Source organism: Zootoca vivipara, chromosome 4 (genome assembly GCF_963506605.1).
Source record: "Zootoca vivipara chromosome 4, rZooViv1.1, whole genome shotgun sequence".
In the NCBI taxonomy this organism is placed as follows: Eukaryota; Metazoa; Chordata; class Lepidosauria; order Squamata; family Lacertidae; genus Zootoca; species Zootoca vivipara.
This window is the reverse complement of record NC_083279.1, coordinates 86,260,327-86,332,415: the sequence shown is the minus strand read 5'-3', so window position 1 is coordinate 86,332,415 and position 72,089 is coordinate 86,260,327.

Genomic DNA, 72,089 nt, shown 5'->3' with positions numbered 1-72,089 from the left:
CTGTAAATCAAATGCATTTACAAACCATCGAGCTTGTCAAGGAAGAGGAATGAATTGTGATTGACAAGGGAAAGGTATTAATTTGGCAAGATAGAGATTTCGGAAGAGGAGAAAAGAAAATTTTGGAGATATGGAATGGGAATGGTTTACTGAAAGCGAGATGTAGAAAATGAAACCTGTGAAGAGTAATAATGTGTGCGAGAGAGATTTCACCCACTGCCTCCCAAACTTCCCTCCATGCATTCGTAGTCCCATTTGCTGCCAGAATTATTATTTTTTAAAAACATTAGCAGTGGGCCCTGTCAAGGTGTGGGGGCCCCTGATAGCCACCCAAGAACGCTGGGTGGTGGCACTAGTGGTAGAGAGTGGTGACAAAGAGGAATGCAAAGCGCAAAGGATAGATGTGATCAAGGGCAATCTCATAAGAGCTCTGGCTCAGTGGTATAGCATCTGCTTTGCATGTGAACGGTCCCAATTTCAATTCTTGGCATCTCTGGGTAGGCCTGAGAATGTCCCCTGCCTGAAACCTTGGATAGCTGATGCCAGTCAGCATACCCAACATTGAACTAGATGGAGCCCTATGGTGTGTGTAAGTAACATAAGGCAGCTTCTTATTTTCCCTAGGGTTTCAATACATCGGGAATTTCCCGGGGCATGCCTGGGATTTGGCTGTTGGAAATAGCGTATGTAAACCCATGTTGGAAGTGTAGATTTTGGCAAATTTCATTAAGAATCTCTCTCTCTCTCTCTCTCTCTCTCTCTCTCTCTCTCTCTCTCTCTCTCTCTCTCTCTCTCTCTTGCAACCCCCCCCCCCAAAAAAAAGCTCAACAGCTTTTGTGTCTGGATTTTCAATTTTTGAAATATGACAGTCCTAACAAACATGTCTTGAGAGGCCCATGGACTGCAAGAAGATCAAACTTATCCATTCTGAAGGAAATCAGCCCCGAGTGCTCACTGGAAGGACAGATCCTGAAGCTGTGGCTCTAATACTTATGGCCACCTCATGAGAAGAGAAGACTCCCTGGAAAAGACCCTGATGTTGGGAAAGATGGAGGGCACTAGGAGAAGGGGACGACAGAGGACGAGATGGCTGGACAGTGTTCTTGAAGCTACGAACATGAGTTTGACCAAACTGCGGGAGGCAGTGCAAGACAGGAGTGCCTGGCGTGCTATGGCCCATGGGGTCACGAAGAGTCGGACACGACTAAACGACTAAACAACAACAACAACCCAACATGTACTTTGGAGTCATACTATTTATTCTAACATTCTCCTTGAAGCTCTGAAATTGTCCTGAACGTAAATTAGTAATGCTGTCCAACAACATCAACCTACTTAAACCCGGCTTTTCACAAACTTTGGCTTTTCACAAAGATGAGGTTGGACTACAACTCCCACCATCCCTAGCTACCAGGATACTGCTGGCCAGGGATGATGGGAGTTGTAGTCCAACCCCACCTGGGGACCCCAAGTTTGAGAAAGGTTGGCTTAATCTGTAACTAGTTTTAAGTGCAATAGACAACTGTGTAATAGTATTGCATTGCTAGAATCAAACAGTTATTATTATATTTCAGAAACAAACAAACAAACAAACATTTCAATTATTTGCAGCAGGGCTTGATATGCTGCTGGAGCTTCAAAGTCATGTGAAATTTCAATGGGACACTTAAACCTTCGGCTATCAATAAAGCTTGACAAGGCCATTGTAAGTTTTGACCTGAAGGCCAAAGAAATGCACATCAGAGTTCTGCAGAGGACTGAACTGAAAGTTTAATCAAAGCACTCAGAGGATATCTATATCTATATCTCTATACAGTCATACCTCAGGTTACAGCCATTTCAGGTTGTGTCTTTTCGGGTTGTGCTCTGTGCCAAACCCGGAAGTACCGGAACGGGTTACTTCTGGGTTTTAGCACGTGCTTCGCACATGTGCAGAAGCACCAAATCGCAACCCGCGCATGCGCAGACGCACAGACGCGGGTTGCAAACGCTGTGGGTTGCGAACGTGCCTCCTGCACGGATCACATTTGCAACCTGAGCACCCACTGTATCTATATCTATATCTATGTCTATATATATATATCTGTGTTAGTGGAATCATAAGTAATACAACGGAGCACATATTGTGCATTTCCACAAAGTTGACCACATTAATGTCTTGTGCAAACAAGCAGGAATGAGAAACAAACCATAAAGCCCAGGGGTCGCAGGGACATTGTATGGTAACAAGGTCTAATCCATAAAAAAAATTCAGTTCATTTTTCTTTACTATAAATTCCCCAAGAATTCCTTAAATATTTTAAGCCCCTATTTTATTGCTTCATTTTATTCCACTAGGTGAAAACAAAAGAATGAAATTTCTTTTGGAAAGGGCTGTGTTGCTGGAATTCTCCCTTCCTTTTGAAAAAGAAAGAAAGAAAAAGAGAGAGAGCATGTATCAGTGGGCTTCTTCACACATTCTTCTGAAGAATGCGTCTGAACTGAGCACTTGCAATCAGCCTGCGGGCTGCAGGTTCTCCACCTCTGACACAGGTCCAGGGTCACAGGCTTTTGGGTCGGTTACTAGAAAGGTACTGATTTCCTATGAATTTCTGCGAAGCTGCACCTGGGAATGTTGCCGCCCCCTTTAGAAAGGAGGGCTGACTGTGTCCCTGTTTGGAAGAGCAACCTTGAATTGCCCACTTTGGTATCGCTCATCATGTAAACAAGCCTGTAGTCTGGAGTGCGCCACAGGTAGCTCGTCATCTCAGCACCGCAAGGAAGCATTTGAATAAATATAGTTAGATTCTGCTTGGGTTTTTGCAGGTGTGACTCACAGGGGAAGCTGTTAGTTTGAAGAAAATCAGACTCTACAGCTACAAATTAAATATTAATTTTATCCAAGCTCTGGGGCATTCTTTTACTGAGTGACTGGCAACAATTTTTTGGTCATTAGCATTTGCAGTAGGAATTTCGGCAGTAGCATTGTTGGAAAACACGCACAAAAAGTGCAGGTATTTTGCTTCCACTGCTGATGGAAAGCCTGCAACTTTTTGAGATTTCCCCTTTTGAGGTTTCAAGAACAGGGGATAGATAAAGTCTGTCTGAGCTTCCTGGGTTCCTGCTGCAGTCCAAGATATCAAAACCCACCCCGTTTGGGCCCTGTCTGAAACTGAGATGGCTGCCTCCTATTTTCTGGAGCCATGCTTATCATTCCCCAGATGACCGAGAAAACAATCTAATGATAGGATATCATGTTCAACATGGGGCTCTTCTGTCTGCCAGTTTTAGTTTTTGAAGAGTTATTGTCAACTGCAGAAAGTCAGGGAGAGGGAGAAGGGGTAGTTTCTCTCTTATGACAGCACGTCGAAATGTTTTCAAGAATTGAGAAGTGGTGTGATTGGAGTATTTTTATTTGCTTTTCTTTTTTAAAAAAACCAATGCATGGAACTAGAACTGTTGTAAAGGTCAGGATCGCTGTCTGGAGCATTACAGATCTGTTAATATCTGTAATAAGCGAGCAGGGTACTAACCCCAGCTACCTGCTAGTTTCATAGCCACATCTCTATCTGTCAGAGGCTGTTGTTGCGACTACTCTAGAGTAACGATGCTCCACATTCTTGTCTTTAAACAGTTTTATTTAGTGCAGTCTATTTACAGTGGAGGTGGTGTGTAGAACATGTCTGCTTAGTCCGAGGCAGAATCCGGGAATGGACCGCCCCTCGACTTCTTCCAGCATAAGAGTCTCGGGACGGCAAACCTTCTCCCCCTCCTTCTTCTGCGTAATTCCGGAACCGGGTGGGTGGGTGGAAAGGGTCTACGCTCCATGTTTTCCTTCTCCCCCCTTTCCCCCCTCTCTCTTCCTCCCTCACGTGTAGCAGGGGCTCTTCTGGGTTGCCGGAGCCCTGCATCCCTCTTCCTCCTTCCTCACTAGACTCCTCCCCCTCCCCGCTGGCATTGCTGCTATTGGAGGAGCTGCTCTTGATGATGGGAGGGGGATCTCTGTATTCTCTTCCCCTTACACTATCCACTGTACATTCTGTTTTATCGCCAGGGAGGATTTAATCTGTAAAAAAATAGAACTCCTTGTGTCTTAACCTGTGGAGCTGCATGTAGAGAAAGGGGATAGCGCAATTAAAAAAAAAAACTTCCTTTATACGAGAGCTCAAGGTGACACAGCGAAGAGGATTGATTGGCAGTAAATGCGCGGTGGGTGGAAGAGAGTACCTAGCACAATAATAGAATCAGAGAATTGTAGAGTTGCACGGGAAAGTATCTCTGACAGATGGCCATCCAACCTCTGCTTTAAAAACCTCCAAGGAAGGAAGTAGTCAGTTCCACTATCATATACCTCTTACAGTGGTGCCTTGTTTCTCAAACTTAATCCGTTCTGGAAGTCTGTTCCAAAACCAAAGCGTTTCCAAAACCCATAGAAAGTAATGCAAAATGGATTAATCCGTTTTTTTAAAAACAACAACCCCTAAAACAGCAGTTTAACATGAATTTTACTATCTAATAAGACTGTTGATCCATAAAATGAAAGCAATAATCAATGTACTGTACTATAAAATAAATAAATAAAAGTATGGTAGATGATAAAAATTAAAATTATTTTTTTTCTTACCTACATCAATGATAGTCATTGTTTGGATGGGGGACTTTTATTCATTTCCTCAGTCACAGAATCAATCAATCAATCAATCAATCAATCAGTAGCTGAACTGGGATCCATACAGCCACAAAAGCAAATTAACTGAAAAAGCCTGAAAACAAAAAAACGCAAAATAAATAGCAAAAACAAAAGAACCAAATATAAGCTCCAAATATCACCTCAGAACACTGCAATCAGCAATGGAAGGCTTGAATTATAATGGGGTGTGTGTGCAAATTAGCAGCACAATTAGCAGCAAACACAAGGGGACTCAAAACGGAGCACATTCAGCTTCCGAAAAAAGTTTGAAAACTGGAACACCTTCCCAGTTTTACTTCCCGTTTTGCAGTGTTCAGTTTCCAAGTTGTTCGTGAACTAAGCTGTTTGAAATCCGAGGTACCACTGTACTGTCAAAAAGTTATTCCTAATGCTTAGTTGGAATCTCCTTTCTTGAGTTTGGATCCATTGGTTTGAGCCTTACCCTCTAGAGCAGCAGAAAACAAGTTTGCTCCATCTTCCATGGGGCAGCCCTTTAGATATTTGAAGACAGCTATTGTATCACCTCCCGGCCTCTTCTCTATGCCAATCTCCCTCAATCGTTCCTCACAAGGCTTGGTTTCCAGGCCTTTATCATCTTGGTCACCCTCCCCTCAGCATCCTTCCATGCATTAATAACTCACAGAATTCAGTAGAACAAAGCTGGGGAGATAGAGCCATTATCTTAGATGGCTTTTTATTATTACAGTGGTACCTCGACTTACGAATGCCTCGACTTCAGAAGGTTTCGACTTACAAAGTCAGCAAACCCGGAAGTATTTTTGCCGCGTGCGTGGTCTGCACATGCGCAAATCGCAACATCGCGCTTTGCGCATGTGCAAAATGGACACTTAGACTTACGAAGGATTCAACTTCCGAAGAGCGCCGTGGAACGGATCGCCTTCGTAAGTCGAGGTACCACTGTATTAAAAAGTAGCCTTCTCCAATGTAGTGTGGTACAGATCTTTTGGACTACAACTCCCATCAGCCCCAGTGAGCCTATTCAATTGTCGGGTGTGTTGGGAGTTGTAGTCCACCATTATCTGCAGGGCATCAGATTGGGGAAGGAAGACTCAGCTAGTGTTTAGATGGGCTAGTGCAGCCTCCACATACAACTTAGCCAGGGAAGTTGGGTAATGGAAGGAGGAAAGGACACCCTCAAAGGATGAATGGTTGGTGAAAACCTTGGAATGGCAAGAGATGGCAAAATTGATGGCACTGATAAAACATGCAAAGTTAGAATATTTTAAATCATTTCTAATCTTATATAAAAAGTTATTTCCCATATGCGAAGGTCACGGCAGGGTTTGAAGTGTAAGAAAATAGCAGAATGTATTAAGAAACATGTCAGAGAGGATGAAATTAGAAATTAGACAGAACCTTAAAACACCATTGTATGTAATTTGAGTTATAAACATTGATGCTGGGTCACCGGAAAGTCCCTAGTTTTCTAGAATTGGAATGTAATTGTTGAGTAGCAAATGTAACTTCCTATATGGAAAGAAGAATAAAATATTATCACACACCCACCACCACTTTTAATTGTTGTGCGAGACGTGGGGGTGGGGCGAAGAGGAAAAAGGAAAACCGGCACGTTCCGGGATCAAATCAGAAACTGGGATGGCTTCTGTAATTCCGGGGCTGACCCTGGGAAATGGGGACACCTGGAGGGGAATGTAGAATGTTCTTCTCCAGGAACGCCTTGTTTGTTCTCTCCTGTTAAGTTTCTTGCAACCCCCCCCCATCAGTTCCATGCCATTTCGATACTGAATCTGAATATTAGGGTAAGGTGCTTTTCCTACGATGGTACTCGGCAAGCGCTAATTATACGGCTCCCAAGCATGTAAGGCTAAGCCAGGACTGGCGCAGGTGAGGGCTGCCATTCCCCCCCCCCCCGACAATTAAATATGGTTCACTAAACTAAAAGCATCTTTGTTCAGCCCTTCAGGCTGGTCCAGCATTCCACTTGTGTAAGCAAATACCCTGCATTTATCTACAGTGCTTAGGATATATATATATATATATATATAGAGAGAGAGAGAGAGAGAGAGAGAGAGAGAGAGAGAGAGAGAGAGAGAGAGAGATGCCGAGTGCATCTGTGGATTACTTTCTTAGAGCATCACTTGCTTTTTGTTGTTGCTCTATTATTAATAACTTGCAAAGCAATTAACTTTTCAGTGTTTATGTGTTTTGCAGTTTTTATCTCACAGACAAGGCTGTGCGGGGTGGGTCAAGTTGAGAGGATTGCATAAGGATTGCGGCTGGGAGGATGCCTCAGCCTTGTCAAAATTATTTCCCGCTTCCTTTAAAGGTCTTATTCAACATCTTTATCAATGACTTGGATGATGGGCTTGAGGGCATCCTGAGCAAGTTTGCAGATGACACCAAATTGGGAGCGGTGGCTAATACCCCAGAGGACAGGATCACACTTCAAAATGACCCTAACAGATTAGACAGCTGGGCCAAAGCAAACAAGATGAATTTTAACAAGGAGAAATGTAAGGTACTACACTTGGGCAAAAAAAAATGAAAGGCACAAATACAGGATGGGAGACACCTGGCTTGAGAGCAGTACATGTGAAAAGGATCTAGGAGTCTTGGTAGACCACAAACTTGACATGAGTCAGCAGTGTGATGCAGCAGCTAAAAAAGCCAATGCAATTCTGGGCTGCATCAATAGGAGTATAGCATCTAGATCTAGGGAAGTAATAGTACCACTGTATTCTGCTCTGGTCAGACCTCACCTGGAGTACTGTGTCCAGTTCTGGGCACCACAGTTCAAGAAGGATACTGACAAGCTGGAACATGTCCAGAAGAGGGCAACCAAAATGGTCAAAGGCCTGGAAACGATGCCTTTGAGGAATGGCTTAGGGAGCTGGGTATGTTTAGCCTGGAGAAGAGAAGGTTAAGGGGTGATATGATAGCTATGTTCAAATATATGAAAGGATGTCATATGGAGGAGGGAGAAAGATTGTTTTCTGCTGCTCCAGAGAAGCGGACACGGAGCAATGGATTCAAACTTCAAGAAAGAAGATTCCACCTAAACATTAGGAAGAACTTCCTGACAGTAAGAGCTGTTCGGCAGTGGAATTTGCTACCAAGGAATGTGGTGGAGTCTCCTTCTTTGGAGGTCTTTAAGCAGAGGCTTGACAGGCATATGTCAAGAATGCTTTGATGGTGTTTCCTTCTTGGCAGGGGGTTGGACTGGATACCCATTGTGGTCTCTTCCAACTCTATGATTCTATGATTACACAGATTTCTCCTGAGCGAGATCTTTCAAATTCACCTTGAATTTCACAAGAGGCCTCAGTTCCCATTAAAATCTTTTGCACCATCCAGGAAGAGGCTTCAGAGCAAACAGAGCTTTGGGGACAGGCTGTTAGGAGAACAAGCTCCTTAGCTGGTGTTTGGTTTCAAAGAAGCTTACTACCGAATTTATTTGATTCATATATGGCCCTTTATCAAAAGATCCCAGGGTAGTGTACAACATTAAGAGCACATTTTATGGTCAGGTCGGTCTCCCGGGAGACTTCGTGACCAGAGGGAAGAGTCGGTGGAAGACTGGAAGAAATTCAAAGTTTATTTAAAAAATAAATGTAAGATCGGAAATAATTAATATAAGATCTGGAAGTATATGGAAGTTGTAGAGGAGGATTGGTCGAGAATTTACAGATATTAAAATTCTAATATGTGTTTTAACTATATTGTTGAGTTAGCATTAGATATAAATGTCAAGGTAAAATTGATTGGTATGTTAAGGAAGTAATAAGAGATATTATTCGACTGTGAAGTTAAGCAGAGAAGAATATGTTTATATAACCTATAAATAAGATTGGAAACAAGATGTAGAAAGTACTAAAGATGATATACATTGTAACGCAGTTGGGAAGTACTGGAGGAAGTCAACAATGTAAGAACATATGATAGATAATTAGAGTCTTTTTCTTGTCTTTTTTCTCTTTTGTATTGTTGTTGTTTTGGTTTTCTATTTTTTGTTGTTTTTTTCCCTTTTGCATCCTTTTTAAGCTTATAAAATAAAAAAATATATTAAAAAAGAACACATTTTATGAAGCATAATAATAGACAGCGTCGTAATAAAATAATCATAATAACAGGGACCCACCCCCCGCCAGGCAACAGCTTTAACAGGCTTCTCTTGGGAGAGCATTCCACAAGCTGGGAGCCACCGCAGAAAAGGAATGTAATATGAATATTATGGATATGTGATGTTTGTAATAATTGAAAGAGAAAATGGAATAAAATTTTAATAAAAAACAAAACCAAATGTTTTGGACCCCAGCTCCTGTCAGTTCTAGCCAGTTTGGCCAGTGACCAGGGATGGAGAGCAGTAGTCTAAAACATCTGGAGGGCCCCCCGGTCAGGGAAGGCTGCAGAAACCAGAGAAAACAAAACTCAGGGAAATGTCAGATCTCCTGCAGACGCCTGCAATCACGCCTGCACCAAATGCAGGGCCTTCATAGACAGCGGCCTTAATTATGGAACACAAGTCAATAAACTGTTCAGCAAGGATGTTGTTGAACTACCATAAAATGATTCAGAGAGCTGGCAGGCAAGCTTGCCCCTGCTCTGGGTTTTTATTAACAGTGTGGGTGTTTGCCGTCTCACCCTTCCCCTTCCAGGTCAGTAAATCCTGATAAAGGGCCATTTACACATTCTACGATCTATATTATCCAAAGCTATAAAAGTTTACAAATGAATGGGACACACTTTGACTGCTCAGCTTTCCTGTTGCCTGCTGCTACATTTATCATATTTATTTCCCATCTCTCAAGTAGCCAACGAGGTGTTGTGTGCGGCTGCATGAGCGGAATTCAAAATATTCAGATTAACCCTTGTGCCGGAAAGGCCCTCGCTGTTTGGGATGCTCTGGGAGGCTCTCTCTTCCCAGGCCATCATGCCTGCTGCAGCCAAGCTGCAGTCTCCACAGCAAGCACAGGAAGAAAGTAACAGGTTGCCTTATGCCACTTGGTCCATCTAGCTCCATATTGCCCACACTGACTGGCAGCGACTCTCCAGGGTGTCAGGCAGGAACTATTTTTCATCCCTACCTGGAGATGCTGGGGATTGAGCCTGGGACCTTCTGTGTTCACCTTCTCCACTGAACTGCATCCCTTCCCTAAAGTGCTGTAGGAAAATATATTATAAGATTGTCCAGTAGCACCTTAGAGACCAACTAAGTTTGTCCTTGGTATAAGCTTTCGTGTGCATGCACACTTCTTCAGATACCAGGTGCTGTAGGAAAGATATGCATTTCTTAATTTGCTGTAGGTTTGAGCTGGGGAATTATAGCCAACCTGGGCACCTTCTTGGGCTCCTTGATCACTGCAGATGGTGACAGCAGTCACGAAATTAAAAGACTCCTGCTTCTTGGGAGAAAAGCAATGACAAACCTAGACAGCATCTTAAAAAGCAGAGACATCACCTTGCCGACAAAGGTCCGTATAGTTAAAGCTATGGTTTTCCCAATAGTGATGTATGGAAGTGAGAGCTGGACCATCAAGAAGGCTGATCGCCGAAGAATTGATGCTTTTGAATTATGGTGCTGGAGGAGACTCTTGAGAGTCCCATGGACTGCAAGAAGATCAAACCTATCCATTCTGAAGGAAATCAGCCCTGAGTGCTCCCTGGAAGGACAGATCGTGAAGCTGAGGCTCCAATTCTTTGGCCACCTCATGAGAAGAGAAGAATCCATGGAAAAGACCCTGATGTTGGGAAAGATTGAGGGCACTAGGAGAAGGGGACGTCAGAGGACAAGATGGTTGGACAGTGTTCTCGAAGCTACGAACATGAGTTTGACTGGACTGCGGGAGGCAGTGCAAGACAGGCGTGCCTGGCGTGCTCTGGTCCATGGGGTCACGAAGAGTCGGACACGACTAAACGACTAAACAACAACAAGGGCACCACAGTGTGTTTCCTTGAGTCTCTGAGAACATGTGTCTGCTAATGGGCAACTTTTTTGGGTGGGGTGGGAAGATGCACGAAGGGGTCACGAAGAGTCGGACACAACTAAACGACTAAACAACAACAAGATACCCCTCCCCCCAGATGAACCATAACCCCCAGATTTTCAGCTTTCTTTCTTTCTTTCTTTCTTTCTTTCTTTCTTTCTTTCTTTCTTTCTTTCTTTCTTTCTTTCTTTCTTTCTTTCTTTCTTTTTTAAAAAGTGTATTTCTAGAATCTGTAGAACCTGAAAGATGGCACAAAATGTATCTCTTTTCTTTTCTTTCTTTTTTTCTTTCTGGAGAGAAATTAGCCTGCTCCTACTTTTCGGTGTTTTACTTTGCCCCGCCAAAACAAAAGCCCCACACTCCACCGCGAACGATTCATGTGGATGCATGTCAGGTTTTATATTTGTTTATGTATGTATGTGTGTTTGTTTACTAATTAAGTTTCTATACTGCCTTTCATCCAAGGATCACAGGGCAGTTTACAGTATAAAAATACAAAAGCACATAATAGAATAACAAACAAAACAACACACACACTGTCAGAGGGTCGTCGTGGCTACTCTAGAGTAACTCCGCCTGAGTCCAGTTTGTCTTCAAAGAAGTTTATTGTGCTATTTATTTACAGTGTAGAGACAGCTTAAAACATGACCTCTCATCCCGTATCAGAATCCGGCAATGGCGTACGTCTGTTCCTACGCCAGCAAAGTAGTCTGGGCACCCCAAAACGCCGCCCCCTTGACCTGCGTTGCGGCACTCTCCTTACTTCTGGCGCCGGAAGGAGTGATGCCCTTTCAGCTTCCTCCCTCAGCAGTCGGTTCCCTGGCTCTGCAGCATCCCTAAGCGTCCGCTTGCATCCCTCCACCCCCGAGCTTTCCCATTGTTCCTCACTCTGATTTCTCTCCCCCTCTGAGTCTCTTCCTCCCCCTCTGGCTGCTTCAGAACCACTGGTGCTCTCTGTACTTGACGAGGTGGACGTCAGGATGATGGGGGCTGGCTCCCTGTAGGGAATCACCCTTACACACACACACACACACACAGTTTAAAGCCAAAGGCCTGGGAGAAGAAGAATGGTTTGCCTGGTCCCTTAAGATATGTAACAAAGCCACTAGGCGAGCCGCCCTGGGGAGAGCATTTCACAAAGGGGGAGCCACCGCAGAAAAGGCCCTTTCTCGTGCTGCTGACCCCTGAAAGCGGCTCATGAAGAAAGTCCTCCAATGATGACTGCAGGGTCCGGGTTGGTTCATATGGGGAGATGAGGTCCTTGAGGTTATAAACTGCTTCCTAACAAAATGTTTCCAAAGTGATATCTATTTATCCACCTATCCCTCTATGTACTTAACACTGCAAAGTTTGAAAGTGGAGGGAGCATAGCAGTCCTGTCCTAGGCAGCGGGGATGTTTTGGAGGATAATTCTTCCATATGGGCTCTTGAAAAGAAGCTATTTGTAGGCTCCAGCCTTCAGAGAAACACATGTCTTTCTCATCCCCCCATTGTTTGATTTATGGTGTTATCAAGTCACTGTGCTGTGTGTGCAGATTTCCGTTGTTGCAATGTTGTTTGTTTGTGTGCTTCATCTTCTGACTCCTGTAGGGCTGAGATGAAGCTGGATTTAAAATAAAAAAACAAATCAAAACAAGACTCCTCATAAATATATCCTGCATAGTTTTAAAACCAATGAGGCTCATAATTTTTTATTTTTTTTTAAAAAATCTACGGCGTAAATTGAAGATGCTGAAAATATCTCGCCAAGCTGTCACTACACAAACACCATTTAGCTTGTTTCATACAAGTTTCTTTGAGAGTAAATGTTTAAAGTAATCCAGCTGTAGAATGTGATGTGATACAATCAATAGATTTCAGAAGGCTTTTGGCACAAGTATGCTAGTGTCCTTTTTGTTCATGCTTACAATAAAGTTCCACCAGGGGGGGGGAAACAAACCTGCAGCTCTCAACTGTCTGTATTTCAAATCTATTCTGCGGAATTTGAATAGAGCAACTTAATAATATCCATCCAGTTAGGAAGCCCTTCATGTTCATGGGCTTCCTAGAGACATTGGGCTGCCCCCTCTTAGAGTTAGGATACTGGGTTGTGCTGGCTGGTCCCTTTGTTCCAACTGGACTCTTTAAATCATCATAAAGGGGGGGGGAAAGATAGGACACCAAGAAAATAATAGACGGTGATTCCCTGCAAATAAAATGTGATTTGTTCATAGACTGGAAGGCCTATTCCCAACTTGAATTCCCATCAGCTCCAGTGAGTATGGTCAGCAGCCAGGGATGTTGAGATGTTCAGTAACAGGCACAGGCAACCTTGGCTCTCCAGATGTTTTGGAACTACAACTCCCATGATCCCTGACCACTGGCCCTGTTAGCTAGGGATCATGGGAGTTGTAGTTCCAAAACATCTGGAGCCAAGGTTGCCTATGCCTGTTCTGGTGGGCCAAAGGTTTCTCACACTTGGTCTATACCAGTGTTTCCCAACCTTGTGCCTCCAGCTGTTTTTGGACTACAACTCCCATAATCCCTAGCTAGCAAGACCAGTGGTCAGGAATGATGGGAATTGTAGTCCGAAAACAGCTGGAGGCACAAGGTTGGGAAACACTGGTCTATACCAGGCACCCCAAACTTCGGTCCTCCAGATGTTTTGGACTACAATTCCCATCATCCCTGACCACTGGTCCTGTTAGCTAGGGATCATGGGAGTTGTAGGCCAAAACATCTGGAGGGCCGCAATTTGGGGATGCCTGGTCTATACAGTAACTATGCATAGATGCTTCAATAGACAAATTTTAAGATTGGGGTGGGGAAACTTTTTAAACCTGGGAAGCATGTTTCAAATTACAAATGGGATGGTGGGGTCACAGTCTAAATGCACCCCACTTTACCCTCTTATAATTTGGATTAGGGTTGGGGAAGAAATTCAGTGTGATTCACATTGTTTAATGTGAATTGGAGCAACAGGTGAACTGAGACACAGCCACCCTTCGAATTTTTACCTTTTCTGAATTTTGTGATGCAGTTCTCTGCCCCTCCCACCCCCAAAATGTGCACAAAAACACATGCATGATGGGACAGTGTGCATGAAAATAACATACAAAACTGTATTGCGTTTGAGAAAATTGCTTGCAGAAATAAATCGGGCAAAATTACATAGAATGTTTAAATTAGGAGAAATGTACTTGGTGTATATGAGGAGCATATCAGCACTAATATACTGATGGGTTTTAATGAGGATCTTAAAATAAAACTGTGAATATGCTGGACTGGAAGGGCCATTGGCCAGATCCAGCAGACTTCTTATGATCCTATGTACAGGGGGAGTCTTTTAAAAGAGGCCCTGTGGAACATGTGTACTCTGTATCCACGGGGCCTCTTTTTAAAGGACTCGCCCAGTATAAAGCACATTTAAAGCATATAAAGCATACCCTCCTCCCCAAAGAATCCTAAGATTTTGTTAAAGGTGCTGGGAGCTGACGTTTTGAGAAGGGCAACCAATGACTCCCAGGATCCTTTGGGAGCGAAGGAAATGTGCTTCCGACGAATGGTATATACAGCCCTTGTACAATGTCAATCTGTAGCTTTTCTGCGACAAACTCCACAAATGTTCACCCCACTTGCTCATTTCATTAGGAAACCAGGACTGTTGGCTAGCAAGCTGGCGAGCAGGCAGCACCTGGTAGAATTCTGTCTCCCTCTCCGTGCCGCACACACTTCCTTTGTCACATGACATTGCAAAATGACTCTAAGCTCATGCATAGGAAGGGGGGGCGAGCGAGAACTGGAGGGCTGTGTTTTTAGCTGGAAATATTTTATTTAGTGTCTCTTGGCAGGTGCGTCAGAAGTGAACAACAGCAGTAACAAAAACATCCCAAAGAAAATCAGATCAAATGTAACCAACAGAGATTCTCTGGGGTCTTCGAAATGTCTCATTTCATCACCTCTTGTTTTTTGTGGGGTTTTTTTTTGTACCTTTGCCTTTTTGTACCTTGTGCACTAGCAGACGACAGACTCACAAATTAAGCCCCTGAGCAACTGAGGTTTACTGTTGTGCTCCTGGTGAGGGTCTTAAAAACATAACTTGCTCTAGCGTACTACCTTCAATGAGAGCCTTTCTCTCAAAAGGGCACTGGAGTCATTACTGAGAGAAAAGGAGATGCGGCGCAATGTGGGCACAAGCTGCTCCATATGTTAAGATGGAAAGAGAAGAAGAAGAGAGGAAGAGTTTGGATTTGCTATCCTGCTTTATCACTACCCGAAGGAGTCTCAAAGCGGCTAACATTCTCTTTTCCCTTCCTCCCCCACAACAAACACTCTGTAAGGTGAGTGGGGCTGAGAGATGTCAGAGAAGTGTGACTAGCCCAAGGTCACCCAGCAGCTGCATGTGGAGGAGCGGAGACACGAACACGGTTCCCCAGATTACAAGTCTACCGCTCATAACCACTACACCACACTGGCTCTCAGTAACATGGCACAGTAACATGTGTTTCTGTTTCCACTTGCGTCCCATAACACCGGCCTGAACACGTTGTGGCTTGCGAGCTGGGCACAGCCTGTGTGCCATTCACAACAGCCTGCCAGTAGTCAGTGAAACTCAGTGCATGAGCACCTGCTTTGCAAGGTTCCAGGTTCGATCCCTAACATCTCCAGCAAACCCTGCCTGAAACTCAAGAGAACTGCTGCCAGCCAGTGCTGGCAATACTGTTAAGTATAATGGTTTAATTGTACATTGGAATGGAAAATAACTCTGTAATATGTGTACTATATGTGTACAGTCATACCTTGGATCTCAAACGCCTTGGCTCCCGAACAAATTGGCTCCCGATCGATCGAAACCCAGAAGTGACTGTTCCGGTTTTCGAAAGATTTTCGGAAGCCAAACATACGGCGCAGCTTCCACGGCTTCTGATTGGCTGCAGGAGCTTCCTGCAGCCAATCAGAAGCCGCACTTTGGTTTCCAAACGTTTTGGAAGTCGAACGGACTTCCAGAATGGAGTCCGTTCGACTTCCAAGGTATGACTGTACTGCTAAAAGCATAGCATGTAAAGTTCCACTGAGCTAACCAAAAGAGTTGCAGAGAGCCAAACAGTTATAAATTAACTGAGAATGTATCTCCGCTCTTCTGTCACATGTTTAACTTAGATCACATGAAAGAGATTGAATTTCAACTCTGTACATATGTTAATCTGTGGGCAATCTTTTTTGTGTGACTTTTTTCTGAAGCAGGGGAGAAGAAAAAAACGATTCTCTCCGGGAGAAAACAGCTCAAAGGCTAATGGAGGCTGTTTGCAGGAGAGACGGAGCTTTATCTTTAGCTCTGGACACTGGCGGAGGAACAGGGGGTGGGGGGGAACACATCGCCCCTGGCACCATTCGGGAGGGAGGGGTACCATCACGGCCACCCCCGGAAATGCGCCACACCCCCCCACAGTGCCGGGCACCACGCCCCCAGGATGTACGCAACTCTCCCTTGGACATGCGACAGCCACGCCCCCACCTGCTCTCTGCCCCCGGTGCGGGAGCATGGAGCTTCGCCACTGGCTCTGGATAGAAGAAATTCATATCTCTAAGACATTTTGCCTGTGCTGGGACCAGCACATGTTATTATGCAACTATTTGGATGTAACATTTTTGTTTTAAGTCTGCTTTGAAGCAAGTTCCGTTAGTAAAGCTTTTGAACCATATTTTTGGACTGGACCATTTTCATTTCAAGGAGAGTCCGTTTTTATTCATTCCGTTGCTTCCAAATGTGCAATATTAATAAAGGCAATAAACACTGAGGTAGATTTACCTGGCCTAATAGTGACTTGGTATATGGCAGCTTCTGACGTTCTTATGACATACGAGGTGTCATTCTGAATTGGAAAACATCCTTTCTTTTGACTGTCCTCCACTCAAGACTGCAGCCTTCCACAACTGTGTTTCATTATTATTTTTTTAAAAAAGAGAAGTTGAGGGGAAGTTGTGTGAAACTGGATGTAATGCATCCTTTGGCCCTAAGTATTTGCTTCCTTTTTTCTGGAGTGGATATTCAGGCAGTTTCTGTACTACTTGAGCATTTGGAAAGGGCCTTGAAATTGTTCCTGTAAATTAGGCGGCTTCCCCAAATGATGGCAACAGTCCCTCTTTCAAAGTTCTTCTCCTACTGGGTAATTATGGGGAGAAAGTCTCAAATCATAGCTGGCTTTCTGTCCCCCCCCCCCGACTTGCACCAAGCGAGTAAATATAGTCTCAGGCACAGAATTTAAACTGCCCTGCTCTGCGGCTAACACAGTCAACTCAGTAACAAGCTGATAAATGGAAAGGATTGAAAAAGCCAAGGCATACATCAAACGGTAATGTTCTGTCATACACAGAAGGGGTAAAAATCAGACGCATCATTCTTTTACGCTTTCATTCCGAGCTAATGGAGAATCGGAATTGCTTATTATTATTGTTGTTGGACAATGGGGCTGGCCTTGCAATGAAATTGTTTCATTTTATATCTGTATATTTTAATCTGGAAAAGAGTAGAATGGCAGAGACATTCTTTCAAATGTAGGACTGTACAGAACATTCTCTGGTTTTAAGCACTGGGCCAAAAAAAAAAAAAGGCAGCAAAGGAGGAAATGGAAAATCCCTTTGGGGTTGAAACCAGTTTTAGCCTTACTCTAAGTAGAATAGACATGAGTAACTTGGGTTTATCAATTTCCATGGGTCTACGCTGAGTATGAGAATGCCTCTCTGTGCAGTCTGTAATTTGCACAACAAAAAATCCGATTTAAAATCCTCAGAAGGTGGTGGACTCTCCTTCATTCAAGGTTTTTCAACAGAAGTTGGATGGCCATCTGTCAGGGATTTTTAGCTGCGATTTCTGCATTGCAGAGGGTTGGACTAGATCACTCTTAGGATCCCTACCAGCTCTACAATTCTACGATTGTATGAAGAAAGAATTGGAGTGGCTCTCCTTATGCTTCTTGACTCCTTTCTTCTGGGTCCTGGTAATGGCTTTATTTATTTTTTAATCCTCAGCAGGTGCTTACGTTCCCACAAGGTCATGGAGGGCAAATGGAGTCAACTTAGAAACGGCACAGTAAATGAAAAATTCTTTTTGCAAGTCATGCTTACGAACCATCCAAAAAGAGAAGCACGTTTGTGAACTGTTTTGACACAGCTGTGTCCAAATGTAATGTACAATAGATGTCATATTTGACCATCAGGACAGCCGAGTTATTTTCTATCAGGCCTGCTTGTAGATGGTTCTCTAAGTGTCGGCTTAAGTTAGAGATTCCTTTGGGTGACATCCTTGTTTTATTAATGAGCCCCTTTTCTGATTTTACATGAAAATGAGATTTAAAAGAGCTTTGTTGTGGATGTTAAGTGTTGTTCAGTATTACGGGGACAGGGGTATCCATCATTTGGTCCATTATCCCAACCCCTAAGAGGAACTGAGTTTACGCCATGCCAGTGTAATGAAATTGAGCCTTGCCTGCCCTTTCCCACAAAGAAACACAATATGCCAGCCTTAGGTCTGCTTCACATTATCATTAGCTGTTTCTCTCATTTATTCAGCTATTTCAGTAATTGCCCAAGAGACATTTCCTTCCACAGAACACTCACAAAGGATTTTTACAAAACCTGGCCTTTCAGAACAGCTAAATTTAACTCCTGTGTACAGTGGACGGTTGGGTTGCAAACGTGATCTGTGCGGGAGGTACGTTCGCAACCTGCAGCATTTGCAACTGGCAATGCTACATCTGCACACACGCGGGTTGCGATTTGGTGCTTCTGCGTATGCGCAAAGCACGATTTAGCCAGAAGTAACCCGTTCCAGTGCTTCTAAGTTCAGCGCAGTGCGCAACCTGAAAACGGGCAACTTCTGTATACGTAAGTAGTGATGTATGGAAGTGAGAGCTGAACCATAAAGAAGGCTGATCGCCGAAGAATTGATGCTTTTGAATTATGGTGCTGGAGGAGACTCTTGAGAGTCCCGTGGACTGCAAGAAGATCAAACCTATCCATTCTGAAGGAAATCAGCCCTGAGTGCTCACTGGAAGGACAGATCCTGAAGCTGTGGCTCCAATACTTTGGCTACCTCATGAGAAGAGAAGAATCCTTGGAAAAGACCCTGATGTTGGGAAAGATGGAGGGCACAAGGAGAAGGGGACGACAGAGGACGAGATGGTTGGACAGTGTTCTCGAAGCTACGGACATGAGTTTGACCAAACTGCGGGAGGCAGTGGAAGACAGGAGTGCCTGGCATGCTCTGGTCCACGGGGTCACGAAGAGTCGGACACGATTAAACAACAACAACAACAACAACAACAACAACAACAACTGCAACAACATGACTGTACTGTAATGATGATATTTGTTTTATCTAAAGTTAAAATATCCTAAAAAATATAACATGGGAAACATTTCTTGAATTATTTTAGCATTAACTACCTATATATAAGATTATAAGGGAGCAACATAAAGTAAGCCAGTGTAAGTCAAGCTGGGATAAAGTTACACCAGATTCAAACCCCATTCAGCAGCAGCATGTTGTGGCATTGAGAAGTATAATTGATTTGACTGACACAGAAATGGAAAATGTCTGTGTATTAATGAAGGCTTAAAATAGAACATGGCTAAATCTGTATTGCTAAGAGTGGGCTTTTTCACAGTAGTTTTCTAAGTGGATGCTGAGCTCTTGCCAAGTTAACGATTAACTAACTGATTGTTCTCTGGTAGCTAACATGTGAGAGTTGTAACCTTAGATCATGTGATGAAGGTAAAGGTAAAGGGACCCCTGACCATTAGTTTCAGTCGTGACCGACTCTGGGGTTGCGGCGCTCATCTCGCATTATTGACCAGCATGCTTCCAGGTCATGTGGCCAGCATGATGAAGCCTCTTCTGGTGAACCAGAGCAGCACACGGAAACACCGTTTACCTTCCCACTTTGAGGTGCTTTTGAACTGCTAGGTTGGCAGGAGCTGGGACCAAGCAACGGGAGCTCACCCCGTCGCAGGGATTTGAACCACCGACCTTCTGACCAGCAAGCCCTAGGCTCTGTGGTTTAACCCACAGCGCCACCTGCGTCTGGTAGCTAACATGTGAGAGTTGTAACCTTAGATCATGTGATGAAGGTATTGAGTTGCAAATCTCCATTTTGAAGGGAGTTGCCTTTGATTCCTTTGTCCTAAGCTCCCTGTAGTAAAGAAGTAAATGAGTAATGGCTAGAATGCAGGCTGTGGAGAGGGAGAGAGAGAGAGGGAGAGGGAGAGGCAGAGGCAGAGGGAGAGGGGGGGGGGAGAGAGAGAGAGAGAGAGAGAGAGAGACTTTTGCTTCTAGGTCTGTTTGGATTATTTCATATTTTCTAAGATGCTGAGCCTCTGCTGAACAGCACAGTACATTGCATGGATATTTTGGGATGTATCACCTGAGGTTCCTGTTTTATTTTGAAGAGTTCTGCTAGAAAAAAATTGAATAATATTTTTGTGAGTCTGGACAATGTTTCATTTCCAAAAGGAGTCAGTTTTCATGCATCCAGTTGCTTCAAACTGTGCAATATTAATATCTGCAACAGGAATGGCTTGTGTCCCTGGTTTAACATAAGGGTTAGGGTCTTTTAGTTGTCTAAATATTTGTATACCATCTGGAAAAATGGGTCCTCAATTTCAGTCTGTTCTGGTGCTGCTATCAGAGAACTGTCAATCATCCAGACACCAAACTTTAAAAGAAGATATAGGGCCCTTTGCTGGATTGTATGGTAGTGAGCTGCTCAGAGATCACCCACCGAAGCAATTGGATCATAGAAGTATAGAAAGCTGCCTTATATTGAGTCAGACATGTCTCTAGGGTTTCAGACATGGAGTCTCTCCCAGCGCAACCTGGAGATGCCAGGGATTGAACTGGGGACCTGTTAATTGGAGGCATTTAAGCCTGTGAGGAGAAAACAACAAAGCTGCTGCAAGTTTTTGCAGGAAGCCCCACCAGCAATAAATCAGAGGAGGTCACGCCTGTCCTCTCAGAATGCAGAGATGAAGTGGAAGCACTGATGGGGTAGGGTGGGGCTTTTATTGGGTTATTGTTCTTATTTTGATTTTTATATATTGTGATCTTTTCTGGTATAGGGTGGTATACTGTACAGGGAACCAGGCAGAGGGTCTTCTCGGTGGTGGCGCCCGCCCGGTGGATTGCCCTCCCATCAGAGGTCAAAGAGATAAACAACTACCTGACATTTAGAAAACATCTGAAGGCAGCCCTGTTTAGGGAAGTTTTTAATGGGTGACATTTTAATGTATTTTAATTCTTGTTGGAAGCTGCCCAGTGTGGTACAAATAAATAATAATAATAATAATAATTCTTCAATCAATCAATAAACAAACAAATAAACAAACATATCAAGTCAATGGAAAAATCACATATTTTTGGCATTTTTGTAAAAAGAAAAAAACTTCAACAACTTTGGGGTTTGTCTAAAAAAAGAAAGCTCAACAATTTTGGGGTGTCCTGGTTTCCACTTTTTGAAAGATGGCAACCCTAAATTTGAGGGAACAGAGACAAGAGGGTGAAGTCCTCTAAAGCAGTTTCCAAAAGTGTGTGTGTGTGTGTGTGTGTGTGTGTGTGTGTGTGTGTGTGTGTGGAGAGGGGGGCAAATTTCAAGCAAATAAGGCAACAAAAAAAGAGATCTATTGGAGTCAGGTTCTGGGACAAAAAGTCCTAGTGGTGAGTGCTGGAGAAATTCCCCTTGTGGGTTTATGTACGAAGATTCATACCAAATTCCCAGACTTTATTCAGTAAGGTATTACTGGACAGCGTTTCAAGAGTCTGAGAGCATTTCCCCGAGGACACATGCTATGTAGGCAAATATATGTCACCTTAGCTTCTCATCCTTTACCCAACTACCTGTTGCCACCTCAGTGCTTCACCATTTCTCATCCAACCACAGTCCATGTACCTTGTATGGAATTGTTGTTCACTTTAACAGTCAATCATTGATTTCCTTTTTCACTGGTTCTTAGCAGGTCACACTCATTCTCACTAATAATTGTTGTTGTTGTTTAGTCGTGTCCGACTCTTCGTGACCCCATGGACCATAGCACACCAAGCACTCCTGTCTTCCACTGCCTCCCGCAGTTTGGTCAGACTCATGTTCGTAGCTTTGAGGACACTGTCCAACCATCTCATCCTCTGTCGTCCCCTTCTCCTAGTGCCCTCAATCTTTCCCAGCATCAGGGTCTTTTCCGGGGAGTCTTCTCTTCTCATGAGGTGGCCAAAGTATTGGAGCCTCAGTTTCAGGATCTGTCCTTCCAGTGAGCACTCAGGGTTGATTTCCTTCAGAATGGATAGGTTTGATCTTCTTGCAGTCCATGGGACTCTCAAGAGTCTCCTTCAGCACCATACCCTAGGCATCAAGGCGACTTGGAAAAACAAAAGTTTTTCTAAGTGAGAGTATATTGGTGCTCTAGGGGGTGAGAATGGTAGATAACCACGGAGAAAATATCATAGAAACTTAATCTTGAAAAAGAGGATTGGAGCACTATATAATTCTGTTGGAGCACTCCAGAGTAAATGGTCTGTTGATTGCAATGTAAGGATCTATTTGCTGGATTTGAGCAGCTGAGCAGCTGAGCAGCGCCAGATATGGACAGCAACACTCAACATTTTTGAAGTGTCCGAGGTCAAAGGTGTACAGATAGGTCTGCATTTGGCTAGCAGGACTTCCTGTAATGTTAGGCGAGACGTCTTGCACATCTCTTCTCACCCACTGTCTTGTGAATTTCATCTTATCTATTTATTTCGTAAAACTTGATTTTTAAAAACCTCAAAGTGGTTTAAAAATATGTAAGAGGTACCGTTTGTTTTGTATGAATAAAACACTGGAGTGTTCTTGTTTTCCTTGTTAAAGCAGTTGTCACCTGAGCCGTGGTCTTACAGTATGTGGATCATAAGGAAAAGAACTGACTCAAGACATTTTATTGCCTGAAGCCAAGAACAAGATAGCATCCTTCACTCCACATACAGAATCCAACGGACTGGAAGATTAATCCTGTTGCAACACTGGCAATGGGATGATGTTCTCCACCGTAACTGAAGGCAACAGGATAGCTTAGGAGGTCCAGAGCAGGGTAGAGGAGGGCACACCAGGGGAATGGTGGATGTCCATCGCCCCCCTCTTGCACCTGCCGTCTGAAGCAGCTGCTCCACTCTGCCCAATGACAGGGCCCTTTCTGTTTTAGACAGTCAACTCTTAGGGAATGGGTGCACAGAATTCGCAACAGGCTTTCCCAGCTTGGCACCCCAACTTTGGAACAACACTTTCCTTGGAAATTTGTTTACTGCCAACTTTGCTTAGCTTTAGATGAGAAAGGGGGGAAGCGCAATTTTCATCATGGCTTTGATACAAAATATGCCAGGAGTACAGAATGTAGATAATTGATGGTTTTGAAGTAATTTTCTCTGTGGGAGCCCCTAAGCTGTCGCATTGCTTCCCCACAGAGGTGCACCTGGTACTTTCATTATGTGGGTTTCATTGTATGCTGAAAATGCACGTCTTTGACACCTGAGATATATGTTTCAGGGCACATGTTATTCTCTTGACGGTAATTTGTTTTAACTGATTTTAATATTGAATTTTTAAATGGTTGTAACTTGTCCTGGGACCCGAAAGTATAGTACAAATTAGAGGACTACTACTACTACTTTACTGTTGTATTTGTTTTTCTAAGTTGCCTTGATACCTAGAGATATAGCACAGGGTATGGTGCTGGAGGAGACTCTTGAGAGTCCCATGGACTGCAAGAAGATCAAACCTCTCCATTCTGAAGGAAATCAGCCCTGAGTGCTCACTGGAAGGACAGATCTTGAAGCTGAGGCTACAATACTTTGGCCACCTCATGAGAAGAGAAGACTCCCTGGAAAAGACCGTGATGTTGGGAAAGATGGAGGGCACAAGGAGAAGGGGACGACAGAGGACGAGATGGTTGGACAGTGTTCTCAAAGCTACGAACATGAGTCTGACCAAACTGCGGGAGGCAGTGGAAGACAGGAGTGCCTGGCGTGCCCTGGTCCATGGGGTCATGAAGAATCGGACACGACTCAATGACTAAACAATAACAACAATTAATTTTAAAAAGTATAAGGGATCTGCCTGTGATGGAAGTGGAATGCTCCCTCTATACACTGATGGTATGATACAGAATATGAGATCTTGCTCGGCTTGCATCCAAGATCATTGCAGGAGTGGAACGACTTCTAATCATCCAACAGAACTGCATCTCCTCCCCTGCATGTCCCTGCAACCCCGGAGTCTGCTCCAGAGGGTTGGTAAAACATGAAGAAGAAGAAGAAGAAGAAGAAGAAGAAGAAGAAGAAGAGGAGGAGGAGGAGGAGGAGTTTGGATTTGATATCCCGCTTTATCACTACCCGAAGGAATCTCAAAGCGGCTAACATTCTCCTTTCCCTTCCTCCCCCACAACAAACACTCTGTGAGGTGAGTGGGGCTGAGAGACTTCAGAGACGTGTGACTAGCCCAAGGTCACCCAGCAGCTGCATGTGGAGGAACGGAGACATGAACCGGGTTCACCAGATTACGAGTCTACCGCTCTTAACCACTAAACCACACTGGTTCTTGGCAAAGACAGACTTCCGGTTTCCCGCAGATCGGCTTCGGACGCGCTTGCGGGTCGTTCCCGAAAAGCGCACTCACTGAAGGCGGAAAAGGGGGGGTATTGGGCTTCAAAGCCCCCCTAAAAGGTCTTGGAGGGTGTCCAGACCCGATAGATCGGCAGCAGCGTCGGGGAGAAACCCAGTACCGGGCTAGGAAGCGCGGTGGAGTGGAATCTCCCTTGGACGCCTGCCCATAGATCCCGCCTGAGGCGAGGAAGCTCGAAAACCGAAGCGAAGAAGCGGTGGAATCCCTAGAAAACCAAGCCGACCTAAGGTAGTTATTTTTGTGTTATTTTGTTCCTCACTCAAGTCCTACTTCGCCAGGAACAGCAGCTTTTTGTTTTGTTTAAAAAAGCCGAAGGGCGGTGGACTTCCGTGCAGAGTGAAGGTCGGCGTTCTGCTTAATGGCGATTTGGGAGGTCGCTCTTGCTGTGTCTTGCTGGAGTTAAGATACCAGACACAGTAAAATCAACGGAGGAGAGAGATAATATCTTCATGTATATCTAGCAGCCTAAAGTTCAGCGAAACCAGCGGTAACAACTGAAAGGCGCCTTTAAGCGGAATTGATACTTTGATACCTTAGAAACTTTTGTATCACCTAAATTGATATTCTGAAACGCACACCCCCTACAATTGTTATTTCATCTCTTAATTTCGGAGCTTTCTTCTCAAGCGACGGGGTAAAGAAGAAGATGGGGGAAACTGAACTGTGTTAAAACTTATCCCCCCCCTCCTCTATGCTTGACGTGATCTACAGACTCAGAAGGGTGTAAAATAAAGTGGACTTGAGAAGCAAATTTAAAGCAGAAACCCAGGATATCCCTAAACCTCGGATGTCGGCCTCCTATGGGTAAGGACAATTAATTATACCAACAAACTGTCGAGTCATAGTGGTTGCAGAAGGGTGAGCCAGACAAGAACAATCCCATTTGGGGAGCTACGCCACCTCCAGGAAGGTCGTAAAAAGACGTTTAAAAGCCTTTAAGTGCAACTGGGACTGGCCATAAAAATTCTACTTATTCATTGAACAACGTCAGAACTTTTACTTGTATCGGTTTGTTGGCAAAACCTTGTTAATTCATTCGGACTAAAATCATACCAGGTCTCATCTTAACTCTTAAATTTGTTCAATTTAAACCAAATTACATATATTGTAAATTCCCCACTCCCCCTTTTTTTTCTCCTTTATTCCTTTCTTTCTCTCTCCTTTCTTTTTGTTTTTGTTTTTGTTTTGTTTTTGTGTGTGCCCTTTTCTAGGTTTTGTTGCTATTCTTCTTCCTCCATCTTCTCTTCTTCTTTCTCTCTTTTATCTTATTTGGATTGTTATAGTGCTTTAGCTGTTTTCCTCTTGTTAATGTTATTGTGATTACCGTTAGCAAGGTTCCTGGGATATAGTAGGAACGCTAAGAGAAATGGCAGGGAAAAAAACTGCTACTACCTCAACAACTCTTTCCGGAAACGTTAATAACCAACTTAGAAGGGGATCAGGAGCAGATATGGATATGAATATGGATGTGAAGGAATTAATCTTAAGTCTTAAAAGGGATTTTGTAGAAATGAAAAAAGATATGAATGAGAAATTGGATTCTTTTGGAGAAAAAATTGATGGAAATGCTAAGATAGTAACTGAGCTAACAGAGAAGATGAACGAATTGGGGATAAAAAATGCAGAGCTTACAAAAACGGTGCAAGAATGGAAAGGTAAAACCTTAGGTTTGGAGGAGACAGTGAGGAAATTGCAGAATGAGAACAGAGAACTAAAGAGGGAGGGGGAAAAAACAAGGAAAGATATAGTTGAAATGAAAATGACTTATGAGGCTGTAATGGATGCAATCTCTATGATAGAGATGCATAGGAGGGAAAGGACTCTGAGGTTGAGGGCAATACCGGAGAAACCTGATGAGCAAATTGGACAAAAATTGACAGTTGAACTAGCTAAATGGATGGAAATTCCCGAATTGGATATGGAACAACAAATAGACAGAGTTTTCCGAATAAAATCAAACATTGCAAAGGAGAATAATTGGCCTGGGGACTGTCTGATAACTTTTAAGAACTTAGATATCAGAGATAAAGTCCTACAAACAAGTAATAAGAAAAAATTACAAATAGATGAAAGTGATATAATTATTCACAAATACATACCAGCAAGATTTTTAAAAAAACGAGAGAAATTTAAACCATACATCGAAGCATTGAGAGGAAAGGCGATAACCCATAGATGGGAATTTCCAGAGGGTTTCTCTTTCTTCTTCAAGGGTAGAAGGAGGAAATTCGTGGCAACAGATGATGCTGCCAAGTATTGGAGGAAGTACCCGAACCAGCTTGGGACAGTAAGAAGGTCAAGTGGAGGAGGGGAGGATTCGGATAACCCAGGGGAGTTAGAAGAAAGTTAGAGAAGTACTTTAAAGAACCACAAACTACTAAATATTTGGTGAACACTGTCGGGAACTGAAGTGTATTTTGCACAAGAAGTGTATTTTGTACAGGTTTATTTTATTTTTAAACAATAAAGGCATTTAAAAAAAAAAGGAAATTAGTAATAAATAAGTAAATAAATATAATAAACAAAAAATGAATCTTAAATTCTTGACTTGGAACGTAAACGGCTTAAACGATAAAAAAAAACGAAATAGGATTGAGCATGAACTAAGTAAACAAAAAATTGATTTGATTTGTTTACAAGAAACCCACGTGACGGAAAAACACGCAAGAGTTTTAGTTAACAGAAAGTTAGGCCAGGAATTTATTTCGGCTGACAAAACAAAAAAAAAGAGAGGTGTGGTAATCTACGCTAAAGATTATCTGCAACCCAAACTGCTGTTTAAAGATCCGGGGGGGAGGATTGTTATTATAGAAGTCTCAACACAGGGAGAAAAGATAGTCATTGTAGGAATTTATGCAACTAACAAAAGACAGAAAGAATTCTATCAAAAATTGGAGAAAAAGTTAATTGAATATGTGGGAGAAAAGACCATTTTGTTAGGAGACTTAAATGGGGTCACGACACCAGATATCGATAGAACGCATAAAAAGAATTGGGAAGGATTAAAACAATCTAAATTACCGGTAATATTCACCCAAACAATGGAAACTATGAATATGAGTGATGCATGGAGAGTAAAGCATCCGATGGAAAGAGAATTCACGTATTTTTCAGAGCCAAACAAGACAGCAAGTAGGATTGATGCCATCTGGATCCCTAAGGAATTAACAACAGCGATAGCAGAAGCCGAAATACAACCCAGGGCACTATCAGATCATAGCCCTGTGCTTATTTGGTTAAAGAAAGAACAACCTAAAATGAAAAGATGGAGATTAAATGAAGCTCTACTTGACGATGATTTGATTGTGGACAAAGCAAAAAAGACCCTTCAAGAATTCTTTCAATTTAACTTAAACAAGGAGACCCCAGCCTTGACGGTATGGGATGCCGGAAAGGCGGTGATAAGGGGCTTTTTTATTAAAGAGAATGCCATTCAAAAGAAAGAAAAGGAAAAAAAGAGACAAAAACTCCTGGAAGAGATTAGAAAAAATGAAGTGAAATTATATCAAAATCCTGAAAATGATAAAATCAAACAAACTATCAAATTACTGCAAACACAGTATTCTACGATATTAAATGAAGAAGTTCAATGGAAACTAAAAATGATGAGACAAAAAAATTTTGAACAGGCAAATAAACCAGGCAAATTACTTGCCTGGCAACTGAAAAAAAGACAAAGCGAGCGTATTGTAAATAAATTGAAGTCAGGAGGAAAGTATACATCTAACCCTAAAGAAATTGAAAAAAAATTTCTGGACTTTTATCAAGATTTATATAAAGAAGGGAAGGAAACAAACGTAGAAATAGTGCAGTACCTGGAACAAAATAACATAGGAAAAATATCCAAGGAACAAGCTGAAAGATTGAATGCCCGGATCACTATATTTGAAATTTGCCAGGCTATAAAGAATGCAAAAAAAGGGAAAACACCAGGTCCTGATGGACTACCTGCGATATTCTATAAAAAAATGGAAGAATCTCTGATTGACCCGCTAAAGGAAATCATGAATATAATATTAGAAAAGGGTGAAATGCCTGGAACATGGGGAGAAAGTTATTTAACTCTCATCCCCAAACAGGGAACAGATTTAACATTACCATCGAATTACAGACCCATAGCGTTATTGAATAACGATTATAAATTGTTTGCTGCTATTTTAGCAGACAGACTAAAAAATATATTGGTAACAGTTATACATGAGGATCAAACAGGATTTCTTCCAAAAAGACAAATGCAGAGTAACATCAGGAATATCATAAATATAATTGAGTATTTAGACATGCGTATAGACAAGCCAGGAGCCCTAATTGCGGTCGACGCGGAAAAAGCGTTCGACCAAATTTCATGGAAATTTATGAAAGCCACCTTGGAAAAAATGGATCTCGGGAATTCGTTTTGTAAGGGAATCCAAGCGATTTATTCCAGGCAAAGGGCAAGAATATTACTGAATAATAATATTACAGAAGAGTGTGAAATAAATAAGGGAACCAGACAGGGGTGTCCCCTGTCTCCGTTAATCTTTATTATGGTAATGGAAATATTGAATAATAAAATTAGAAGTGAAAAGGAGATAAAAGGAATCACACTCGGTAGCAGAACGTATAAATTAAGGGCCTTTGCCGACGATTTAATGATTACAACGGAAAACCCAAAAGAAAGTATAATTAAACTCTTAGAAATTATAAATGAATTTGGAATGGTGGCGGGATTCAAATTAAATAGGGCAAAAACCAAAATGCTGGCCAAGAATTTATCAACTGAAGAAAAATCAGAGATTGAGAGAATAACCCAGTTAAATTTTTTCTCAAAAATTAAGTATTTAGGAATTTGGGTAACCCCAAAAAATATAAATTTATATCAGGACAATTATAAGAAAACATGGGAAGAGATTAAAAGAAATTTGGTGACCTGGAGCAAATTCAAATTATCTTTCTTGGGGAGAATTTCGGCAATCAAAATGAGTGTACTGCCAAAGCTTATGTTTCTTTTTCAAAATATTCCCATAATCCGCAACACCGGGTGTTTAATGGATTGGCAAAAAGAAATCTCTAAATTTATTTGGCAAGGCACAAGGCCGAGAATCAAACACAAGTTGCTTATTGACACCAAAGAAAGGGGAGGTTTTGGACTCCCCGATTTGAAATTATATTATGAAGCAACTTGTCTAATGTGGTTAAAAGAATGGCTTGTGCTTCAGAGACCAAATCTATTAGATCTAGAAGGATTTGATTTAAGATTCGGATGGCACGCCTATCTTTATTATGATAAAGTCAAAGCCCACAGAGGATTCTCCAACCACATATTAAGAGGTGCCCTATATAAGGTGTGGGAGAAATATAAAAACTTATTAGAGCCCAAAACCCCACTCTGGCTATCACCGGTCGAGGCTAAAGCCGTAAGGAAAAAAAATACCAAGGAAAAATGGGTAACTTATCGAACACTGCTGAGCTGGAATGAGGAAGAGTTTGAAATGAAGCGATATGAGGAAATTAAAGGCGAGTTAGTTAGTTGGTTAGATTATCATCAATTAAGAGAAGTCTTTAAGGACGACAAAAAGAAGGGATTTAATAAAGAACCATCCATAATAGAAAGAGATTTGTTGAACAACAACAGTAAAATTATCTCTAAAATGTACCACCTACTCTTAGAATGGGAAGTTCAAGAAGAAGCAGTGAAACATGTAATGATCAGGTGGGCCCAGGATTTGGGCCACACAATAATGATGAAGGATTGGGAGACCCTGTGGAATCACAATATGAAGTTTACGGCGTCATTCGCAATCAAGGAAAATATGTATAAAATGATGTACCGGTGGTACCTCACACCAGCTAAACTATCTAAAATGTATCAAAAGGCATCAGACAATTGTTGGAAATGTGGGGTTGTAAGAGGAGACTTGATACATATGTGGTGGGGTTGCTCTAAGATTAAAGAATTCTGGAACAAAGTTTATGAGGAAATGAAAAAAATCTTGAGAATCAATTTTGTTAAAAAACCCGAAGCATTCCTTCTTGGAATATTAGCGAAAGACATCCCACTGAAGTGTAGAGAGATCTTCCTATATGCCACTGCGGCAGGGCGACTGCTGATAGCAGCCAACTGGAAAGGGGACAAAATTCCATCCATTGGAGAATGGAGAACGAAGCTACTAGAATTTCTTGATATGGCTCAATTAACAGATAAGTTAAGGGGAAATTCGAAACAAAAATTTCTGGAAAAATGGGGAAAATTTAGGAAATATTTACAAGAATATTATAACAATGACGAAATCTTTATGGCTGCCCTGAATTGATTGGTATAGAAAAATGATTCAGTTAATTGGGTATGATCAGTATAAGTGTGTACAAAAGAATTAACAGAATTTTGAAGAGAAAAGACGGTACATAGAATAACTAAATGAGTCGCATGGCAATAAGCGACCGGAAGTCAGGGGTATTAATATGATTTAATGACTTAAAGTTGAATATGTTATATTGTAGAAATCATGGTTTGGTGGAGGGAGTAAGAAAAAAAGGATGTATTATTTGCTTACCTTATGTTAGAAATTAGGAATCACAGTAAAGGTAGTAGGAAAATGAGACAAGAAACCGTAAAATTGATCATTTTTTATTGATATTGTTTTGTAGTTTCGTTTTAATTGTATGAAGTATTCTTTTGCATTGTATCTGTAATTTACTTTCAATAAATTTAAAAAAAAAAAATATAAATAAACCACACTGGTTCTCAGAGCAGGTGTGTGTGTGTGTGTGTGTGTGTGTGTGTGTGTGTGTGTGCAGGTGGCATTTGTAGTGAGGAAGTTCTGCTGTGTGACTTGAAGTCATTAGGAACCTAAGAAGCTGCATCATGCTGAGTCGGACTGATGGTCCCCCCAGCTCAGTATAGTCTACACTGATTGGCAGCCACTCTCCAGGGTTTCAGGAAGGAGTCTCTCCAGGGACTGAACCTGGGAAGTTCTGCTTGCAAAGTAGATGTTCTGCCACTGAGCTATGGCCCTTCCTACTGATCATGCAATGGCTTTAATTACTTCACCCCACAATAGAAAGATTACAACAATAATTATCCTAGACTTTTCTGAGTTGAAGCGTAAAGTGAACAACTTCTTAGTAATGAATGGGACTTCTTCAGTCAATCAGTAGTCAAAGTCAAAATGGGTTTTTCAGATTCCCATGCTTATATCCTTTCTTCTGTGTATGCACACCCACAACTGGGTACAAAATGACACATTTGTTAAATTTAAGTTTTGAGGGTTTCCCTCTCGCTAGGAAATGAATAAAGACATTGTGATTCATCTTGTTTTAGCAGAAACATAAGCGGAAGGATTTGATTGGGCCCTCTGAGAGATCAAACACAGAAAAGTACTATAAAAAGCAAATAATTGGGGGCCGGGGGAGCATCAACGCTTTGCAGAGCGCTCCCCTCCCTGTGTCACTGTGAAAGAATTTCTCCTTTTCCCTTTTGCAGCTTATGCCTGCTCTCAAAATGTGAGGCTGTTTTAAGTTATCGGAGAACTCCGAGAAATGGAGCAGTTAGTGCAGGGATGCTAAAAGGAGATAATAGGATTAGGTCTGCATCTCGAAAATGATGCAACAATTGCCAGAAGATTTACTAAGCAAACACACAGGAACTTCAGCAGAGATAGCAATCAGACTTGGTGTGTGCAATGTTTTTTCCCCTAGAAAAAACATGTGGGGATTCACAGTTGTATTCCTCCTGCTTTTCTCAACACTAATTTAAATGCCAATGCTTCCTCCTCGCCTACCCTTTCCCTTAGTTGGCTTAAAAAGCAAACACAACAACAACAACAACAACAACAACAACAACAACAACAACAACAATTCTATGCCGCCCATCTGACTGGGTTGCCCCAGCCACTCTGGGCAGCTACCAACAGAATATTAAAAGCACAACAAAATATCAAACATTAAAAACTTCGCTAAACAGGAAGTTTCCTATTTTTTCCTCCCATGTCTTACCCTTCTTCTCGTTCCCCAGCCCCTCCACTTTCTCCCTCAACTTCCTCCAGCCTTTTCTCTCCCCAAACATAAGAACACCATCCCCCCTCACTGCCCCGTATGGCTTGATAATAATAATAATTTGCAATAATTTTATAATTTACCATCCCCCTCGGGAGATCGTGGGCTCTCCTTCCTTGGAGTTTTTTAAGCAGAGGTTGGATGGCCCTCTGTCATGGATGCTTTAGCTGAGATTTCTGGAATGCAGGGGGTTGGACTAGATGACCCTTGGGACCCCTTCCAACTCTACGATTCTATGATTTATATGCCACCCATCTGACTGGGTTGCCCCAGCTACTCTGGGCGGCTCCCAACAGAATATTAAAAGCACACTAAACTATTAAACATAAAAAAACTTCCCTATACGGGGCTGCCTTCAGATGCCTTCTCAAAATCTGATAGTTGTTTCTTTCCTTGACATCTGATGGGAGGGTGTTCCACCGGGTGGGTGCCACCACTGAGAAGGCCCTCTGTGCCTCTCGCTCTCCTTTTAATCCACACACCCTAACCTGCTCTCCCTTTCCCTTCACAGTCACCCTTCAGAGCAGGGTCACTGGCTGTTGTTGGAGGTTCCTCTCTCCACATTGTCTAAATCACATTACTGCTTGCTCCGCCAGCTTCCAGACTTGTCTGAGGGGGAAACTAGTGCAGCTGTATGGTTGGGGCAGAGAGAGAGAGAGAGAGAGAGAGAGAGAGAGAGAGAGAGAGAGAGAGAGAGAGAGAGAGAGAGAGAGAGAGAGAGAGAGACTGTGTGTGTGTGTGATGATTGGGGGGGGGGATTTGGATTTGGTACTGTGTACTGTTGAGTACCGCCAGAAAACAAAACAAAACATTGGGTGTGTGGGAAATCCAAAGGCAGTTCAACTGGCCAGGTCTAATGTCCTGCAAAGTGAGAGGTCAGAGGAATGATCCTGTGTCTCTCCATTCATTCATGGAGGAGAAGGGCATCAATGACTACAAACCAGCCTTGTGTGTCTGCTACAGGATGCTAGACTAGATGGGCCATTGACCCGGTTCATCAGGCGCTTCTTACATTCCACCTTATGGTATTTAGATTGCAAACTCCTCAAGGTGTGTGTGTGCCCATATCCCTCCTATTTCTCAGTTTTCTATACATGCCATGTCTTATGAACAAGTCTTCAGACACATGAACAGGCAGACATAGTGAGTGGTGTAATAACCCCCTTTTCTAATTCTGTATTTATTTATTTTTTTAAAAAAGAATGTTGGGGGTTTTCTTTTTGAGTTTTCATTTCTCCATCTAATAAAAAGCAAAGAAATAGTCCCCAGCTCCACCTCAGCGAAAGATATGCTGGTGCAACTTGTTATCTATCTATCTATCTATCTATCTATCTATCTATCTATCTATCTATCTATCTGAATTTTTTATTGGTTTTTGCACATATTTTCCAATATAACAACTCAAAAGCAACATAACAAATCTCTGGCTATCACAGCCTAAGACTTCCTTCAGCCCCTTCTAATGGCTTTCTAAATTCCTTTCTAATTCTGCATTTTGTTACTATGCTGATTGCTATGATTCAAATCTTAACCTCCACAATTCTTAGTCTGCTGGTGCAACTTGCTCATCCTGGCTCAGCCTCATCTCAGGCAGCTGAGCTGAGGTGGATGTAAGTCCCCCAAATGGAAATTTCATAGAATCGTAGAACTGTAGAGTTGGAAAGGGACTGTGAGGGTCATCTGGTCCAACCCCCCTGCAATGCAGGAATCTTTTTGCCCAACATGGGGCTCAGACCCATGGCCCTGAGATTATGAGTCTACTGACTGAGCTATCCCAGAACCAGTGGGGACTTAGGCAGAATCCTAAACCCATTCAGCTCAGTCACATGACTGGAAATCCAGCATGTTGTTGTTGTTGTTTAGTCGTTTAGTCGTGTCCGACTCTTCGTGACCCCATGGACCATAGCACGCCAGGCACTCCTGTCTTGCACTGCCTCCCGCAATTTGGTCAAACTCATGTTCGTAGCTTCGAGAACACTGTCCAACCATCTTGTCCTCTGTCGTCCCCTTCTCCTAGTGCCCTCAATCTTTCCCAACATCAGGGTCTTTTCCAAGGATTCTTCTCTTCTCATGAAATCCAGCATAGGGCACCAAAAAAAGTTGGCTTCCCTCTGCCAGGCTTTGGCAGAGCAGCCGCCGCCACCCCCCACAATAAACATGGCTTGGATCTGGTGTAACTTCATTTACACTGGCTTGCATTATGCCAGCTTCTTGTGCATAGGATTGCTCTCTATATTCCTATTTCCTTTTTTTATTATGATTGGCAGAGAAATTCAGCCTGGCTCACGTTTTACTGCGAATCTAGCTAATTTGCAGTGCCTGAGGCAATATGCCAAGCAAAACACAACTCTTCTTTGGAATTTCTCCTCCTTCAGATTTTGTAGTGCAGTTCCCCAAGCAGATAATGCGTACAAAACTGCACGGCTTCGGGGAAGGCATGCATAAGACCGCATATGAAAATAACGTGCAGAAATGCATCCTGTTTGGGCAAATTGTTTGCAGAAACCATCTAAGGCAAAAATGCATACAGCCATGTTTATGTTAGGAAGAATGTGCCTGAAATATTCTGGCAATTTTGTGTGTGTGCGTGATGCCTTTTAAAATTCACAAAATGATGCGGAAATGTGGAGAATGAAAGAAAAAGGGACGTCGAGAGAGGCCAGAATTGACAGTTCCTTCTATCCCTATTGACAACAGAATCAATATGCCTCCACAGAGAAAGTAATTGACAAACCACCAGTGTGCACAGCAGGAAGGGGGGGAAAGAGTGTGTGTGTGAGAGAGTCAGCTCTGTGCCGAATTAAAAGGTGATTGTTTGAATGCATGCAAGTACAGTATATGAGTTCTACTGTTTGGGAGTTTAATCCAGCTGTATTTTCCGCATCCAGAAGGTGGCGCTTTGAGCCAGTTTTATCTAGCCTCTTTTACAATGCAAGGGTGAACCTCAGATACCAAAGAAGTTTAAGATTCTTCCGCAGGCCAGAGACGTTGAACCCTAAAGAGCCCCCCGAGCCCCCCCACCTCACCCCAAAAGGCAAGGGAGAGCAGAATACGGAAACCTGGTATGCATGCTGATGACCACAAACAATTTGATTTTAGATAAGGCAGCTTGCTGTGTTCCGATATGTGTTGTATTCAAGCACAGGGAATTAATTGTTCGTTGTCTCATTAAGCCTCCAAACTGCTCTCTTCTCTTGCATTAGGAGAAGCCCGGCTGCAGGCCTGTATTAAGAGAGGTGTATAAGAGCTGTGCCAGGGAGGTGTATAAGAGCTGTCAAATGCGGCCGCTACAACCCCAGATCTTGTGTAGAGAGCCAGAATTGAATAATCAAGGTGACACAACAGGCTTAACATACAGGGTGATTCCCGGTATCGAAGGCAAGTTCTGGGTTAATTATTTCTGAGCCCTGCCTCAGTGTAATCCCTGACACGATGAATTAAGCAGAAGCAGCAACAGTTATGATTCCCAGGCAGCCCTTTTGCATTGAGAATCTGAAAATACATGCATCATTGTATGAAGCCTAAAGACCTGGCAAATATCTCTGCTGAATGTTGATCAGAACATACTAAGTGTGACCAAGAAAAAAGTAATGCGATGAAGAACTTTTTGAAAGACTCTATGCCAAGATCTATTTTACAGCTTTTTGTCCAGAATATCTCTGTTAGGATTTGGCTCAGTGATGGAGGGGTGATTTCTACAGACTGTCTTCCATCAAGATGTTGAAGTCCCTACTCCCTTAGGTTTTTTTGCTTTCGTTTTCTCTCTCTCCCTCCACCTCTTTTATTCCAGCTCCCTTTGATGTAAAAGAAACTATTACACTGAATAGGGACCAGGGGTGCCAACTTAAATAAAATATTTTATTTGGGGGGGGGGCAGGTAAGTCCCACCCCACATAATCACTCACAAGATGCGGCACACACACACACACACACACACACCATTTAAATGGCAATGGCCGTCAACTTTGGGGCCCCCTCAAATATTTTATTGGGGGGCAAAGGGACCTCTGTCCCTAGGAGTTGGCTTCTATGATAGGGACATAAGAAAAAGGTGCTAGGTCCAAAACACAGTGCACAGGAGGAGAACCCATTCATCTTCAAAGTTATTCTGTCTTCTTAGAAAGAACTGCTTCCATTATATTGAAAGAGACATTTTACTGTGGAAGTAGAGAGTCGTTGACACCTGTCTGTCTCAGGAGACAATGGAAGGGTATTCCTTCGAGGGTAAAGCCAAACTGTTAGAGAGTTACAGCGCCTGCTGTGGCTGTAGAGACATGTTTTGTTGCAGGTGGGGCAGACACCTAGTTTTGCTGCTCCGTGGTGTTTCTTCTCTTGGAGGAATGTAGAGAGAAGAAACCAGACCCACCTACAATAAGCACATCTTTCCTGTATCAGTCTCTACTGCCACAGCAGGCGCTGTAACTCTTCAACAGTTTGACTTTAGCCTTGAAGGGACAACTCTTCCATTGTCTCCTGAGACAGACGGATGCCAAGAACTCTCTGGCAAAGAGAGTATTTCTTAGATGTCTGGGGGAAATTTGCAAGCAAGGCTTGAGCGCAAGGGCATTCTCCCCTCCTGTAGCTTCCAGAAACTCAGAAGCATTACTGCTAGTAGCCCTGATGACTAGTAGGCATTGAAAGCCTTTTCCTCCATAAATTTGTCCAATCCTCTTTTAAAGTCATCTAAGCTGGTAGCAGCCACTGACTCCTCAATGTGCAGAGTGCCATTCCCTCACTGCTGAAATCATTAAGGCCAACCACAACACTTTGACACCTTTCTTTAAATGAATTAAGCGAACTGATCTTTGACGGTGCTATCCCTGGTTCTGAGCCCTTTCCAATTAACAACCCTGTCATACTTTTTTTTAAAAAAAGAAATAGACAATTAGAATTTGCCTTATTAGTGGTTTTTTGTGTGTGTGTGTGTGTGTGCACCAAGTGTTGGTGTAATAAGGAGGGAATTCCAGAGCTAACAGGCAATGTTTTCATGCTATTATATCCATTATTTAGGGAGGATAAAAGGAAATTCTTTGGAGCGAGCCTATGGAGAGAAAATGAATTTAAACGAGAAGCTTGCGTGAGCGATGGAGGTGGTCAATAGATTTTGAACCAAGTAAAAGGATTATCCATGAATGTTGGATAGGGACTGAAGCACCTCAATTGTCTCCATCAAATATATTTAACTCCAGGAAGATTGTTTATTTGATGCAATCAGTCCAAATCGATGCCAGATACAATTCAGAATGCACTTCACATTTGGAGTGGAATCTCAAACAGACCTAGCAGGAACACTGGCTTAGATATTTGGGGGGGTGGGGTGGGCAGGGTGAAAATTGCTTGTTTATTGACATCTGGAGGTACAGAAATGTCCTTAGAAAAACTGCTAGACTTCCATCGCACGAGTTCCACACGTGGCCACGACATGGGCTATTGGTGGTGATGGAGGAAACTCTTTCGGAATTCTTCCACTTGTCCTGATCTATTTTCTCAGTGTGCTGTATTTTTGGCCCTTTGTGTGTGAGAATGGGATGCAGCTGCACAGAATAGGCTTGCCAGGCTTCATCTTAGGTGCCCTTTCTTGCTCTGGGACAGCAAAGGGATATATGTGGCCCTCGACCTCCTTTCATGTGGCCCTCCGTCGAATGCAGGTGAGAAGGAGAGGGGAAAAGGGGCCGAGCAGGATGACAAGCAGAGAGAAAAGCTGGTGGTTGATGGACATAGGAAGCACCTTATAGCAAGTCAATCCTTGGTCTATCTATCTCTGTATCATCAACACACAATGGGGGTGGCTCTCTAGGGCCTCAAAGATGGGCATTAATTTAAATATTAGATCCAAGTCCAACACTGTAAGTCCAACACTGTAACATTATTTCCAAGGCTCTACCTGGATTGAACCTGGGAGAATTAGCATGCAAAGCAGATGCTCTACCGCTGAGCTACAGCCATTCCACAAAGAGAAGGAAAGAAAAGGGGGAACCCCAACCAGTTTTGAATCTAACCCTACTCCTCACTGGCTTTGGTCCTGCCTGACCCACCCCCAGCATGTGGCCCCCAATAGATCAGCCCTGAGGGAATGTGGGGAGGGGAAGCCCCCTCCCAACCCTGGACTAGGCTTTTGAAACATGCAAAATGTTATTCTGTTTTTTATACATCTGGGACAAACCAAAAATACCTATTTTCTTTGCTGGGAAACACGCTTAAAGATTTCCCCCCCAGTTGCTCATCGTCCATGCACACAATGGTTTAATACATCAATAAATACTCTGCCTGGATATGGGAATTTGAAACAAGATTCGCACCCGAGCTGAGCTTCAGAATATACTTGACATGCCTAATGGGTTTCTGTAATTTTGAGGGGGGAGGAAATGCAAAATATCTGGAAATACTCCCTTTGAAGTGTTAACTTGAGTGTGCACACACAGGATTATCGAATCAAAAGACTTTGTTTTCTTTCTCTGGATGTGTTTGAAAGGCATGGCTATGACAGAGAATTGAGTTCCTTTGAGGCTCACACAGTCCATCAGGTAAATAATTCATATTTTATATGTTAGGATGCTTAAGTAAATGCTTGCATAAAGTGCTTGGGTTCTCTCGGTGCGATGCCTTTGATTGCATTGGCAGTCAGTTGAAAGCCTAGTTGGGTGCTCAAAGAAAATGTGGGGAAAGCGGGCGAGGGCACATAGCCCATGTGCCCCATGGCAGCTTCTGTGCAAGGTGGCCCTGTCCTGTTGCCACCCCCAAGCTTCCTGCGTTGAGCATTGATGGCCACCAACCTAGATGGCTTTAGAAGACAAATTCATGAAGGAGAGGGCTATTGATGGGTATTACACATAATGGATATGCTCTGCCTCCACTGTTTCCTCGGGGGTTCAGACATGGAGGCTCATACCAAGTTCCTAATCGGTCAGACTTTATTTCCTAATGCGTTACTGGACCATAGAATCTTAGAGTTGGAAGGGACCCAACTACCCAACCCTCTGCAATGCAGGAATCTCAGCTCAAGCATCCATGACAGATGGCTCGCCAACCTCTGCTTAAAAAATCTCAAAGGAAGGAGAGTCCACCCCCCCCTTGTGGGAGTCTGTTCCACTGCCGAACACCATTGGAATCCAAAGAGCCTGCGAGAGCAATTCCATTAGGACACACACACAATATAGCAAATATATGCCATCTTAGCTGTTCATCCTCTACCCAACCCAGCACTTGTAAATTTCTCACCCAACCACAGTCCATGCAATGTAACTTACTCAATCCTTTTTTTTTTTTACAGTATGTGTCAGAACCCTCCTTGTACCTTATATGGACCTGTTTTTTCACCTTAACATTCAGCCATTAGGTTCCCCTTTAGCTGGTTCTTACTGGTCTTATGGTGAGGTCGCAGTCTGTGGTTAGGCCTCACTAACAAAAAAATCCACTTCAAAACCCAGGACTGTTAAAGTGGTGGATTCTGGCATGATGCCCACAATGCCTGGCACGCTCTCTTTCTATTTGCAAAGAGTAAACATGGTTGGTGGGGAGAATATTGAGACTTGCAGTCTCTGCCCCAACTGAATCCTGAAGTGGGACAGGCCTGGAGAAGCTTTTTGCCACCTGATTCTGCTGGCTGCGTGAACCCAGTCTGAAGTCCCATAGATTTCCGTGGGAGAATTTTCAGTCTGTGTTTTAACTCTTCCCTCTGAAATCAGTGGCACCTGAAAACATTTCAGTTTGTCAGGATACCGCCTGTAATTTTGAAGTAAATAAATAAACAGAGGAAGATGTAAACAACACTTTACTTCTACCAGTATTCGCTGTTGCTATGTGACAAAAATCGTTAAGGTGTGAAAGAAGAAAAAGAGGAGCTAATGCTTGTTGACTTGTTGAAACATTTTTGAATAATAATAGGGAAGAATTTATGTTTTGTCAGAGGGTATTATTGAAAAGGTGCAATATTTAAGGGTCAGTCGTTGAAACCCAACATTATATGAAGGAATATTTCTAAACCTTGCGTGGTATCATTTTTCAGTAACTCTCTGTCATCTTAAAAGATGTATAAATACTGTTTTTTCCACCTCAGAACGTCTGAAAAAGGACCCACTACAATAGGGAACTTTTGCCGAGAAAAAAAGAAACCTGCAACTGAAATCATGTTTGTTTTTCTCCTCCCAGTAGCTTCAAGTAAGCACATTTTATATTGAAGGAAACTTTGCTCAAATCATCAACCATTGCAGTATCAATAGCTAAGATTCTCAGTAGCAAGTATGAGCAAATATCAGCTGCTTTATGGGCAGTGTATTAGTTGTTTCCCAGATCCTAGTCTGACTATCTAGCCACTACAACGCACTGGGCTGCATCTTTTCACAGTTTCTCAAAGTTTTCTACCTCTGCAAGGCTCCTATTTTTCTGCCTCATTCTAAGGGGCTTTATGATTTCTTTTCAACTTCAGTAATGGCAGGGCTACAGAGTGGAGTCCAATGGTTAGAATCTGGCTTATAGACTGAGAGGTGGGGCTGCCATATGTTCGGGTTTTCCGAAATATATCTGGGATTCCTCTGTCGGAAACAGAGGTCTGGGCAGAATTTCTGGAAATTGCTAAAATGTCATAGCAACCCTATGAAAGGACATTCACAAACCATAGCTGCCAAGTTTTCGCTTTTCTCGCGAGGAAGCCTATTCAGCATAAGGGAAAATCCCTGTAAAAAAGGGATAACTTGGCAGCTATGTCACAAACACCGGGCAGCCCCTATAAAAGTGAGGTAAATGGAACAGGAATACCACACCTCAATTATGAGAGTTTCAGTAAAAAACGTCTCCCCCTTTTGATAATTTCTGAATATATTTCCTCTATGCCTCATTATTTGGTTGGGGGGGAAATTGTTTGACAAATTTTGGCACAGCAGTAACACGAGAGCAGTGACTAGACTCTGCAACAAACCCAGATGCCAACTCTCACCATACATTTAAAGCAGCGCTACAATTTCCAGAGTTCCTTGGGAAGAAGGGTTGATTGTTAAACTGTATTGAACATAGCTCTGTAAGGGGAGCTGGGGCCTCCTAACAGTTCTCAGCACCCTTAACAACCTACAGTTCCCAGAATCCATTGTGGGAAGCGATGTCTTTTTAAAGTGGTATCAAAGTGCTTTAAATGTAGGGGATGAATGTGGCCTAGCCTATGTCCCTGTTTCTACACTATCACAAGACAGCCACGACATCAGAAGATTGGTCCATACCTGCCAAGTGTCCTGGGGAAAGGAGGACATCCCGTTTCCCCCCGCGAGACCATGGCGGCCATTTTGGGTGATGTGATCTCGCGCTGCCATCTTGATCTGAAAAAGTGTCCTGGAAGATGCACGTCCCGGTTTATGATCTGAAAAAGCATACCCTCCAACATTATTTATACGTCCTATTCCATAATAATAATTTTACTATTTATACCCCTTCCACCTGACTGGGTTGCCCCAGCCACTCTGGGCAGCTTCTAACATATATAAAAACATTTTAAAAATCCTTCTCTATACAGGGCTGCTTTCAGAGGGCTCGGTGGTTGGATAACTCCATACCCTTCAACATTTCTCTAATGAAAATAGGGACGTCCTAAAAAAGAAAAGCAGGACATTCCAAGATCAAAACAGAAACCGGGACGGCTTCTGTAAATCTGGGACTGTCCCTGGAAAATAGGGACACTTGAAGGGGCTGTATTAGTGAGGGTGAATGAAATGTCTTGAGGGTGCAGTTAGTATTGGTCTTGTAACTGTACCCGTCCTCCATCAATCATACCCATTTAACTGCCTCTCCAATCTTTGGCTGTGTTGCTTTCTGTAGGAAACTCACTAAGGCCCCATTTGCACTATACATTTTAGACACTATCAAACCAGGAATCCTGGGACATTTTGTCAAGGGTGCTGAGAGTTGTTCAGAGGACCCTGTTCCTTTCACAGAGCTACAATTCCCAGAGTTCCCTGGGAAGAGGGACTGCATATATATAATCTAAGGTGTCAAGGCAATAAGCAACTATTTTACTCTTAGAAGACAACTGAAGGTGGCCCTGTTTAGGGAAGTTTTTAATGTTTGATGCTGTACTGTTTTTAATATTCGGTTGGAAGCCGTCCAGAGTGGCTGGGGAAACCCAGCCAGATGGGCGGGATATATATATATATGTTGTTTAGTCGTATAGTCGTGTCCGACTCTTCATGACCCCATGGACCATAGCATGCCAGGCACTCCTTTCTTGCACTGCCTCCCGCAGTTTGGTCAAACTCATGTTTGTAGCTTCGAGAACACTGTCCAACCATCTCGTCCTCTGTCGTCCCCTTCTCCTAGTGCCCTCAATCTTTCCCAACATCAGGGTCTTTTCCAGGGAGTCTTCTCTTCTCATGAGGTGGCCAAAGTACTGGAGCCTCAGCTTCAGGATCTGTCCTTCCAGTGAGCACTCAGGGCTGATTTCCTTCAGAATGGATAGGTTTGATCTTCTTGCAGTCCATGGGACTCTCAAGAGTCTCCTCCAGCACCATAATTCAAAAGCATCAATTCTTCGGCGATCAGCCTTCTTTATGGTCCAGCTCTCACTTCCATACATCACTACTGGGAAAACCATAGCTTTAACTATACGGACCTTTGTAGGCAAGGTGATGTCTCTGCTTGCTTTTTAAGATGCTGTCTGCATATATATATATATATATATATATATATATATATATATATATATATATATATATATATATATATATGCATAGTGTCCAACAGCCCTGAAAATGTCAGGACCATTATGGAAACCCTTAAGCCATCATGGCTTCTCACTTTGTCACAGTGATTCCCATTTTTGTTGAGGTACGCTAATCGGAATGGCTTCACATTGGAGGAAGCAGAGGGAAGAGAGCTGCGGACTGTGGCCACCTATTCCTCCTCCTCCTCTGTCGCCGTTCCTGGGAGTCGGAGAAGGCCTGGTGCAGGGAAGAGTCTTGTGCCAGGTCCATCATTCCCCATAATTCTTTGGGGGGAAGCCATTACCGTTTATAGTAGTATGGTACTGCTTTAAATGGAGGGTGTGAAAAAGTTGGGCGGCATGTTGTTCATCTCCAGCGTGATAAATGCCACTGTCTGCAAGCAATGCCCTTCTACAGTCTGCATATGGCAAACAGGCCAATCTCTATGCAAAAGGGTAAATGGAAACAAAACAGACACTACAAAGGTGGTATTCAGAAAGCGGAAAAAAACATTTCAACCTCACAGGGCACCCTGCTGCTGACTTTAAACTAGCCATTGTGGAACAAAGGAACTTCAAAGAAGAACTTCAGCATGAAACTGCTGAATTACCATTGACCAGAAAATCCAATCCTATCGTCTTGAATCAAGATTAGGTGTTTCATCCCACACCGGCTTGCTTTAGTTAGCTTGCCAGCAGCAGGATGTTTGTGTTATCGCCCACACAGCTTTGTTAATGATCACGGAAGCAATTTTGCTTTCATGTAATTGCCATTCATCCACAGTGCATTTCTGTGAGTCCATTTCTCCTTGACCTCCCTCCTCTTTGTCCACTCCCATGTGTGTATATCAATGATGGGCAAATGTAGGGGCCCTAGGGGCCAAATGTAGTGGTGGGTGGGGACCTGAGGGCCGCATGCAAGCTGTGAGGCTGGAGCTGTGGCCTGTGGGCACATTCTCTCCCTCTCTCCATTCAGCCTGCCCCCCAGCAGAGAGAGAAAAACACTTTGATAATGGGAATCACATCATCAAGAGCTCTGGGCATCGCAGTTTAAGGAGGATATTGACAAGGTAGAATGTGTGCAGAGGAGGGAGACCAAGATGATCGATCCAGGGTCTGGAAACCAAGCCAAACAGTTGAGGGAGTTGGGTATCTTGTGAAGAGGAGACTGAGAGGAGATATGATAGCCATCTTCCAATATATAAAGGGTTGTCATGTCACATGGAGGATGGAGAAAGGTTGTTTTCTCCTGCACTGGAGGGTAGGACAGTGACGGTAAGAGCTGTTCGACAGTGGGATGGACTCTCACTGGAGATGGTGAGCTGCCCTTCCAACTCTGCAAATCTATGCTTTTGTGATCCAATCCTCACTTTCAAAGGCTATGCCTGCCGGGACAGAGAAGGGGCAAAGGTGGATTTAGGAGCATGCGACTGGTGCAGAGCTTCTGCGACGCCACAGAAGGCCCCACAACTATGACATCCAACAGAAGGCGAGAGGCAGGTCGGGGCACACAGGTTTAGGTATTGCACAGGGCACCACTGAAATTTGAGACACCAAGGTCTGTCACTGGAAGGGCAGACACTTCTCCAGACCGGCAGGGAGAGGTCACGCTCCCCCTAGTTCGTCAGCTGCCTGAAGAACTGGGAGGAGCACAATTTACATGAGGAGAAAGGCACATGCGGATGACTCTCCCCTAGGCACCTTCCTTGCCACCGCAACCACACACCCCTTTGTGACCATGCCTGACGTTCGCCTGCAGTGCTGACAGAAAATAAAAAAGATCCCCTCCCTTTAAAACAACAATAAAAAAAGATTCCCTGCACAAATTCCCCCAGATAAACCTGTCTGGAATTTGGCAGGCTTAACCCACTCTGGAGTGGGTTTGCTTTTGATAAGGAATATTTAACAGACCTATTTCCTACCTGAACAATGAAATGAATCAGAATGGCACAAAGCAGATCTGGAAAAGTTTCCAAATGTTACAGATGCAAGGTGAAGCTTGCGGTCACTGCACAGTCCTACTTTCAAAGGATTAGACATATTCATATGGAAAAGAATATGCCAATAGGTATTAGCCATGAGAGCAGCTTCACAATGAGCTGGTGCATTTAGTCAATATGAGTGTTGGACTAGGACCAGGCATACCAAGCTAATAGGTATGTGCTTTGCAAAATTGCATACATACTAGGGGGGAAATGCCCTAAGATGAGCATGAATTTTCATACAGATTTTAAACCAAGCTAATAGGTGCATGCTTTGCAAAATTGCACACATACCAGAGTATATTAGGAAAACATTGCCCTAAGATGAGCATGAATTTTCATAAAAACAAATCTACAAACTGGTGTGGAAATGTAGAGAACTGAACTTAAGATGAGACAAATTGTCCCAAATGGACAGGAGGAGCCCCCCCCCCCCGCCCCTGTTAGCATCTATCTGGCTGGTCAATGTTAGAAACAGAATCCCGGGGAGGCACCTCATGGTATTATCAGGCAAGTAGAGATTGGATGAAAATTAGGTTTGGTTAGGATTCTAATGGGAATCTACCTTGCTCTCCCTTTCTGTGCTCTGAAGCACAGCTATCCTTTGAAATTTGCACTTCACCGAATTTTGTAATGCAGCTCTTCGACTGTAAAAAAAGTGCACATTTTTGAAGTATGGACACTGAGGTCTAGCGCCAAGGGCCTTCTGGCGGCTCCCTCGCTATGAGAAGCCAAGTTACAGGGAACCAGGCAGAGGGCCTTCTCGGTAGTGGCTCCCGCCCTGTGGAACGTCCTCCCACCAGATGTCAAAGAGAAAAAACAACTACCAGACTTTTAGAAGACATCTGAAGGCAGCCCTGTTTAGGGAAGCTTTTAATGTTTAATAGATTTATGCATTTTAATGTTCTGTTCTGTTGGAAGCCGCCCAGAGTGGCTGGGGAAACTCAGCCAGATGGGCGGGGTAATAATAATAATAATAATAATAATAATAATAATAATAATAATAATGCAATATTAGCGAAAACGACATTATGCATTATGCACATGTATATTTGGCAAACTTGCAAATTGAGCAGATATTTCCACTAAAATGCCAGCAAATTTTCATGAGGAATTCTTTTCTCTTAATGGCAAATGGATGCAGAAATGTGGAGAACTGAACTTAAATCTGGAAAAATGAGAATCTGAGAGGAAAAGGGGGTGGGGATTCACTCATCCATACCAGCAAGGCAATCCTTTGATGTTGAATCCAGCAATGTCATTGCACAAGTGGAAATGGCTTCCGTGGGGCAATGGAACTTCCCCTCCCTTTCGTTCCCCCACCCGCCTCCTCCAATCTATTCCAGAATGCTGGGTGAACACCCAAAGTTCTGTAGCGCAACTGCCACTCATTCCACTCACGGAACAACTTCCTTGGCTGCAGCCCTATGTTTTTCAGTGGAATTATTTGAACACGGCACCACTTCTTTCAAAGCTAGGAAGCTGAGCAGCCATTTGCTATCTCAGGGAGCCTTCACAAGGGAAAACATATTTAAAAGGTGGAAAACTGCTTAGCGCGGGCTGCGCAGTTTGTCTCGCTGTGGACACCTGTAAGATCCTTCGGCCTCCTGTAGAGATCAATTCTGCTCGCGACTGTGTCCAGGCCACATTCAGCCATCGTTCCCCACCCCCCTGCCACCATGTCGTTTGGTGTTTTCCCTCTCTGAAGCCACACGCCGTTGCGCTCAGCAAAACGAACGGTGTTTTCCCTTTGAAACATTTTGAGGCAATTTATATTCTCTTTGCAAACACACACTTTTAATCGCATAAATAATTCACCGGCTTCCATAAAGACCAACCTCTCTCTCTCTCTCCCCCCCCCACCTCTTAAAAAGATTTCGCTATATACAACTCTTTAAGCCTTCTCAGTAGGGGAGTTTCTAAGATCTCAATTGCAACGGCAGGTTGGTATGTCTGACCAGCGTGATACCATTGTAAAGACAGTGTATACAATCCATGGCTGTGTGATAGCTTGGATTTAAGGAGTCTGGTGCACGGCAGGTGGTAGAAAATTCCCTTTACTGGGGAGATACTTGCAATAGGCTGAGAAATTCATACTTGGGAGAAATCCAGCGATGACAAAAGGAACTTATAAATGTCTAACAGGCTTCAGCTGCAATTGATCGCCTCGCATCTCAAGCAAAAACTCCCACTAATGTTCAAAGCGACTGACATTTTTCAGAAGTGTCTGACGGCTTGATCTGGTTCTCTTAAGTTATCCCGTTTGACCTTTCTAGGACGCTGAATCAAATCCTGGTAGCATTAAAGTCAATGGGATCAGCTTTGCTCGGTTGCTCACATTTGCGATAAGCTAATTGTCTGAAAGATGGTTACGGACAGCCGAATAAGTCATCATTTTATACCCCTAATGGCTACTAAGTGAAATGTAGTTGACTTCGCTAGGAGTCTTCTGGAGCAAACGATTAAAGGACAGCGGCCCCAATAATGGAGTTACAAGGATATAATTGCAACTCCTTATCTTATTGCATATTTATTGATTTCCGTTCAGAAGTGGATTTTTACAATGTGTTCAGGGCAAGTCAAAGGGTATCTGTGTAGAAAGCATACATGCACACTGATTTTTAGCTAGCTCTGAGCTAAAATTGCAAACTCGCATTTGAATTCATTTTTGCCACGGCTGAAAATTGATCTGTTTTGGGAATTGGTTTGGCAGTCGACCCAACCTACTTGTTTGCATTTTCAGTGGTGTGTCTGATTCTGAGACGATGGACAGAATTATGTAATATCTCCACAGCATATCAATATATAAACGACATGCCATTGCCTTCAGTCTTGTTGATACATACCTGGGGAGCAAGCCCCATTGGTTCAATGGAAGGAAGGCTGTAGTTCAGTGGCAGAGCATCTGTTCTGCACTCAGAAGGCCCCTGGTTTGATCCTGCGCATCTCTTGGTCAAACTGAGAGAAATTCTGAAATTCTGGAGAGACTCTGCCAGACAGTGTCGGTAATGCTGAGCTAGGGGGATCCCAGCCACTCTGGGAGGCTTCCAACATAGATAAACACATAATAAAACATTTTAAAATGTCCCTATACAGGGCTGCTTCAGATGGCTTGGAGGTCAGAGAACTCCATACCCTCCAACATTTCTCTGACAAGAATTGGGACATACTATGGAAAAGCAGAACATTCAGGGATCAAATCAGAAACTGGGACAGCTTCTATGAATCCAGGACTGTCCCTGGAAAGTAGAGACACATGGGGAGTCTGTTTAAAGGTGCAGAGCATTGCTTTAAATCAGGCACCCCCAAACTGCGGCCCTCCAGATGTTTTGGCCTACAACTCCCATGATCTCTAGCTAAGAGGACCAGTGGTCAGGGATGATGGGAATTGTAGTCCAAAACATCTGGAGGGCCAAAGTTTGGGGATGCCTGCTCTAAATGTATAGTGCAGATGGAAGCTTACTATGGTTATCGCTGACCATTTGGATTAACATGCCACAGTGCTGTTTATATTAGAATTTTTTTTCCTTTAAGAAATCTAGTTGTGCACATGTCCAACTATTCACCATTCCCCACCAAGAAAAAGAAAAGTGCAAGTCCAAGCTACTTCATAACTCCTGAGAGACATTTCCCAAAATCGCTCCCGCCGCCGTCTTCTTTTTGTACACTCCAGTAAAATCATTGGTGCCTGTAGGGTGTGCAGCTGCCTGTGCACATTTTCAGCATTTGTTTTAGAAAAGGCAATTAACTCAGCCCCAGCGCATGATCCACAGACCTCGACGCAAGGCGCCATGTAAGTAAGCCAAGTCTGTGAAAAGCTGCGCAGGCTTCGCAGGCCATGGGAGTAAACAAACAAACTGGCAAAAGGTAGGAGAGATTTGAAAGGCAAGTCAAGCTTGCCAATAACAAAAGCCACAGGAGAGGAGAGTGCGCTTGTGCTCAGGTCCTGCTTGCAGATTTCCCACAGGTGTCTGGTTGGCCACTGTGACTGACATTTGGCCTGATCCAGCAAGCTCTTCTTATGTTCTTAATACCACCACCACCACCACCATCATCATCATCATCAACAACCAATAGCTTACTGCAGGCATCCCCAAACTGCGCCCCTCCAGATGTTTTGGCCTACAACTCCCATGATCCCTAGCTAACAGGACCAGTGGTCGGGGAAGATGGGAACTGTAGTCCAAAACATCTGGAGGGCCGAAGTTTGGGGATGCCTGGCTTACTGCAATACCTCAAGGACCGCCTCTCTCCATATGAACCTACCCAGTCCCTGAGATCATCTTCTGAGGCCCTTTTTTGTGTGCCTCCTCCATGAGAGGTTTGGAGGGTGGCAACATGAGAACAGGCCTTCTCTGCAATGTGGCTCCCTGTCTGTGGAATGCTCTCCCCAGGGAGGTTCAGCTGGTGTCTTCATTACAGTGGTACCTCGGGTTACAAAAGCTTCAGGCTACAAACACTTCAGGTTACAAACTCCGCTAACCCAGAAATAGTACCTCAGGTTAAGAACTTTGCTTCAGGATGAGAACAGAAATCGTGCTCCGGCAGCACGGCGGCACCCTTAGCTAAAGTGGTGCTTCAGGTTAAGAACAGTTTCAGGTTAAGAATGGACCTCCAGAACGAATTAAGTTCTTAACCAGAGGTACCACTGTATACACTTTTAGGCGCCAGGCAAAAACCAGACCTTGGGCTGACTGACATCCTATGCCATTTTAAAATGTGCTGGGGGAGGGAATTGTTGGGTTGTTCTTGTTTTTATTTTTGGTGTGTACTTTGTGTTTAGGTATTGTAATTTTGTGTTGTGAGATGCCCTGAGACCTGTGGGTATATGGTGGTATACAAATTTTAACAACAACAACAACAACAACAACAACAACAACAACAACAACAACAACAACGGTGGAACCCTATCGTTGTGACTATTTTTTAAAACTGTTCTAATACAGTGGTACCTCTACTTACAAATAACTCTACTTACGAATTTTTCTACTTACAAATGGAGCTCCGTCCGCCATCTTGGATACGGTTTAGATAGGATTTTTTCTACTTACGAATTTTTAGATAGGGTTGCTTCGACGTACGAATTTTTTCTCCCAATGCATTCCTATGGGATTTGAATTACATTTTTTTTCGACTTACAAATATGTGTTCGGAACGCATTAAATTCGTAAGTAGAGGTACCACTGTATTGTATTTCAAATATTTGTGATACTCCTAGGACCACGGTGCGAAGTGTGGTCTAATAATCTTAGTGATCACATTGTAGCAGCTCCCCTGTGCTCCATCCAACATCTCTGCTGATTCTTTCGGGACTTGTTTCATCTCCTGGACACTATAGCTGGGCAAGCAAGACCTGTGACCTATTGATCTTTTTTTCTTTCTTCAAACTTTTTCTTTTTTTAAAAAATCTGACCCCCCCCAAAAGAATTTTTTTCTCCTCCTCCTCCTCCTCCTCCTCCTCCTCCTCCTCCTCTTCTTCTTCTTCTTCTTCCTCTTCTTCTTCTTCTTCTTCTTCTTCTTCTTCTTCTTCTTCTTCTTCTTCTTCTTCTTCTTCTTCTTCTTCTTCTTCTTCTTCTCCGTAAAAGCTTGGTTTGAGGACCACAACATCCCCATGTTGTGTGCCAATTAAGACCCTCCAAGGCCATAGTAAGAGGCCTCGGGTGGGAGAAAATAGCATCAAAGAGGCAGCTGCTGAAAACAGAGTGTGCAGAAAAGTCCATTTCAAGGCTTCATTCTGACCTCCTCTTCCCTGAAAGGTTCACGTTGCAAAGACAGTTGTGATTTGTGTTGCCTGCTGTTTGTTGAGTTGCAGTAAGTGGAACTGATTGAGTGCACTATATTGATCAATTAAGATCCACTGGGGTCTGTGACTAAAGGCACAAGGGAATTGTTTGATTCCTTTGGCCTTGTGTAATTTCCTGTCTGTAGTCAATGTCAATAGTTAGCCCGCTGTCTTCTTCTGCCAAATGAGGAGCTCCTGATCATTTGGGCAAGGTGATTGAAAGGGTACACCTGGAGGAAGCAGATTTCCATGTGGTTTTACCAATGGATTCAAGTTACAAGAAAGGAGATTCCAACTAATAATAATAATAATAATAATAATAATAATAATAATAATAATAATTATTATTTTGGCCCTCCCTGGCCAAAAACGGGCTCAGAGTGGCTAACATCAAATATATAACATATTACCATCAAATCAAGCAATCAATTAAAATACAGTGGAACCTCGGTTTATGAACACCTTGGTTTACGAACTTTCGGTTCACAAACGCCGCGGACCCATCTGGAACGGATTAATTCACTTTCCATTACTTTCAATGGGAAAGTTTGCTTCAGTTTATGAATGCTTCAGTTTATGAACAGACTTCCAGAACCAATTACACCCATGCTTCGGGTTAAGTACGCTTCAGGTTGAGTACTCCGCAGACCCGTCTGGAACGGATTAATCCACTTTCCATTACTTTCAATGGGAAAGTTTGCTTCAGTTTATGAACACTTCAGTTTATGAACAGACTTCCGGAACCAATTGTGTTCATAAACCAAGGTACCACTGTACCACTGCGGAAGCGAAAGGAAAGTCCGATGCTGTAAAGAAAAATATTGCATAGGAACCTGGAATGTAAGAACCATGAATAGAGGTAAGCTGGATGTGGTCAAAAATGAGATGACAAGAATAAATATCGACATCCTAGGCATCAGTGAACTAAAATGGAAGGGAATGGGTGAATTCAGTTCGGGTGACTATCATATCTACTACTGTGGGCAAGAATCCTGTAGAAGAAATGGAGTGGCCCTCATAGTCAACAAAAGAGTGGCAAAAGCTGTAATGGGATGCAATCTCAAAAATGACAGAATGATCTCGATACGAATCCAAGGCAGACCTTTTAACATGACAGTAATCCAAGTTTATGCACCAACTACCGGTGCTGAAGAAAGTGAAATTGACCAATTCTATGAAGACCTACAACACCTTCTAGAAATGACACCAAAGAAGGATGTTCTTCTCATTACAGGGGATTGGAATGCTAAAGTAGGGAATCAAGAGATAAAAGGAACAACTGGCAAGTTTGGCCTTGGAGTTCAAAATGAAGCAGGGCAAAGGCTAATAGAGTTCTGTCAAGAGAACAAGCTGGTCATCACAAACACTCTCTTCCAACAACACAAGAGACGACTCTACACATGGATATCACCAAATGGGCAGCATCGAAATCAGATTGATTATATTCTCTGCAGCCAAAGATGGAGAAGCTCTATACAGTCAGCAAAAACAAGACCTGGAGCTGACTGTAACTCAGATCATCAGCTTCTTATAGCAAAATTCCAGCTTAAACTGAAGAAAGTAGGAAAAACCACTGGGCCAGTAAGATACAATCTGAATCAAATCCCTTATGAATACACAGTGGAAGTGAGGAACAGGTTTAAGGATTTAGATTTGGTGGACAGAGTGCCTGAAGAACTATGGATGGAGGCTCGTAACATTATACAGGAGGCAGCAACGAAAACCATCCCAAGGAAAAGGAAATGCAAGAAGGCAAAATGGCTGTCCAACGAGGCCTTACAAATAGCGGAGGAGAGGAGGCAAGCAAAATGCAAGGGAGATAGGGAAAGATACAGGAAACTGAATGCAGATTTCCAAAAAACAGCAAGGAGAGACAAGAGGGTCTTCTTAAATGAGCAATGCAAAGAAATAGAGGAAAACAATAGAATGGGTAAAACCAGAGATCTGTTCAAGAAAATTGGAGATATGAAAGGAACATTTCGTACAAAGATTACCATAATCAAGGACAAAAGTGGTAAGGACCTAACAGAAGCAGAAGACATCAAGAAGAGGTGGCAAGAATACACAGAGGAATTATACCAGAAAGATATGGAGGTCTCGTACACCCCAGGTAGTGTGGTTGCTGACCTTGAGCCAGACATCTTGGAGAGTGAAGTCAAATGGGCCTTAGAAAGCACTGCTAATAACAAGGCCAGTGGAAGTGATGATATTCCAGCTGAACTATTTAAAATTTTAAAAGATGATGCTGTTAAGGTGCTACACCCAATATGCCAGCAAGTTTGGAAAACTCAGCAATGGCCAGAGGATTGGAGAAGATCAGTCTACATCCCAATTCCAAAGAAGGGCAGTGCCAAAGAATGCTCCAACTACCGCACAATTGCGCTCATTTCACACGCTAGCAAGGTTATGCTTAAAATTCTACAAGGCAGGCTTAGGCAGTATGTGGACCGAGAACTCCCAGAAGTGCAAGCTGGATTTCGAAAGGGCAGAGGAACCAGAGACCAAATAGCAAACATGCGTTGGATTATGGAGAAAGCTAGAGAGTTCCAGAAAAACGTCTACTTCTGCTTCATTGACTATGCAAAAGCCTTTGACTGCGTCGACCACAGCAAACTATGGCAAGTTCTTAAAGAAATGGGAGTGCCTGATCACCTCATCTGTCTCCTGAGAAATCTCTATGTGGGACAAGAAGCTACAGTTAGAACTGGATATGGAACAACTGATTGGTTCAAAATTGGGAAAGGAGTACGACAAGGTTGTATATTGTCTCCCTGCTTATTTAACTTATATGCAGAATTCATCATGCGAAAGGCTGGACTAGATGAATCCCAAGCCGGAATTAAGATTGCCGGAAGAAATATCAACAACCTCAGATATGCAGATGACACAACCTTGATGGCAGAAAGTGAGGAGGAATTAAAGAACCTTTTAATGAGGGTGAAAGAGGAGAGCGCAAAATATGGTCTGAAGCTCAACATCAAAAAAACCAAGATCATGGCCACTGGTCCCATCACCTCCTGGCAAATAGAAGGGGAAGAAATGGAGGCAGTGAGAGATTTTACTTTCTTGGGCTCCTTGATCACTGCAGATGGTGACAGCAGTCACGAAATTAAAAGACGCCTGCTTCTTGGGAGAAAAGCAATGACAAACCTAGACAGCATCTTAAAAAGCAGAGACATCACCTTGCCGACAAAGGTCCGTATAGTTAAAGCTATGGTTTTCCCAGTAGTGATGTATGGAAGTGAGAGCTGGACCATAAAGAAAGCTGATCGCCGAAGAATTGATGCTTTTGAATTATGGTGCTGGAGGAGACTCTTGAGAGTCCCATGGACTGCAAGAAGATCAAACCTATCCATTCTTAAGGAAATCAGCCCTGAGTGCTCCCTGGAAGGACAGATCGTGAAGCTGAGGCTCCAATACTTTGGCCACCTCATGAGAAGAGAAGAATCCTTGGAAAAGACCCTGATGTTGGGAAAGATTGAGGGCACTAGGAGAAGGGGACGACAGAGGACAAGATGGTTGGACAGTGTTCTCGAAACTACGAACATGAGTTTGACCAAACTGCGGGAGGCAGTGCAAGACAGGAGTGCCTGGCGTGCTCTGGTCCATGGGGTCACGAAGAGTCGGACACGACTAAACGACTAAACAACAACAACCACTGTACATCCTAAAATCAAATCAGAATCACAGTGAAATCTAATCAGATGGCAACCCGCAAATTAGGGATAGGGACCTTAAATACTCACCAGGGCTAACTGTTTATACTCATCTTATATGAACCTGTGATAAAAGTTGGGGGGCCACTTTCATGCAAGTTCTTATAAGGAGAGAGGGGGAATCAGACCGGACCCTGGCCAAAGGCCTGGCAGAACAGCTCCGTCTTGCAGGCCCTGTGGAAAGATATCAGATCCCACAGGGCCCTGGTCTCTTGTGACAGAGCATTCCACCAGACTGGGACCACAGTCGAAAAACTTTCTGACAGTAAGAGCTGTTCAACACTGGAACTGTCTCCCTCGGGAGGTTGTGGACTCTCCTTCCTTGGAGGTTTTAAAGCAAATGCTGAATGGTCACCTGCCATGGATGCTTTAGTTGGGATTCCTGCATAGCAGGGGGTTGGACTAGATGAGCCTCTGTGTCCCTTCCAACTCTACAGTGCCATTCCAATTCTATGATCCTACGATTCTGCAATATGTAATTTCCCTGTACTGTACTTATGCATTTTTATGCACACTTTCCCCTAATACTGAGCTAGATGGACCAATAGTCTAAGGCAGCTTTCTAGTTTATGTTCAAGAACCGGATGATGAGAAAATAATAAAACTGGATTTTGGGAAAAGCTCTTCTTTCTACTCTGACGTATTCAGAATTTGAGTTGCAGGGAATTTTCTGCCTTTGGCACGTGTCCTCATGCAAGGTTGGCTTATTTCTTCTGCTACATTGATATAAGGAACCATTCTTTTAGAAACAATTTGACAGTCTGGTCTCTAAGCGGAGGCAGTGAACTCATGAAAGTTCCCTTTCATCGGCTCCTTTGCTTTGGGAGCATGTGTTGTTCCTTATGTCAACTTAGAACATACAGATGTTGCAAAATTAGTCCTATTTCCTCATCTAGACATGCCCTTAGGGGAAGACTATGAAAACCGTATGCTTGGGAACGCTCGGCCAGAAGTTCAGCAGATTTTAATTTGCGTGCTTGACATGCTCTGCAACTCTGCTGACATTGGCGCAACCCACTCTCCTCCCCAGGCAAATTAGCACAGCGTTTTGCAAACTTTTGATCTGTTCGCTCAGACGTCCTTCTCCTGAATTCAATAGGGCTCGACTTTGGAGAGAAGAGGCTCAGCGCTGGCCTGGGACAAAGGTATCTTAGGCTATAAGCTTTTGTGTTTTAACAAAATGGCCTCACAAAGTTGGCTTATGACGTGCGCTGTTTTGCTTGGCGTTGTGCACGGAGGAAACTCAAGAATGCAGAGGGCTGCACTCTTATCTAAAGAACAGAAGGCAACATCTATTTTCGTTTTACATGCCATAGAGCCGGACACATTGACTCCACATTTTTCCGCTGGGTTGGGTTCAATGCTGCATGCGCTGCATTCTGGTTTTGCAGTGGGGCATCCCTTTCCTCTCCTTTACCTGCACACCCACAAAATTGGCTCCAGAGCCTACTGGATCGGATTTTGAGTAAGCGTTGCTGCCCAAGTGGAGACCTGTTGCGCAAGTGGAACAGCAGCATTGCACACAGCTCACTGGGTCAAAGTCTTTCTCCATAATCCATCTATAGCAAAAGGACCCCTGGACGGTTAAGTCCAGTCAAAGGTGACTATGGGGTTGCGGCGCTCATCTTGCTTTCAGGCCGAGGGAGCTGGCATTTGTCCACAGACAGTTTTCTGGGTCATGTGGCCAGCATGACTAAACCGCTACTGATGCACGGAGGACCGTGACGAGTGCCAGAGCTCATGGAAATGCTGTTTACCTTCCCGTCACAGCGGTACCTATTCATCTGCTTGCACTAGCGTGCTTTCGAACTGCTAGGTTGGCAGGAGCTGGGACAGGGTAACGGGAGCTCACCCTGTCGTGGGGATTCGAACCACCAACCTTCCAATCAGCAAGCCCAAGAGGCTCAGTGATTTAGACCACAGCACCACCCGCGTCCCCTAATCCATCTATACCATGTATATTATGCATATCTATTGCACTGGGATAAGTGCAGAGAGAAGAAACGCCATGGTGCATCTGCAACAGCACAATTGGACACCTTCATTGACCCCAGCTGCAACAAAACATGTCTCTCCCATATCAGTCTCTACAGCCACAGCAGGCAACTGTCCAACAGTTTGACTTCACCCCCTAAAGCGCACTCCTCCATTGTCTCCTGAGGCCATCTGTCATGGCTGCCTTAGCTGAGATTCCTGCATTGCAGGGGGTTGGACTAGATGACTCTTGGGGTCCCTTCCAACTCTAAGATTCTATGATTCCTTGATTCTATGAGACAGATGGATGCCTATGTTTTCTTACGTTTGTATCACACCTTCCTTCCTTCAAAGCACTCAAGGTAGGATTAGTCACCCTTGGCAGTCACCCACCTAGTCAATGACCAGACCCTGACCTGCTTAGTTCCAGTCACTTGTACCTTAAGACCATACCCACCACCTTGTGAACCAGAAGCTCTTTGGACTTCTCTCAAACTTTCCCAATTATTTCGGGAGAAGCAGCATCCTCATTCAGTGGCACCACTCCTCACTCACACCTGGTTTCATTTGCTCTCAATAAAATAACCACTCTGCTAAATCTGATTGGCTGTGTAGAATTATAATACCTTTAGTTGTGTGCTCCCTAATTGGTTAAGAAGATGCTGCTGTTTAAACAACATAGGAGCTGGTTGTCTGTGGTGCATCCCACAGCATTCATGTAGTCATAGAATCATAGAGTTGGAAGGGACCTTGATAACCATCTAGTTCTAGTCCAAACCCCTGCAATGAAGTTTATGTCAACACATGGTGCCCCGTCCAAATTGAAACCTCACCAGACCCTGCTTAGCTTTGCAAATGTGCTAGCAGTTTTATTACTGCACCACTAGGAGGATATAATGTTTAAGGGCTTGCCAGCAAGTGAGCAAATCCAGCTCCCATCCAGTTTTGCACAGTTGATTCTAGAAGCACTAATAGCTTCATTTTCATGCTCGCTTTCCCCAAATGCATTCCTCTAATCTAATGTATGCAATTTTGTCAGCAGAAGAGCATCACAAATATTCAGGTGATGTTGCAGCGTGGCTGTGCTTCAGTTCACATTTGGCTTCAGACAGTGCAAATTTGATAGATTTGACTTTAAATGTTCACTGAATCAATTTTTTCCTCCATCCCTAATATGAAGGGCACCATGTTGGCAACCCATGTTGTAATGCCTGAATGGCCCCTACTCTCAAAGTTATCCAATTATTGCTGCACATTCTGCTATACATTCTGTTGTCCTTACAGATTGGACATCTTTCTGGTTTCACATTTTCAGTGCCCATATGCTATAAAGTGAAGCTCACTAAGAGATAAGCTCTTGTCTTTGCCTTTAAATCATATTTGGTTTTTGTTTTTGTTTTTAAATAATTTTTTATTCATTTTCCAATTACACATTACAAAAACAAAACAAAACAAAACATCATACACAAACACAAACACACACAACAATTAAACCAATTATCCTCATCATAACCTTTTCATCTCATCTCTTTTTTGCTCTCATGAGCTGAGACCTCCCTCCCTCCCTTCACACAGCTTTGTTGTTTTAGACTTATCTCGCAGTTCCTTATAACTTCGCTCTCAATTCGTAGGATTTATTTTAGTCCTGCAAGTGTCTTTATAAATGTACAGTTTTTCTCCATATAGTCAATGAATTTACTCCACTCTCTCTGGAACTTTGTCTCTCCCTGATTTCGGATGGCACAGGTCAACTTTGCCAGTTGAGCATAGTCCATCATTTTTGTCTGCCACTCCTCAATAGTTGGAACCTCTTGTGTTTTCCATTTTTGGGCTAATAAAGTTCTCGCCGCGGTTGTGGCATACATAAAAATAAACCATATTTGGTTTTTGTTCCCCTTCAGATGTTGCTCCTTAAAAGTAGATGTTAGGGGAAAGCCTTATCATAAGGGTGTACTTTGGAAAAAGAGCAGGTGTAAAACAAGAAATAAATTGTTTCTACACTAACTATGTTGAAAGCCTGTCAAGTTTCACTTATGTGAATGTAAGGAGTTGAAACATTTATAAGATAGATTACGGAATACAACACATTGCTTTTTATTCTCTCCTCCTCTCTCCCTCTCTTTGCTACACCCGTCAGATCTAACATCACCAGAACACTCATTATAATGACGAGATGAGCAATTATTGTCCTACATAAGATGGACTTGACAGATTCCTGTACTGAATGGCACTTAAACTACACTCAGAAGATATGCACAGAATAATATGAAAGGAGGAATACCATCGGATTAGAAAAATGATGGCTTTAATCAAAATAGGCTCAGACAGGAATCAGTGGGGAAGTATTTGGTTTTTTTTTTAGCTTGGAGTATACAAACTGCTTACACAAACATTACATTTTCCAGGATTTATTGTGGAAATCTCTCCTTAAAGACAGAGAGTTAACACCTCCCCCCCCTCTTGCAGCTGTGTTTCTGGAAGTTCAAGCAGTGGCCTGCACTGCCGGTTCAAAATAAGCACACAACGAAGGAAGGGTATTTGTGAACAGGTCTCCCCGCCACGTTGGCATGAGAGCCAGTGTGGTGTAGTGGTTAAGAGCGGTAGCCTCGTAATCTGGGGAACCGGGTTCGTGTCTCCACTCCTCCACATGCAGCTGCTGGGTGACCTTGGGCTAGTCACACTTCTTTGAAGTCTCTCAGCCCCACTCATCTCACAGGGTGTCTGTTGTGGGGGAGGAGGGGAAAGGAGATTGTTAGCCGCTTTGAGACTCCTTCGGGTAGTGATAAAGCGGGATATCAAATCCAAACTCCAAACTCTTCTTCTTCTAAGAAGAAGCTGGGCTCTGGGAGGACACTAGGGCTGAGCTGAAACTGCTCATGATGTCTTGCGTGAACATTTTTAGCAATATTGAAACACACCTTTTTGGTTTTTGCTTTTTGCTTTAAAGAGGATTTTTGTGAAAACATTCACATTTCATTTGATTTAAGGTTTTCTTTACACACACATACAGTGCTGTTTTTCTAGAAAAAGCGATGTCGGAACTCATCCAGTGTTTGCTTGTTCTCTTATAGCTGAGTTCCAGCTGAAAAAAAGTGCTCAGCACACATATATGCTGATCATACAATGAGGCGTCATAGCATGAACTCCCAACAGACATTGCTCTTCATCAGATTTCTAAGGGAACCTTTGCAGCAGTAGATCCCCACAGAACAGGCACACTGGGTTCCGCCCAACATGGGGGGGGGGGGCTTGGCACATGTGATGTCACACACATAGTCTCCTTCTTTGGAGGTCCTTAAGCGGAGGCTTGACGGCCATATGTCAGGAATGCTTTGATTTTGTTTCCTGCTTGGAAGGGGGTTGGACTGGATGGCCCTTGTGGTCTCTTCCAACTCTATGATTCTATGATCACCTGGGGAGGAAATAAATAAATGCGTATCTACTTCCAGAAGGTTCTCCAGCTGCTCCCTCCTTTGGCAACAAATCACCTGCACTTGGCCACCATCTCTTTAGTTGTGCAAAGTTACATCCTCTCAGCTCAGGCATGTCCCACAGGCAGTTCCTTCCCGTGGTTCTAAAAAAAGATCAATAAAATCAACAACTTCAATTCTAAAAAAAAAGGTCAACAACTTCAATCCTAAAAAATGGTCAACAACTTTGGTCAGCCCTCACGCATGCACACTTCATCAAATCTGGCCCTCTTTGAAAAAAAGTTTGGACCATAGCTGCCAAGTTCTCCCATTTTTTAAGGGAAATTCCCTTATGCTGAATAGGCTTCCTCGCGAGAAAAGGGAAAACTTGGCAGCTATGGTTTGGACACCCCTGTCTTAGCTAAAGGAAATGTGCTAGGCTAAGCTTGTCTAACCAGTTTATCCTCGTTACAGGTAGGTAGCCGTGTTGGTCTGAGTCGAAGCAAAATAAAAAAATTCCTTCAGTAGCACCTTAAAGACCAACTAAGTTTATATTTTGGTATGAGCTTTTGTGTGCATGCACACTTCTTCAGATACCTTCAGAATCAGTTTATCCTCCTTAGAAATCTCTTTTCACAGGTAACAGGGTTTGCCGGGGCGGGGAGGCCTTTGAGAGCACCTTATACTATTTCCCGCAACCTTGTTTCCGATTGAAGCTAAGAGGTTGGCGGTAGCCTAAATGGACTGAGACCTAGAAGGTGATTTGAGGGTCGCAATTTTTTTCCTCAGTGGTTTTGTGGATGGATTCATTTAGGCTCCTCCAAATAATTCTTCAGTACTGTGGGTTGTTAAATTGCATGCAATTAGAGCATGCTTTCAGAAAGCTTTTCTCCAATATATTGTGTTTTGGAGTGAAACAAATATCTGCCTTCACACACACACACCCCACACCCCTGCACAAAGATGCACACTGGCCCTAAGCATACGACAACGTCCTGTTTTCCAGCTTCTGTGTTCACCAGTTGCCATCACTGATCTCCCACTAGGCAAACAGTATGTATAATTTAAGATCCAATCCTTCAAGGGAGAGCAGACAGGTGCATGTCCATGCTGACTTTCCAAATTCAGAGACTGTGAAATTAATATCTGTGACAAAGTTTAGCCCAAGGTTCTCCGTTTATAAAATACAGGTGAAAATGTCCAGTTACCACAGTAAGGAACACGTGGCCCGTGAATGAAGCTTGAGGGCATCAGGTGAAGATGCTGCTCCTAATTTATTCAGTTCCTTGTTATGCTAACGGAAGAGAATGATACTTATTATATATATATATATATATATATATATATATATATATATATATAGCATTGCTGTATCAAAAACAATAAAATGAAAGCAATTTACCACAAGAATGTCTATGTGCAATAAAAAAAAGTTAGATTGTAAAATCGGAGACCATCAACTAATTATTATGGAAATATGTTTTCTTAGTTTATAGAATTGTAGAGTTGGAAGGGACCCTGAGGATCTCATCTAGTCCAACCCCTTGTGATGCAGGAAAATGCAACTGTCCCATATGGGGATTGAACCTCCAACCTTGGTGTTATCAGCACCATGCTCTAACCAACTGAGCTATCCACTTGGATCAAAAATTGCCTGCATAAACTTGGCAGCATGGAAAAGCAGAAGGTGCCTGCTGAATCTCTATTGGCAGAGCATTCCACAGGGCTGGTCTGATGATACTAATAGCTCAGCTTCTTATTGCTGACAAATGAGCTCCACCAATGCAGGGGATGACCAATTATGCTCCTGTTAAGTATAATTGCTTGATTCACACTGAAGTAGAGAATGGCTAAATGTGTGTTGCTAACTCTGGGGAAATTCCATGGAAGCTAAAGAAGTGCAGGCTTAACATATAGAATAAGAGAACAAGAAGAACAAACGTTTAAAGAAGATAGGAAAAAGTACAGTATTAAATACATCCTATATAATAATATGCAGGTGTCTCTGCGTCCAGGTTTTCCGTGTGCCCCTGGGTTACTGCGCATGTACCCCAGGGACACAGGGATTGGACGGAGAGACAACCACCAACCGCCGCTCCGCCAACCGCCGCACGGCGCTTCCTCGGCGAACGCAAGCAGGCAGACATCCCGCCTGCTTGCCTTCCTCAAGGAAGCCGAAGCGGCAGCGGGCGCCTAGGGAAGCCAGCTTTGGCTTGGCGGCGGCGGGAAGAAGGGGAGGAATTCCTCCCCTTTTCCCCGCCGCCGCCAAGCCAGTCCCCGAGCTGAAGTGCGGTGTGGCGGGGGCTTTTCGCCATTTGCCTTCCCCGAGCTAAGGGGGAGGCAAACGGCGAAAAGCCCCCGCTGCGGAATGGCTTGGCGGTGGCGGGAAGGGGAGGAATTCCTCCCCTTCTTCCCGCCACCGCCAAGCCAGTCCCGGAGCCGAATTGCAGCGTGGCGGGGGCTTTTCGCCGTTTGCCTTCCCCGAGCTAAGAGGAAGGCAAACAGTGAAAAGCCCCCCCCCCGCGCCGCAATTCGGCTCCGTCCCCCGGGCGCTTTGGCTTGGGGAAGCAGACAGGGAGACAGCAACAGCCCGGGAAGCTGCGGGCTGTTGCCGTCTTCCTGCCTGCTTCCCCGAGCCGTAGCGCATCGAGGTACAGAACCGAAGATCGGCGGGCGCCGTTTGCCGGTGTTGACAAGCCCCGGCAAGCAGCGCCCGCCGATCTTCGTGTGACAGGCAGTGGGGAATGCAGGCAGGCAAGAGAACAAGCGCCTGCCTGCCTGCCTGCCTGCCTTCCCCACCATCTGGTGACCTGCCGGGTCGGCACTGATCAGCGCTGCGCGGAGCACCGGATCGAGGAGCTGGTCTGCAGAGTCAGCGCCCAGCAACGCCGCACGGCGCATCGCCTCCTCAATCCAGCACGCTGTTGCTGGGTGCTGACTGTGCAGACCGGCTCCTCGATCCGGTGCTCCGCGCAGCGCTCACATGTGTTCTAGCGCCCGTTTATTTAACGGGCTGAACACACTACTGTGAAATAATGGTGTACAGCTGAAAACACTGGCAGCATTAAGATAAATTCAACAGTGTAAATAAGACTTGATGGATGCAACAATGTATTACTGAATAGTATTTGTTGTTGTTTAGTCGTTTAGTTGTGTCCGACTCTTCGTGACCCCATGGACCAGAGCACACCAGGCACTCCTGTCTTCCACTGCCTCCCGCAGTTTGGTCAAATTCATGTTCGTAGCCTCGAGAACACTGTCCAACCATCTCATCCTCTGTCGTCCCCTTCTCCTTGTGCCTTCAATCTTTCCCAGCACCAGGGTCTTTTCCAGGGAATCTTCCCTTCTCGTGAGGTGGCCAAAGAATTGTAGCCTCAGCTTCAGGATCTGTCCTTCCAGTGAGCACTCAGGGCTGATTTCCTTCAGAATGGACAGGTTTGATCTTCTTGCAGTCCATGGGACTCTTAAGAGTCTCCTCCAGCACCATAATTCAAAAGCATCAATTCTTCGGCGATCAGCCTTCTTTATGGTCCGGCTCTGACTTCCATACATCACTACGGGGAAAACCATAGCTTTAACTATATGGACCTTGGTCGGCAAGGTGAATTGTATAGTTTTTGTCAAATATGCAGGGATTTGTTGTTGTTTAGTCGTTTAGTTGTGTCCGACTTTTCGTGACCCCATGGACCATAGCACGCCAGGTACTCCTGTCTTGCACTGCCTCCCGTAGTTTGGTCAAACTCATGTTCGTAGCTTCGAGAACACTGTCCAACCATCTCGTCCTCTGTCGTCCCCTTCTCCTAGTGCCCTCAATCTTTCCCAACATCAGGGTCTTTTCCAGGGAGTCTTCTCTTCTCATGAGGTGGCCAAAGTATTGGAGCCTCAGGGATTTATGATATGTAAAATGAACCACGGATAGAGAAGAAGGGAAGTCATTGATATTTTAAGGATGTAAAAAGAGTATTTTAAATTGCAAAACAGAAAATTTATATACGTGTGTGTGTGTGTGTTCGTGTTCTCTGAGCTTTAACTGGATGATAATTAACTGTGAATGTTCTTTGCTCTGGGTGTGTGCCTTTGATCATGTGGCAAAGGCATTTGGTTGCAAATCTGCATATGCAGTTTGAGCTTGGCCTGTTGCCTGTTGTAAGGGCCTAAAAAGGAATCTTTGCAGAGAGATTCATTGATTGGCCTATTTCTTTCCCTTTTCCTCCTGGGATTAATTTGATTGGCCCTCTGGGAGTGGCCTGTGGTCACATGGCCCTCGGTTTACATTGAGTATGGGCAGGTGAGGAAGTAGGAGGAAAGTAGGAGGGAAACATGTGCCAGTGCACATGGAGGGACTTGCAAGGGATGATGATGATGATGATGATGATGATAATAATAATAATAATAATAATAATAATAATAATAATATAACAACAACAACAACAATTTATTATTTATACCCTGCCCATCTGGCTGGGCTTCCCCAGTCACTCTGGGCGGCTTCCAATAAAATATTAAAATACAGTAATTCATCAAACATTAAAAGCTGCCCTAAACAGGGCTGCCTTCAGATGTCTTCTAAAAGTCTGGTAGTTGTTCTTCTCTTTGACATCTGGTGGGAGGGCGTTCCACAGGACAGGTGCCACTACCCGAAAACACAAACCTGAAGTGTCTGAAACCCGAGGTATGACTGTACTGTACTGATGATATTTGTTTTATCTAAAGTTAAAATATCCTAAAAAATATAACACACACACACACACACACTTGTGAAGGAGCATCTCCACCCCTGTTGTTTAACCCAGACACTGAGCTCCAGCTCTGAGGGCCTTCTTGCAGTTCTCTCACTGCGAGAAGTGAAGTTACAGGGAACCAGGCGTAGAGGGCCTTCTCGGTAGTGGCGCCCACCCTGTGGAACGCCCTCCCATCAGATGTCAAGGAGATAAAGAGCTACACAACTTTTAGAAGACACCTGAAGGGAGCCCTATATAGGAAATTTTTTAACACTGGATGTTTTATTATGTTTTTATATGTGTTGGGAGTCGCCCAGAGTGGTTGGGGCAACCCAGCCAGATGGACGGGGTATACATAATAAAATTATTATTTTAAATTTTTTGTAGGCTTGGGTTCTACTCTTCATAAAGCTTCCTCCAGTCCTCTTGTAGAGTGTACAATAATACCTGTTTCTGCCTTCACATAATAGTAAATATACATGCCTCTCAAACGACACAATTCCCTCCTCCTTTCTCTTGCCCCCCCCCAACATCCCTCCTCACTTCCATTGCTCTCTTTGCCTACAGTCAACAGAACCGGTGGCTCCAAGAGGCCCCCACAGCCATAAAGAAATCTCCATACTAGGTCACTGATATGACACCTTTTCATTGCACTGGGAACCAACGGGACCTCACCAGGGCATCATTGTTCAGCGAAGGCCTCTTCGTGGCGCTGGAACGATGCCACGAGTTGGATGACATGGCACCAAAGGGATAAAGATAGCACCTGGCACTCATAATTTGAGAACCCCTGAACTATGGCACTGTCAGATGAGTGGAAATATTTTTCTCCGTTTTTAATATTTGAGTGAAATGTAGCTGCTAAATGTCAGCACCCCGGTGCCTCCTTTGGGCCCTGGGATATATAATTTTCCAGTTGAAGCCAATGTGTTGTGAATATTAAGCTCTTTCATGACTCTTTGGGTGGTTGTATCGATGTCATGTAGACCAGCAATGGCCCATTTTTTAAATCTCTGAAGAGCGTGAGGGGAAAAAGAAACTATGTCGATTAGGCAGTAACAGCCTGGGTTTAAACTGTTTGCAGAGAATTCAAATTTGGCTTTTCTCTCTCTGTGTGCTTTTTTTATTTTATAAAAAGTTTGCAGTAATACTTTGTTCAGTAACAGTCTCTTAAATGTAGCCCATATTCTCTATCGAACCAAAAAAGGAGGTCCTCAGTTATGCAAAAGACAGATGAAGTTCAAGATTTTCAATGGTTTGGGGTTCCTTCGGCATTGACTGCCTTATTTTCTATATTCTCTATCAACACCGTTAGACGATGATGATTGCAGAAATTTGAAGGCCTAGACCAGAGTGGGGAACTCTTGACGTTCCAGATATTGATGGACCACAACTATCATCACCTGTGGCCGTTTTCTGCGCTGGCAGCACCAGCAGTATGCTGGACCCAAACCCATTCATCCTGGTAGATCTTGGACTTGGGTTGCTCCCTAAAGATACAATGTGGAAAGCCTCCCACATCCCACCCCCTTGATTTCACTTACCAAGTCGTTTTTTGTGTCCTTAAGAGAGAGATGGGGGCTGTTTGACTAATCCTCATATCATCCCCAACCATGCAGGCTGGGGCCGATGGGATTTGATGTCCAACAACATCTGGATAGGCCACAGGTTCCCCCCCCATCCCTGCCCTTCAGAGATGCAACACAGAAGGTGGGGATTGGAGATGAGTCAGCTGGTAGCCAAATATCCTGCCTCCCTCTTTCAATGTCTTTCAAAGGATGCACACTTAGTTAAACAGCCTCCTGATGGGCCTCCAGCAGATTCAGGCTAAAGGACGCTCTGTACTTAACAGGTATTAAGTCAAAATGTCTCTTCCCTTGTGGTTCCCGGCCTGCCATTCTATCAAAGTGATCTAATGTCAGGTGCCCGAGTGTTTGTTGTCAGCAAAACAAATAATGCACTGCACCGCAGGGAGTGACATCAGTCTGGAGGTAAAGGTGAAAGTGTTTCTTTCAACACCATTGTCAGCTGAGGTTGGGAAATAAAATATTTATTGCTGCCTGCCAAGAGCAACTAATTAGAAAACGTATCTGCAGATTTTTCTTTTAAAAAGTTCCTCCTTAAAAATTATATATATCCTTCCTTCCTTCCTTCCTTCCTTCCTTCCTTCCTTCCTTCCTTCCTTCCTTCCTTCCTTCCTTCCTTCCTTCCTTCCTAGAATAGAATCATCTATTCTATATCTAGTCGAACCCCCTGCAATACAGGAATCTTTTGCCCAATGTGGGGCTTGAACCCGTGACCCTGAGATTAAGAGTCTCATTTCCTTCCTTCCTTCCTTCCTTCCTTCCTTCCTTCCTTCCTTCCTTCCTTCCTTCCTTCCTTCCTTAGAATCATAGAATGGTAGAGTTGAAAGGGACACCAAGTGTCATCTAGTCCAACCCCCTGCAATACAGGAATCTTTTGCCCAATGTGGGGCTTGAACCCATGACCCTGATATTAAGAGCCTCATTTCCTTCCTTCCTTCCTTCCTTCCTTCCTTCCTTCCTTCCTTCCTTCCTTCCTAGAATAGAATAATCTATTCTATATCTAGCCCAACCCCCTGCAATACAGGAATCTTTTGCCCAATGTGGGACATGAACCCATGACCCTGATATTAAGAGTCTCATTTCCTTCCTTCCTTCCTTCCTTCCTTCCTTCCTTCCTTCCTTCCTTCCTTCCTTCCTTCCTTCCTAGAATAGAATCATCTATTCTATATCTAGTCCAACCCCCTGCAATACAGGAATCTTTTGCCCAATGTGGGGCTTGAACCCGTGACCCTGAGATTAAGAGTCTCATTTCCTTCCTTCCTTCCTTCCTTCCTTCCTTCCTTCCTTCCTTCCTTCCTTCCTTCCTTAGAATCATAGAATGGTAGAGTTGAAAGGGACACCAAGTGTCATCTAGTCCAACCCCCTGCAATACAGGAATCTTTTGCCCAATGTGGGGCTTGAACCCATGACCCTGATATTAAGAGCCTCATTTCCTTCCTTCCTTCCTTCCTTCCTTCCTTCCTTCCTTCCTTCCTTCCTTCCTTCCTTCCTTCCTTCCTTCCTTCCTTCCTAGAATAGAATCATCTATTCTATATCTAGTCCAACCCCCTGCAATACAGGAATCTTTTGCCCAATGTGGGGCTTGAACCCATGACCCTGATATTAAGAGTCTCATTTCCTTCCTTCCTTCCTTCCTTGGAAGTCAGAAAAAAATACTTTTCAATTTCAAAATTCATAGAAGGAGACAGCCACGCAGAATAGAAGTCATCATGCCGTATGCTGAAGTTTTATTGAAGAAAAATCCACACAGTTCAAGCAGTAAGCAAATCTGGTGCAAGATGTAGTCTGTATGTAAGTAAAAGTGTTTGGCCATGAGCCATAACAGCAACACTTCAAGATCAATGCAAAACACAACCCAAAAGCAGCCCTTGCACGGGTGCATCGTATACAGATTGGTTTGGCACAAAGGTCATGACGGAACTGTTTGCGTACACAAACTGTGATTTGATAAACAGGATGTCCAACTCTATATTGTTATTGATCATTAAAACAATCCACCATAACCTTTGGCCGTACTCTGAGATGCAAAAGCATCTATGCAAAGGTGTATAAAGCTTTTCGTTGTGTAGTCATGGCTGATGTCTAATGGAAAATCATTATTTTTGGAGCTCATAGGAGTCACACCAGAATAGTGACAATGTAGAACTGAGGGCCAGGGAAATTCAGCATCCACAGGGAGCAGAATCTGGCCAGAGATAAGCAGCTTTGAGTTCCACAGAGCCCTTCTTTGTGTGCCTCCTCCACAAGAGGTTGGGAGTGCGGCAACACTAGAAGAGGTCTTTTTTTTTTTTTTTTTTTGCAGTAGCTCCCGTTTTGTGTAATGCTCTGCCCAAGGAGGTTCGGCTGGCACCTTCATTGTACACCTTTAGGTGCCAGGTAAACACATTCCTCTTTAACCAAGTCTTTGGCTGATTGACATCCAATGCCCTTTTAAAGTGTGTGTGTGTGTGGGGGGGCTTATTGGGCTGTTTTTGTTTTTTTATTATGTATTTTTTGTTCTTATATTGTGATTTTATGCTGTAACTGCCCTGAGACCCACGGGTATAGGGTGGTATACAAATGTAAAAAATAAATAAAATAAATAAATAGGAGTCAAGTGCACCTTTCTGCTATTGAAATGAACAGGACACCAAAGCCTAGATTGTGCCTATTTGAATATTCAAAGTGCTTCAGATATAATAATATAATAATAATTTATTATTTATACCTCGCCCATCTGGCTGGGTTTCCCCAGCCACTCTGGGCAGTTTCCAACAGAAAAATAAAATAAAATAATCGATTAAACATTAAAAGCCTCCCTAAACAGGGCTGCCTTCAGATGTCCTCTAAAAGTCTGGTAGTTATTTTTCTTTTTGACATCTGGTGGGAGGGCGTTCCACAGGGCGGGCGCCACTACCGAGAAGGCCCTCTGCCTGGTTCCCTGTAACTTGGCTTCTCATAGCGAGGGAACCGCCAGAGGCCCTCGGCACTGGACCTCAGTGTCCGGGCAGAACGATGGGGGTGGAGACGCTCCTTCAGGTATACTGGACCGAGGCCGTTTAGGGCTTTAAAGATAGGCACCAACACTTTGAATTGTGCTCAGAAATGTACTGGGAGCCAATGCAGGTCTTTCAAGACCGGTGTTATGTGGTCTCGGCGGCTGCTCCCAGTCACCAGTCTAGCTGCCGCATTCTGTATTAATTATAGTTCCAGGTCACCTTCAAAGAGCGCATTGCAGTAGTCCAAGCGCATAGAGCGCATTGCAGTAGTCCAAGCGAGAGATAACTAGAGCATGCACCACTCTGGCGAGACAGTCCGCGGGCAGGTAGGGTCTCAGCCTGCGTACCAGATGGAGCTGATAAACAGCTGCCCTGGATACAGAATTAACCTGTGCCTCCATGGACAGCTGTGAGTCCAAAATGACTCCCAGGCTGCACATCTGGTCTTTCAGGGGCACAGTTACGCCATTCAGGACCAGGGAGTCCCCCACACCCGCCCGCCTCCTGTCCCCCACAAACAGTACTTCTGTCTTGTCAGGATTCAGCCTCAATCTGTTAGCCGCCATCCATCCTCCAACCGCCTCCAGGCACTCACACAGGATCTTCACCGCCTTCACTGGTTCTGATTTGAAAGAGAGGTAGAGCTGGGTATCATCCGCATACTGATGAACACACAGCCCAAACCCCCTGATGATCTCTCCCAATGGCTGCATGTAGATGTTAAAAAGCATGGGTGAGAGGACAGAACCCTGAGGCACCCCACAAGTGAGAGCCCAGGGGTCTGAGCACTCATCCCCCACCACCACTTTTTGAACACGGCCCAGGAGGAAGGAGCGGAACCACTGTATGACAGTGCCCCCAGCTCCCAACCCCTCTAAACGGTAGATAGATAACCTCAGTGATCTTTACAGCAATTGTGTAAGGAAGGACCATGTTGCTTTTCTCATGTTACAGGTGCGGGACTGAGGAAGGCAAGGGCAGCCGAATACAAGGCCCTCCAAAAGTTATTGAGTTCCTCCTCCCATCATTGCCAGCCAGCAAGGTCAATGATCATGGTAAGGGCCAGACAGTCCAGGCCAGGCACCCCCAAACTTTGGCCCTCCAGATGTTTTGGACTACAATTCCCATCTTCCCCGACCACTGGCCCTGTTAGCTAGGGCAGTGTTTCCCAACCAGTGTGCCTCCAGATGATTTGGGACTACAACTGACCACTGGTCTTGCTAGCTAGGGATGATGGGAGTTGTAGTCCCAAAACATCTGGAGGCACACTGGTTGGGAAACACTGAGCTAGGGATCATGGGAGTTGTAGGCCAAAACACCTGGAGGGCTGCAGTTTGGGGATGCCTGGTCCAGGCTGATTTCCCCTCACTCCAAGGGAAAAGTTAGCTAGGCAGTAAGTCTAAGCCCACTTATCTGGATCCCACTGAATTCAGTAGGACTGATTTCTGCAGATACATAGGATGGTGGATTCAGTTAGTTAGTTGAGCTTATTTCAATGTCAAGGTGCCCACAAGAAATGTGCAAAATCTGAGCTATGAAATGCAGCTTGCAGAAGTTTAAGGCAACAAAATCCCAGAAATATCTTTAAAAAGGAAATAATGATAACAATAATACATGAACTCAGGGCATAGCTGCTAGAGACTGGGAAAGGAAGGCTGCAAGTGATGGTAAATTGAAGGTGAATTGATTAAACTGAAGACTGACATCCATGGAAATCCTAAAGTCCCCCAGCTATAATCACAAAGGTACCGTGTATTCGAAGGCATAGTGGTGGAGCCAAGAATGTTTTCCTTCTGCCTGCACACCACGAACCACAGGTCTCCAAGCAAACAGACGTGCATTTCAATTAACTCTTGAAGTGACAGCAAGTAGCTTCAGACAGTAGTGAGGACGAAGACCTGGAGGGAGGAATCATAGAATCATAGCGTTGGACGAGACCACAAGGGTCATCCAGTCCAACCCCCTGCCAAGCAGGAAACATCATCAAAGCATTCCTGACAGGTGACTGCAAGCCTCCGCTTAAAGACCTCCAAAGAAGGAGACTCCACCACACTTCTTGGCAGCAAATTCCACTGCCGAACAGCTCTTACTGTCAGGAAGTTCTTCCTAATGTTTAGGTGGAATCTTCTTTCTTGTAGCTTGAATCCATTGCTCCGTGTCCGCTTCTCTGGAGCAGCAGAAAACAACCTTTCACCCTCTTCTATATGACATCCTTTTATATATTTGAACATGGCTATCATATCACCCCTTAACCTTCTCTTCTCCAGGCTAAACATACCCAGCTCCCTAAGCCGTTCCTCATAAGGCATCGTTTCCAGGCCTTTGACCATTTTGGTTGCCCTCCTCTGGACACGTTCCAGCTTGTCAGTATCCTTCTTGAACTGTGGTGCCCAGAACTGGACACAGTATTCCAGGTGAGGTCTGACCAGAGCAGAATACAGTAGTACTATTACTTCCCTTGATCTGCCCACTTCTGGGTCGGAAAAAGTGCCAGAAATAGTTTGTGCACATGTACAAGCATAATTTACAGTGCACTTCTGGGTCGGAAGAGGCCCATGAATATGCGAACAAGCTATTTCCAGCGCTTTTCCAACCCGCAAGTGCACCAGAAATAGCGTCTGCGCATGCGCACGGGCACACCCTTCCTCGCCCTCCCCTGCCCTCCCCCGCTCTCTGGCCTGCCGCACCGATGGCACGAAGGACACCAGCCCAAAGCCAGGTAAGTTTGGGGACCCCTGATCTAGATGCCATACTCCTATTGATGCAGCCCAGAATTGCATTGGCTTTTTTAGCTGCTGCATCACACTGCTGACTCATGTCAAGTTTGTGGTCTACCAAGACTCCTAGATCCTTTTCACATGTACGGCTCTCAAGCCAGGCGTCACCCATCCTGTATTTGTGCCTTTCATTT